Here is a 71,127-nt window from a genome sequence, read left to right on the forward strand (position 1 = left end):
TCCTACATGTAGATGTGTCAACCTTGCAGACTGAATCCTACCTTGCTGGACCCTGGGCTGCTCTCATGAAGGGAGGCATCAGGGTGCTGAGGCTGCTCCCGTGACTTAACCGATGCTTTTGGGTATTTGGGGACATGTTGGTATCTCTTTCTGGCCACTGTGCCCGTGTCACTGTTGGCCTGTGCCACCATCTCTCCCCTCCGTGGGCTAGACTCATGTCTCCATCTTTGGTCACCCCGAGGACCCGGATGGCAGTGGGGCACGCGGGGTCCAGCCACCTCCTGGACAGAGACTTTTGATGCAGCTGTCAGCAAAGAGCAGCAGCCAGAGAATGGCTCCTGATCCACCATGTTTCTTGCTCCTCCTGGACATGGCCTGTTTCTCCTCTTTCACACTCAGTGCTCTCGCTGGGCTACCTCCCTGGGCATTCGCCTGACCCTGGTCAGCACCAGGTTCCTTGGGCTTTCAAACACACACATGTAAAAGCTGGATTTCAGCCCATAGCTTCAAGTGCTTCTGTCCCAAACACGATGACAAAAATCTCATTACCTTCAAAGAAAGTTAAACTAGTCCTAATGGGAAACTCTGTTTTCCTAAGGATTAAATGTTTGTGTGTGCCTTGTAAAGTTAGCCCTCTAGTCCCAGTCCCAGTAACCTGGATGTTGGGGCATAGGTGCATTCTTGTTACTCATCTAGCCCATGATTTTACTGTTTGTCAGTGAAGGGTCTGTCCACTTGTCATCTGATTGTGCAAATCCACCTTACGTGTGAGTCGGGATTTAAGTTTCGCTGTTTTTCAGGGTCTGACTATGTGCAGAGGGAGTTGTAGTCATTTTTCTTTTCTTTTTTTTTTTTTTTTTTTCCACAGGAACTTCCTTTCTCTAAACACCACCCCTTGGCAGTGGAGCTGCTGACACCTCAGAGCAAGACACTGATAAAAAGGGCAGCCCGTCTTCCTTCTCCACACTCAGAAGCAAGTGGCATAGGCTACTCAGCTCAGAAGCCGTTGTCATCGCAGGCACCTCGGGTCAAAACACCGACAAGAACCATGAGCAGTAACGCTGGTGAGTTTTTAATGCTTGATATGAGCAGCCTATGTGCCGTTTGGCAGGTCTCCTGCGGGGAGGGTGGCGACTCCAGCGGCGGTGGTGGGTTTCTCATCCCTCCGACTGCTGTAGGTGACACCCTGGGGAAAGGTGTTTCGGTGCCACCACTGCTCACAGGGGATAGGTTTGCTCCGGCTGCACAAATGGGGTTTTGATGGATGAGTAACCAACTGAAAAACGCAAACCGCTTTTCATCGCTTTTCGTCAACCTGTAGATGTCTGGCTCTGTTGGTGATAATAGGAAAGAAACGCAGCTTTTCTAAACTTGTTCTGTGTCAAGGTGAAAGGATTTGCTTTCTTTCAGGCTACTTAATCATGTAGATTATTGCTCTTTAGGGATGGCTCATACTGCCTGACAGAAGTTTCAAAGTAACTGAAAAAGGGATTTATTTGGACTTGAGCTCTGTCCCGTGGCCATCCTGCCTGCCCTATTGTTAGAAGACCCTGCACCTACCTGGAAAGGTGCTTGAGTCACTCCTGTAGCAGCTGCTGAACCATGACCGCTGGCCATGCTCCTGGGGCCAGCCCAACCCCAGGATGCCCAAAACCCCTGGGGTTTGGGATGTAGCTGAGCCCCGAGCCCCTCCATTTCACACCTCCCTACTCTGACAGCGCAGATGAGCTGATTTTCCAGGAAGTCTTGGACCGCAGCATCTTTGGGATGTGATCTCACATCTCAGGGATGTGAGAGAGCGTTTGCTCGGGAGGTTGAGCGAGGATGAGGAGTAAATGCAGCTGTGCAAATTTCCCCGCTCTTGCAAAACTACAGTTCCCATCCCACTTTCCTCCTGTCCTTCTGAGCAGCCCTTATTCCCACTGAAGCCAGGCATGCTATAAACACTCTGTTCCAAATTAGTCTTTTTTTTAAACCGCATCACCTCACCCTTATGGAAAAAAGGCCCCAGATCCTTACCAGTGCAAAGTCCTCATGTCCCCATTTTTGATTTTTGTTCTGGGTGATCATTGTGTTCTCCGAGCTCTGAACATCTTCCCAGGAAAGCAGCACGTGATCTGGCCGGCAGATTACCGTTGAAAGGAGTTCTAGAAGGAATAAACCATGGAACTAGGAGATAAAAATAGAAATGCCATCTTGAAATTTCTTTTTGAAAAAAAGGAAAACATTATCTGACAGTATTTGGGGTTGTTTTTGGCCTGGCCCAGGAGCGAGCACTGTCTTTTGTAGCTCCAGCCTCCGACCCGTGAGCGGGCATGTTCTCCTTGTGCTCAGCTCTGCTGTAAATTGTTAATTCCCATGTTGGCAAACCGGGGTGCCTGCAGGCAGCCAGGCACGGGGGGTGTGGGTGCCTGTCCCCGTGCCCCGGGCAGGAGGCAAAGGAGGAAGCCCAAAGCAATGGGCAGGGGCTGCCCGGGGAGGGTGGGCTGTGGCCAAGCTCCCTTGGATGTGGCGATGGGTGCGCCACCGGCTCGGTCTGCGGTGTTTCTTGGCGTGGGACACCACGCCAGCCAGATCACAGGGTATCACGGGTGTGTTTGCATAGGAATAAGTGCAGCGCTGCACGGGGACAGGTCCTTGGCACCACGTTCTGCACTGTCAGGGTGCATTCGAAGACACCTGCTCTCTACGGTTTTTCTCTGTGCATCCTCAACGCCAGCGATTTCCAGAAACAAGGGATGGGAATGCAGTCCCTAAGTTAGGAAATGCTGGAAGGACAGATTCCCCAGGGCCCTTTCCCACAGACATCCTATGCATTCATCTCCCATATCCCTCCAAAGCCCTCTCCCATCACCAGGACATTTCCTGGTAGCTTCTCAGCCCAGCACCAGGATTTCTGTAAGGAACAAGGTGAAGCAGCTTCGGTGGCTGGAGTTTTGTTAATGTTGAAGAATACACACTTTGCCTTCATCCTTCTCAAGAGGGTTAAGCAGTTTCAGCTGAAATTTTTTGACTTACACACACACCCCATTGCGCAAAATATCAGCCTAAGGTTGGCGTCTGGCAGGCAGCAAGCAAACAAAAAGCACTCAATGAAATTAGTTAACAAAAGGTGATGGTCAATTTTAAGTCTATTTGCTCTACCACTGATAACTGATATGCAATTAAGATAAATATGGCTTATATACTTACTAAGAAGAAATACACAGAGGTAGTAACTTGGTGGGGATCCATGGGCAGTCAGTCCAGTTTACTCAAGGCTGCAGTTGCTGCCTGGCACAGGTCACAGTGGGAAGCGTGCCACTGATTTCAGCCTCCACCAGATCTGGCCCTGCCTGCGGCATCCCTCATGCCACAGCAGCTACCAGCGGATTTCAGCCTTTTCAACATTAGGTACGGCTCTTGTTGATACTCAGGTTAGTACGGTTGCCCTGGTTCCTTGCAAATCTGTCAAGACATTTGGGGAACTAATCCCTTCAACTATTATGCCTTTGACTTGCTAATTTCTAAGTTATCATAAGCGGTTTTAAAGTTCCTGACTCTCCCATGTCTTTGTCTGAATCACTTATGAGGCAAGTGATTTTGAGGTATTGTTACTCCCTACTGTTTACATGTAATTCATCCTTTAAGGATACTTAATGGGCAGGTACAAGACAGGTTAGACACTCCAAAGAAATATTGCTTGGCCACGTTCTGGCATGCTCCAGCTTCTCCTGTCACACCTGGGCAGCCTGCCAAAGCCTGATGCAGTAACCCCCAAACCCCCATCTTTACTGAAAGCTGAGGGCTTTCTCTTTGCTCAGGTTTTATTCAAGGGCTTTGGACTTCGCTCAAGTGTAGTGCCAGCTTGAGCCCCTCAAAGCCCCCCGGCCTTTTCGGAGCCCCACTCCCATCCACAGTTGCAGGAGGGGAGAGCAGCCCAGAATACAGTCCTTTTAAATGCCGTGTCCTACAAAACCAGCTGCTGTGTTGGGAAGGGACGGGAGTGAGGCACCTGGCAGGGTCTCTCGCTGGAGTCCAAAGCTGCGCTGAAGTCAAATGGCAAAAGCACCAGTTGGTGTGATGGGGGTCAGAGCGCTGCCCCCCGTGGTTAGCGTCGCTAAGGCAGCATCTCTGCAGCACCGCTGGCTCCTGACCCCAGACCTTCCTTTGGTACTTGGGTTGTAGGAGAAATCCAGTCCTTGGGAAAAAACTCGCAAAGATTCATATATACAGACTTCTATAAGAAGTTGACTAATGACAGTTGTGGTATTATTTGGGACTAATTTTTGAGGGGAAAATACAAAAAAATCAGCCTCAGAGTCCTGAAAAGTCCCTTTTCCCAGGCTCATGGCATCCCAGAGACACTGGGGATCTCAGCAGTTGAGGGAAGTTGAATTTAAGCATATTTGGTTCACTTCCAGTTTGACTGTGCGTGCTATGTTTTGCAAGGACCAATTACTACTACTGTTAATTATTATTTGATAATCATGAAGGATGTGTTCGATGCTAATATAAGGCTAGTGTTTGACCGGAGGGAAATTTGCTGAGATAAAATCCCAACAGTGAGGTTTAATTTTTAAGCTGCCCTGTGCTAGCTGGGGACTGCTTGTGAGCATCACCTCTGAACGTGCCTTGGCAAGCAGCACTTTCTTCCCCTCTCCATATAACTACTACTATTCATACGCCTGCTATTACTACTACTACTGTTGTTTTTATACCTGCAATAATGAAGAACCGTTTTTAATACTCAAGGAGCTGATGCACCATGTACTCGGCAAGGCACAGGCATGCAGCAAACAGGAGCTGCTGTCACAGCCTTGGCTTCGATGAGGTGCCACCAGCAAAGCAGTGGAGCGGATGGGGGCAAGGAGGAGAGGGCTCAGACACACGTCAGGACCATGGGAGCTGCCCACAGGGATGCTGTGGTGGTCAGGACCTTTGGTGGGCTCCCGTGTGAGATGCGCAGGGGAGCGGAGCTGCCCCAAAGCAGCTGCGGGGATGGGATGCGGATGCGCTGTCCCTGCTCCACTTTCAAGAGAGAAGTAAGATTTTCGAAGAAGACGACTTTCAGTATTGCAACAAAACTTGCAGTCGTGCCATCTTCCTGGCCCGTGGCAGGCTGCGGAGCTGGCTCATGGCTGCTGGCCCCCAAGCCAACTGGCAGCGTGCAAGGGCAGGCAGTGGGACAGCAGACATGCATTTCCAGACCAGTGAGATCCCATTCCCAGCTTTTTGGCTGCGGAGGAAGCAGCCGCAAGGGTGCGTGGCAGGCAGCTGCCCATGAACAGAGGTGCCGGGATGCCAACTGGGTGCCTGGCTGCCGGCAGGGCCAGAAATCCTCATGTTACACCTCCTACTGCTGCTACCTCCCTCAAGCTGCTCATTCGCCACTCACCCAGGACCACCTCAGAGACCAAACATCCCTCAGACTCCCTGGGTGGCGAGGGAGGGTGGCAGAGGCAGCAACAGGGGGCTGAATATTCAGAAGGCGAAGCAGGCACTTGTCCCTGCTCCAGGCAGATTGCTGCAGCACCATCACCACTGCCGGCTAACACGACTTTCCATATGCCTATCCCAGCAACACGACTTTCCATATGCCTCTATATACATATGCTAAGTAATTCTATTCTAGTCTAGTCTAGTCTGGTCTAGTCTAGTCTATTCCATTCCATTCCATTCTATTCTATTCTATTCTATTTCTAATTCTATTGCATTGCATATGTTATATGATATGATACTATGCCATATTATATTTTTATATAGATATAGTATAGTTAGTATAGTATTGTGTGTGTGTGTACATATAGATAGATAGATAGATAGATAGATAGATAGATAGATAGATAGATATAAACTGCTGTACCATCCATTAGCTCTGGCGATCCTCGGTGTGACTCCTTGTGCTTAGACCACTGGACAGTTTGATGCTTTGATGACCCACCGGGCTCCACTAAGAAGAAGAAAACTGTCTTTACTGAGCAATTTACACCAACCTCCTTTTGTCTTTCTCCCTCTCTGCTAATGGCTTTCCAGGGTCCGACCTGAAGGTCACTGGGGTTGACTTTCTCAAGAGCCAGAACTCCCGCCTGCACCACACAGATGCGTACAACACCAAGAACCTGGTGGTGCGGCGTGGGCAGGCCTTTCAGATCCAGCTCAGCTTCAGCAGGGAGCTGAGGGCTGCTGACAAGCTGGCGCTGCGTTTCGGCATCGGTAAGTAGGTCCCTCCTCCTCGGCCATCAGGCAAAGCAGGAGAGCCCCGGCAGCCTCCATCAGCCTGTTGCTGTCACCGGGCACTGCGCGGTCGTTGCAGACCCCTGCAGCCCTCCCACATCCCATGTTGGGGTTGTTTCCAGGTGAAAAGCCCATGAAACCCAGGGGGAGCTTGCTGTCTCTGAACCCAAGGCGGGAGCCGGACTTCAGCGGGTGGAAAATCTCCATCGTCAAGAGCAGCGGCAAAGAGGTAGAAGGCACTGGCCGTGCTCCCATGCGTGGCAATGGTGGGGGGCAGCGACACCAAGCCTATTGGGAGCAATACAGCAAACCCTCATAACCCCATCCTGCTTTCCCTTAGCCCTGTAATTTTAGGTGGGCAGCAGCCTTGCCCTGTTTAATTCATTGCTCCCCCACTGCGCACGCAGGATGTGCCCCATCCTCCTTCCCCCACACGCATCCCTGTGGCCACCACATTCAGTGCTCCTCCTGTACTCGTGCCATGCCTCTGGCTGTTGGGGAGGGTCCATCATGCCGTCTCTCCTTGTCTCCTCCCCAGTGCCTGCTGTCTGTCACCAGCTCACCCAGCGCCCCGGTGGGAATATACACCTTGAACGTAAAGACTGGGACTAACATTTACAAGCCCGAGAATGGTTCTGTCTACCTTTTGTTCAATCCTTGGTGCAAAGGTGAGTGGTCCCGCAACCAGCGGTCGTAATTGCTGCTGCCAGGGATGGTCCCTTGGGGAGCTCCTCCTCGCATTTTCTCTCCTCTCTTTTCCTCATACATTGCTTTTTCCCCCTAAAACACCACAAGCAGCATCCTCACAGAGCCAGTGGGAAGCCGGGCAGTACCAATGAGCCAGCTCCTCACTGGGGAGTCCCCAGTGCCCGGTTAAAGGGCATCTCTCTATCACCTCCGCACCTCCATGTCACCTCTTTCGGTTCCCCTGGGCCAGCACGAATGTTAACTGAGAAGTCTGGGTTGGCTTAAAATCCAGATAAAAAAAATAACCAGACAAAAAACGTGCATTGTTGGTTGGCATCTAGTCCCCAAGTTCTCTCTGCTGTCTACCTAGTCCGCTAAAGTGTTTGTTCAGAAAGAAGTGTTTCACTAAAATGGTCATATAGCAGTAGTCCTACATGGGTAAAATAAAGAGTAGTCTTACAGGAAATTCTTCCACTGTAGGAAAAAAAGTGAGTGCTGCACAATCATCATTTGGTGTGAATGTTACCAACCACCAGCTCCCCCAGTTTAGCTTTCCAAGGAAAATTCTGTACAGTGTGTGTGCAAACCAACTAACATCTGTGGGGTTTTTTTGTTCCAGATGATGTTGTCTTCCTGGATGATGAGGCGCAAAGAAAGGAGTATGTGCTCAACGATACAGGCTACATCTATGTTGGATCCGCATACAGCATGCACAACAGACCCTGGAATTTCGGGCAGGTAAAAACCAGCTGTCTTGTTGGCGTTATTACCTTTATTTGCTTTTTCTCCCTTAGATACTCATTTCAACGAATTAGACCTATAGGCAGTTTAAGCCCTTGAGTAGCTCAAAGTGCTTAGATAATCCCGCCAGCTTCACTGGAAGGGCTCACCTACTTAATCTGTGTGCTTAAGTGTTTTCCGCAGCCACACCTTGAGAACGGGGTTTAATGGCACATTTATAGTCGGATCACAAGCCCCCCAGCATAGGACTTGGGGGACAGAGAGAGGGTACAACAGAGGGCTACAAAGATGATGAGGGGCCTGGAGCATCTCTCTTAGGAGGAAAAGCTGAGGGACTTGGGTCTTTTTAGTCTGGAGAAGAGAAGACTGAGGCGGGGATCTGATCAATGCCTTTAAATACTTAAAGGGTGGGTGTCAGGAGGATGGGGCCAGTCTTTTTTCAGTGGTGCCCAGGGATAAGACAAGAGGGAACGGGCACAAACTTGAACATAAGAAGTTCCATCTAAACATGAGGAGGAACTTCTTCACTTTGAGGGTGACAGAGCCCTGGAAGAGGCTGCCCAGAGAGGTGGTGGAGTCTCCTTCTCTGGAGACATTCAAAACCCGCCCGGACACGTTCCTGTGCAACCTGCTCTGGGTGGACCTGCTTTTGCAGGGGGGTTGGACTAGATGATCTCCAGAGGTCCCTTCCAACCCCATATCATTCTGTGGTTCTGTGATTCTGACAGAGATTTCTGGTTGAAAAGAGTCCTCCTGGCTCTTATGCAACATAGCAGTCATCGGTAACTGGCTCCCAAGCTGTGGAGAGGGGCAAAATAATCTGATGCTCTACCTGTTGCATCATGATCCAGGAAATTCAGGGGAAAAGCACTGGCAGAGGTTGTCATTGTTGGAGTGGTGCCTTCACCGACTGCATGGTGAACTGTTGGGTTCAGGACACAATCATCCTGCCTCCTCAGGAAGGGTGTTCCTCCATGCTGCCTCTGAGATAATTCCAGTGGAGCGGAATGACAAACTCGCTCAGGCTAGAGATAAGAAGTGGATGTCGAAGCAGGTTTATTTATACTCCGTAGAAAGCACACAGGCATACAAATGGAGCATCCTGCACCCTATTCAGACACACTTCCCCACAAGGACGTGTTGGAATTTGGGGGGAAGGGGTTTCTCTTTTTTTTTTTTTTTTTTTATTTTGTTTTTTAAGTCTGAAATTTCAAGCTGCAAGATACAGATAGCCCAGCAAAAGTGTTCGTGTTGATGCCTGTGAAGAGGCCAAAGGGCTTTGTCCAGAGGGCTGTTCCTATCCTAATATTTATTCTGCCATTATGCAATGAGAATTGATACAGATATTCTGCCAAGCTTCACTGGATCGGATGTTTGACACCTCTGTGAATTGGACCTAAGGGCGCTTTATCAGTAACTGCCAATTAGGAATCTTTTCCTGTAAATAATCTGCATTTATGTACCTTTTCTGTTTCCCAGAGTTCATTTTGTACCTATGTCAATAGAACTGAATATCTGTAGTGCTCTTAAATTTTCATTACTCTTGTGAGTAATTTGCAGGGTTGCAAGGAAATGACGTAGGTCACTTAGGACAACTCACAGGAGTAAAGATTGCTGGGTTGGGTTCCAACTGTGTTTGCAAGACACATGAGACAGGATTTTTTCCTTCCAAGGTGGGTTTTCATTTAAGCCCTTCTTTGGAGAGAACAGTTTTAGGAAGACCCATAGGCTCAAAAATTGCATATCATAGAAGAAGTTTAGAAGTTAGGACTACTCAGACAGTTTCCTCCAAATATTTAGATAGACTTTGCAGTGATTGAGCTAATCCTGTTTTAGAATGGTGTATAAAAATGTCTCCACTTTCTCTCCAAAACAGTTTGAGGAATTCGTCTTGGATGCCTGCATGTATCTGCTGGACAAAAGTAATCTCAGGCTGAACAGTAGAAGGGATGCTGTGCTTGTGTCCAGAGTCATGTCTGCTTTGGTATGACTCTCTCGGAAAAGTGCTTTTCTCCTCCACCTTTCCCTCTTCCTTCTTACTTGCTCTTCTTTCCCCAGGGCCCTGAACAACATTTCAGGATGCATCTGAAATGGGTTTCTTTGGGAAACCACAAGGAAAGAGCCAGAGGCATTTTGGGTGGAGGGAAGAGGCGAGAAAAATACAGCATCTCCCCATCTCCAAAGCTTGCAGTTGCTCTGGCAGTTGTCCTTCCCCAGCAGCTGCGTGGGCAGTGCCAACACAAGGGTTGTGTTTTGGGGGGCAACTTCTCTCTGCAGTGGGACCCTTCTGGGAGCTCTGGCCTTTACGGTACAAGATGTAGAGTGCGTTACGGCTGCCCCAAGCAGCAGTGCCACCTCCCTCTAGATACCCAGGTGGAGGGCTTCCAACCAGAGCAGCCTCCAGCTGGTGCCAGCAGCCTTACTGGGTGCCACAGGGCCGTGGAGTACCGGGGGAGCCACAGGGTGGGCAAAAACCCTGGGGTTTAAACCTCATTCATCCTCATCCCTATATTTTTCTCCTTCACATGTGTGTGGCCACAGGTTAATGCCAACGATGACAGTGGTGTCCTGCTGGGGAACTGGTCAGGGAATTACGACAGAGGGACCTCCCCTTTGGATTGGATGGGGAGCGTCTCAATTTTGCAGCAGTATTACAAAACGAAGAAACCGGTCTGTTACGGTCAATGTTGGGTCTTCGCAGGAGTCCTCACTACAGGTAAACAGTGAACTGTCTCCCTTCTCTAATATCCTAATTACTGTGCTAGAAAGCCAAATTACCATGCCTCTGAGCTCAGGAGGTCTTATCCATGTGTATAAATACCTGATGGGAGGGAGTGGGGCAAATAGAGCCAGGCTTTTCTCAGTGGTGCCCAGTGACAGGACCAGAGGTGATGGGCACAACGTGTAACACAGGAGTTTCTCTATGCATATGGGAAAAAAGATTTTTTTCACTGTGAGGGTGACCAAGCACTGGCACAGGTTGCCCAGAGAGGTTGTGGAGTCTCCATCCTTGGAGAAATTCAAAAGCCATCTGGACATGGTCCTGGGCAGCCTGCTCTAGAAGACCCTGGGTGGGTAGAGGCGTTGGATGAGAAGATCCCCAGTGGCACCCACCAACCCGAGTGAATTTGTGACCCTGTGTTTTGTCTGTCCATGCTGCAGTCATGCGCTGCTTGGGGATCCCATCCCGCTGCGTGAGTAACTTCAACTCGGCGCACGACACAGATGAGAACCTGAGAGTTGACATTTACCTGAATGAATTCGGAGAAAAGCTGAACCGGATGTCCCTCGACTCCGTCTGGTACTGCCAAAGAGGGCTAATGCTTCCTATCCCCCGTGCCACCCCACAGCACCGTGTTTCCCAGACCCATCAACCCTTCCTTTGAGAATTGCCCTACTGCTTTGGATTTGCTGCCTGGGAGAGAGAGAGAGAGACTGGGGTTTCACAGGGTTACATGCAAATCCCCATTAGACCTGCCCTTAAGGATTAAAAAAGGAGACCATGACTCTTCTGACTGTAACAGCTCACTCTTTTTCTTTCCACCCCAAATGCATGCAGGAACTTCCACGTGTGGAACGATGTCTGGATGAAGCGGACGGACCTGCCATCAGGGTTTGATGGCTGGCAAGCCATTGATTCAACCCCTCAGGAGCAAAGTCAAGGTAGGATTTGCCTAGAAAGGCTCTTCTGCATCTCCCAAGGGAGGCAGGGACATTTCATATGAAAACCATGGTCCCCAGTCAGCAAAACACGTAGTCTGCATGCACATCTTCACATACTTGGGCAGTGACACCCTGAAGCCAGAGATCTCAGTGCTGCCTTCTCAGCCCAGGATGGAAGGAACAGCGTTTCTCGGCAGACAGAAAACCAACCTTTGTAGGACGCTGTGGGGACACGAATGTCATTTCAGAGGTTAGAGCACACAGCTAGAAATCAGAGCTAATTTCTCTTTCCGCCATCCTCTGATTTCTTTGGGGAAGTTGAGAACTCAAAGCAGTCTGTAGTAAGAGGTGCCACAGCTTTCCCCCGCAAAGATGCTTTCTGTAGAGCTTTCCTGAGGAAGTCATGAGTCTGTTCATTGGTAAATGAGAGGAGTGACTGCCAAAATCTGTGACTACCCTCCCTGCACAGATGCAGGGAATTTGGAGGTGGGAAGGAAAACAATAATCCTCAAGGCTGTGCACAAAGTCGGTTATTGCTGGGAGATCAAAAACAGGTGGCTGGACTCAATTGACTCCATCACCAAGCCATGACTTTCAAACTTTAAAATTATTTGAGGGGAAACACATAAAAGCTCTTACTAGACCTTGGTCATCTATAAAAAAGCCCAAACAGCTATGGGATAAATGGGGGCTTTTGGAGTTCAGCACTGAGGAATATTTACTACTAAGAGTCAACTACCATGGCCACAGATTCCTGCTTGGGTGGGTCTGAGGGCAGAACAAAAATTGGAGGCTCTGCTCATATTTGGAAAAGTAAATGGTGTTGAATGCACTTTCTAGGTATATTCCAGTGTGGTCCGTGCCCGGTGAAGGCTATCCGAGATGGGGATGTCTATTTGCCCTATGACAGCAAGTTTGTGTATGCGGAAGTGAATGCTGACAAAGTCTACTGGATGGTCAAGAAAGTGAACGGCAGGGATAAGTACTTCAAGATCAGCACGGAGACCCAAGGCATCGGCGTGAACATAAGCACGAAAGCCGTGGGGCGGGACACACGGGAAGACATCACCTCAGAGTACAAGTTCCCTGAAGGTGACTGCCCCCATCCTCTAAAGCAGTGCCAAAAAGGAAACCCCTTGTACATCACCCGACAGCACTGTGTCCAGGAGAAAACCGGAGGGGTAGCTGCAGTGGAAAAGCCCGTGTAAGGCCTGGAGACCTGGGGCAGTGCTGCTCCTGGGCATCTTCATGCCCGCAGTGACACCTATAGGCTGCTCCTTAGGGACAGGCACGGACAAGCTTACGGGCAATGAAAGAAATGGGTTGAGTGACTGAGTTAGTGGTCAGATTCACTGTTCCTTCATTTCTTCATTATTCTTCTTTTTGTCTTTCCATTCCCCATATTGGAAACAAAAAAAAGCCCCATGCTCCCTCCACAAGGTGCTCAGATCCAGCCACGTGGTGCTAGACTGTTAAACCCTTCGCAGAGAGGAGTGGGAAAATCTTAGGCTGAAAAAGTTAAGAGCATCCATCCTCTAAGAAATTCTTCTGTATTACAAAATGCTGTAATTAGATCTGGTGGTAGTGCAAACCAAGGGGGTCTCTTGAGCAGAGGCTGGAGGTGCCCTGACACCCTTTCTGCTCAGCAGCAGAAGCATAAATAAAGGGAAGATGGCTCTGGGTGAGAGACAGAGATACAGCTATCACCCACCTTTTTTCTTCATCCAGGCTCCGAAGAGGAAAGGAAGTCCATGCAGAAAGCTTCCTCCTTCATACGCCCTTCAGGATTGGGAATTCGGGCACGCTTTGCTGCAACTAGTGTGGCTGTGGATGACGGGGACTCCAGGGCTGAAGTCCTGCACGAGACGGTCTCCAAGTCTGGGCTGCAGCTTGAGATAACCAATACTGACGTTTTGTATCCTGGCAATCCCCTTGAACTGGCCATCACAGTGAAGACAGCTACTCCTGGGAGCTGGACCATCAATCTTACCGGCTCCTGCCAGCTGCAGTGCTATACTGGGAAAGTTGAGGCCAGCCTTGGATATATCAAGGAGACTGTCAAGCTTGAAGGCAATTCTGGTAGGCATGGAAATCCTGCTGTGTTCTATGGGCTATTTACTGTGTAACTCTGGGGTTTCACTTGAGCTGGGTCATAATACCTCCACGATAGGTCAGTGCATGGCTCTGTAAGGCACGAAGAGCCAAAATTGTCTGCCCGCTGCCTGCCTCTCTTGTTACTGCGTGTGGGAGTCTCAGTTATAGACTGGGATCCTACTCCAGTGGGGACCAAAACCTGGAGGCCCTGTCCCTGCTACAGCATCAATGACGTGGTGAGAAATCCATAAGCGTGGGCAGACAGATGTTTTCACGGTGTGAGTGAAATGCTCTGCAGCATCTTCCTCCTGTCCTTACCGTGTAAGCATCAAAGATGCCACCGCAGGCTTTGAGTGCGTCCACGTGAGTCAGATCCCTCATAGGATTGAGATGGCTGGAAATTCCAGCCTTTATTTTGTTCTTGTGCTTGCCACTCTAACGTTGATCAGCTGGTGGTGATGCTGGTGAATGTTATTTTCCGAATTCACCCGAGCAAATTTCAACCTCATGGCTGCCTGCCTGGCTGATCCCAAGAGCTGCTTGCTGTTCACCAAGTGTCTTTGAACGACATGGGTTGCATTTCTGATCCCCAGCAATGGCACTGAAATTTGCTAAACAAGAGACTAATGAGTGATGAATAATTAACAGCACTTGCTCATTCCAAGCATGAGTCACTCGTAAAAAAAATAATTGGTGAGTGTTTTCATGCGTATATTGTGGCTGTGAAAATGCAGCAGGGTAGGACACAAAGGTAGCTGCATACATTTAGAGATCAAGACAAGCTTTTTTTTTTTTTAATTTGAGTCCCAGAAGCCAGGAAACCTTGTGGCTAAAGCCATGTTCGGGCTCCAGTGCTGCTGACTCCAGGGCTTTTCTGAGCCACTGGAAGTTTGTCCAGATAACTAAAGATAAAATCTGAAGTGAGAGGAAAGCTGCTAATTTTATAGCAAATAGTGCCTCGGAGAAACCCCAGGGGACAGGGGCTTATATGTACCCACCCTTATGCTCCTCTACCTCCTCCTGAGTGCCAGGGCAGCAGAGGACGAGGGCTGCTGAGATGCTGGATGTGAGCCCGAGCCAGTGCCCGGCTTGGCAGGGAGATGGTGTGGGCTCAGCTGCCCTTCCTGTGGGCTGCGTGTGCCGGGAACCACTCACTGAGCTGGGGCTTGCCACCACAGGACCTCCAGGTCTGACCAAAAGCAGGATGGTCTCAGCAAATACTCCTCATCCTGCACCCTGAGGCACCAGCCACCAGAGCCAAATTTGCCATCCAGTTCGTGGGTATGTGATGAAGGACCGAGTCGTGTTTTCTCCCCCACAGAGACAAAGGTCCCACTGAAAATCGCAGCTGACTCATACATGAAGACACTGGCCTCGGTGGAAGATGAGGTGCTCATCCACATTACCGCCATTGCCGAGGTCCAGGAAACAGGTGACAAACTGACCAAGGAGACAACGATGAGATTCGAGTACCCCCCCATCACCGTCCAGGTGAGGCAGCCACCAGCCCGGCTCCTTGGGGACGAGGGTTCAAGCCCTGCTCACTGTAACACCGTGGTGGTGGTAGCATTCCTAGGGTGGTCACCCAAGCAGCTGCCTCCTGGGATGCTCAGTCCTCAGCCTTTTATTTGGCTATTCAACCTTTATTTGAAGGTTGAGCCAGCCATGAAATGAAGATTTTATTGCCCCATCTAAAACAGGCAGGCAGGGGCTGCTGGAGGAAAGGGGATGGAAGAGGACAGTGTACAGGGCCCATCTCTGACCCCACAGCTCTACCTCCTGAAGGAAACACGTGTTGAGGAACTAGAGAGAAGAGCTGGGAACACAGCCAGAGGGGCAGAGCACACGGTGCTGTGGGCGGGTGGAAAGGATATGGAGGTTGTCCCCCACCACGCTGGTGGTGAGGAGCAAACTGGCAGCAGCTCTGGCATCTTTACCATCTCTCTGATCACCGGCATTTAGGTTTGTTTCTCTCTTTCCTCCCCTGCCAGATGCCAGAAATGGCCAGACTGAATGAGGACTTTGCCTGTTGCTTCATCTTCAAGAACAAGCTGAACGTGCCCCTGGACAACTGCAAGCTGCTGGTGGAGGGCTTGGGCATATTTAAGATGGCAGCATTTGATCAGGGGTAAGGAGATGAACCCAGTATGAAATGAGCGTGGCAGGACTCTGCTTTGTTTCCGTTTCCTTTCTTTTTTTTTTAATTTCCCTTGAAGAAGCAGTTAGGGGATCTGGAGTAACAGTGCCCTTTGCAAGCTATGTTTGAAACCATGCCACTTTTGGGTGCAGTCCACGCAACAGAAAGACCCACACACTGAGAGATAAGGACCCACACAGAGGTTGGCATGCTCAGGGCATTCAGGCAAGACAAGGGCTCTCCCCACGCTCCTGCTGTGATGCCAGCTGCTGCCCAGCCAGCGTGAATACAGCTGCTTCCTTCAGAGCCGAATTTAGTCCTTCAGCAGTAACGGGGAAGTCTGGGGAAGGTCCCCAGGATGGCTGGGACCACCAGCCAGTGCCACCATGCTGAACCCCACTTACTGCATGTTGGTCACAGGAGAAGGGAAACATCCACTCTGGAGACACTAATGGGAACTTCTAATGGGCACAAACACTCATGTTTAGATGGAACATAAGAAGTTCCATCTAAACATGAGGAGGACCTTCTTCACTTTGAGGGTGGCAGAGCCCTGGAACAGGCTGCCCAGAGAGGTGGTGGAGTCTCTGTCTCTGGAGACATTCAAAACCCACCTGGACACGTTCCTGTGCAACCTGCTCTAGGTGGACCTGCTTTAGTAGGGGGGTTTGACTAGATGATCTCCAGAGGTCCCTTCCAGCCCCATATCATTCTGTGATACTATTCTTTCTCTAAAGCTATACTCTTCATATACTATTAGATAGATAGATAGTATTAGATATAGATACTATTCTCTAAAGCTATTTCTTTAAGTGAAACAATTTGAAAGTGGCAAATGAGAACCATAACTGATGCTGGGACTATTTGTTTTTTCATTCCCCTTAGGAATGTAAAGCCTGGTAGGATCATCAAGTCTGAAGTCATATGCACTCCCACGAGAGTAGGAGAGAAGAAAATAGTAGCCAAGCTGACCTCGGCCCAGGTCAAAGCCATCTCTGTGGAGAAGGCCATCACCATCACCCAGTAGGATCGGTTCCTCGGCAGGGTGTACACAGTGGCCTCACTAAACACACAGCCCCACTGCGTGTCTCAGTCACTTCTTGCCTCCTTGATTGCTGGATAGTAATCTCAAAGTAAAGAGCAAAAATCTCATCAAATTAAAGGAATTAAACTAATTTAAAGGGCAGGGTTGCGTTGATTGCAGTTAATTGTGATTCAATAAAGGTTGTTAAAATCGACTGTGTGGTTGGGTTGTATGGTACCGCTGGGTTGGGATGGCTCTGAGCCTGTGGGTGGACATTCCCATCCCCACACTGGGGATCGGAGCTCGAAGGTGATGGCTTCAGCCAGCAGTGGGTGTGCGCCCGGGGGGTGTTTCACAGCTGCTTGGCTGCCCGGGCTGTGGTCCTCATGGGAGGCCATCCAGGGACCTCACCACACCACAGGCTGCTGTGCAGCTCAAGGAACATTCTAACAAATCCCTCCTGAGCGATTCCTTCTCCCTCCCAGCTAGCTAGCTGGGGAATATACTGGCATACAACCGGTTTTGTCTTCAGACAACAAAAAGTGCAAACTTTGCAAACTTCAGACAACAAAAGTGCACAGTATCCCCAACCACCTCTTCTCATACATCTTCCTTTCCTCCCACCCACTTCCTTTTGGGGGTTTTCAGGCATTTTTGGAAGAAGTACCATCTCCAGCACCATTATCAGCACTTCCCTGGAAACCTATAACCTCTATCCTTCCCCTTCCACCCTGAACGCTGCTGGATTACACATTGGACCTTGATGGTGGTGTACGGCTGGACCCCTTCCAGCCGTGGTCACGTCAAAGGAGAAAACAGCTGTGCACAGCTGGAGCCCACCCAGCCCCACCGCTGAGCTGCACACCTCAGCACCTTCCAAGTCCACCGGTGGCAAGGGATGGCTCTGCTCCACAGCATCGCCCCAATGTGGACAGCAGCAGCAGTCAGGCGTTGGGGTTTCCAGCATTTCCAGCATTCACGGTCACAAGCTAGAACATAGGAAGTTCCATTCAAATATGAGGAGAAACTTCTTCCCGGTGAGGGTGGCAGAGCCCTGGAACAGGCTGCCCAGGGAGGTCGTGGAGTCCCCTTCTCTGGAGATCTTCAAGACCCGCTTGGATGCAGTCCTGAGTGATGTGCTCTGGGCAACCCTGCTTCAGCAGGGGAGTTGGACTAGATGATCTCTAGAGGTCCCTTCCAACTCTGACAATTCCATGATTCCGTGATTCCATGAAAGAGGAAGTTGAGCCACACAGTAGTATAGGGGTCTATTTAAAAGGCAAATGCTGAAGCATTAGGGCTGTAGAGTGGAAAAAAGAAATGGTAACCACACCTGGTTATGTACCAGCACATAAAAGAGGGAGGAGGAAAAGAGGGAGGACAAAAAGAGTCCTTTTGACCACTCACTCACATCTCAAAGATTTGGGGAACCCCCGGCGGAGCGCCCAGGTGGCTGTCAGGCCACTGTCCTGGGCCCCCACCACCCCCTGCACTGGGTCCCCACAAGGACCCAGCAGGTCCTTGGCGGTGGCAGGGCCCGCAGTGGGAGCCCCTCTCCACAGGCAGAGCAGGAGCAGGATCCACATGTGGCGACCGATGGCAGGGAAGGGAGGAGCAGGCAGTCCTTGGTGGATGGAAAAAATTAGTTTTTTAATAAGTACAATAGCAACCAGAGGCATAAAAATGAGTTACAAACAGCAAAATATATACATTTTCAAGAGATGTAAGTTCTTTACTTGCATAGAAAACCCACTGTAGAAGACGCCGGACAAGAAGTACAAGAACGCTTTCCACACCTGCCGCGACCCTGTCCATCAGGTATGACCACCTCGCGCCGGAGCGGCGGTGGGACCTCAAGCAGAGGGCAGCCCACCCAGTGCTCTCGAGGGGTGCCCTCCCTGGGGCCCGGCGAGCCGGCCGGGACCATAGCAGCACAGCCTGAAGATGAAGGCACGATTTACCAAGGAGCAAGGAGTGCAAGGAGGGAAAGGAAGGGAAGGAAAATGGTGGGTTTGGATTCAATTTCACAAAAATCCCATTTGGTCTCAAGCTAGCAGGTAGTCATTAAATAAGAAGGTTTATGCTAGAGATGTGGATAAAACAGGTTTTTCCAACTCATGAAGACTCTTGCAATTTCTGATGGTTGCTACGCTACACTGAGACAGGGAGGGGATGCACTGAGGGGTGCTGGGACTTGGGGGAGGAAGAAGAAGAGGGGATGAGGGAGACCAACAGCCAAGACACACCAGCAGAACCAGTTCGCTGGACATGGGACACCACCCCACCAGGACTTGGGGGGCACCAGAGCCAGGTCTGGGCTGGTTGCCCATGGCTCTGCGTAGGGCACAGGGACACGTCCCCATCTCTCACTTGGACCATAACTGCACTGGCAGGAGGAGGGGGAAGGGCTGCTCTGGCTCTCCCCCCCCCCCCCCCCTTCACACTGCTTTTCTGTTTCAGCTATTAAAAAAAAAAAAAAAGGCCCAGAGATGCCAGCATCTGAGGAACAACATGAGAGGTGGGAAACAGAAGCAAAGGACTCCTGTCCTCATGATGAGGTGAACCAGGTTTGAGAGTAGAGGATGTAATATGCTGCCTCCACCCACACCTAATCAAAGCCACGTTAAGTGGGGGTCCATGTCCCGAGAAGCATCACCAAAACGCAGCGTGAGGGGGAGTCTCCTGAGCTGATGTCCTCAAGGTGATTTTCAACCGATAACTAGTTTCTCCCCCCAGGACCCTGTAGCACCATTCCCACTCCACAGACACGGCACTGGTGGGTGGGACGTTAACTGGATGCAGAGGCCAAAATTAGAAAACATGAGCTAAAAAAGGCACTTTTATCTTTCCTCCTTCAACATCCCTACTGCTCCCTATAGGAAATCCCTTATAGATCTGTGTGTGTCCCTGATGTCCCTTTCCTGTGGGACACTAACAGAGAAGAACATAGGCTGGTAGAGAAGCAGGAGAGCTTCTTCCCTCACTATCACACTGCTGCACGGGGCAAAGACATTCAAGACCTCATGTCTAAAAGACATGAGAGGACACCTCAGTTCCCCCCAAATGCAGGGTATTTCCCTTTACCTAAAATGTTTTTATAAACACCAAGTTCCTCATGATTTTTTTTCTAAACTTATTTCTCATTGACAAAGTGGAGACATCCAGAAGGGATAGGAGATGGGACAACTGTTTGGAAATATGCCCTGGGTTTTAGCCAAACTGTGCTCCTAACAGTCACAGCACTCAGTTTGTTCCCAGTCTCTTTGCCAGAAAAAGGGACTGCTGTGGCAGAGGACAAGTTCAGGAGAGAATCTCATCCCTCCACAGTAGCCCTGAATGTCACACCATTAATATTTATTAAGATGCTTTTTTTGAGGCGGAAAAAAAAAAAAGAAAAAAAATCTTGCACAAATTCCATTTGGTATTGCTTCAATAAATAATAAAAACTTCATCTAGGTCTTTCACAATACCATGCTTTCATCCCCCCAAACTCCCTTCTCATACTTTTGAGAGGAAGCAATTATCTTTGGTCCATGTTAGAGGGGAGGGGGGGATGAAGTCAAGCACGTCCTATGGGGGAAAACTAGGAGCACATCTCCAATAATCTGCAAAAATTACTGGCAATTAAGCTAAGGGAGATGACAAGAATCAAAAAAAAAAAAACAACCCCCAATTGAAAACCAGTCTTAATTAAAACTACACTAAGCGGCACCGGGAGCACGCCAAGTGTTTGCAGTGTATAGGAATGCGGTGGGCAGTGTCACCTCTGCGTGACCTTGCTGGAGCAATTGCCACCTGCAGTGACACCTTCCTTGGGTGATGCGTATTCCTTCTACGTGCCCACCAACGTTCACCAGGAGCCGGCTGCAAAGTTAGCGTAAGGAAACCCCGCAGAATGCCGAGTACCAGTAGGACAGTGTTAAACCCCAGTAAGATTAAGAAGCAACACTCATTCTCTGCTAACTCTGGCTATCGAGGATAAATCAAAACCAGACAGACAGACATCTAAATTCGACAAGTCAAACAGAGGGAGCCAGTACCTCCACCAGCAGGGTGCTCACTCCTCCCTCTCTGCTTTGCTGGTGGAAATATCCCCGGTGCCTATCCTAGACCAGCTGCCTCCTTTCTGGGCTACAGAGTTCAGCCAGGCAGCTCCTGGTCCGTGTCCTACGTGCTAACGAACCGCAGACCCTGGGCGAAAGCGTCCCCCCACCAGCAGCTTGGCAACCTGGCCAACACTTGCCAATTCTCAGCTGTGCTGGCCACAGGAGAACGCTCCCGCCGGCCTGGCACCACCACCACCAGCCCACCGACGCCGCTCAGCCAAGCACCACCGATCTTGGATGGCCTCCCAAGCACAGAGGGTTAACATCTACCCCTGGAGATGTTTTGGTGCCCAAAGGAATTGCAACCAGGGCAAGCTGGCCCGTCTGCTGCATCCATAGCCTGGTATCCCACCTCTGCTAAGACCTAAGCACCAGCAGTTTTCATAATCCAGAGGCAGCATCTGTGGGATGAGTTAAAAAAGACACTTTTTCAACAAAACCCTTAGAGCTGGGCTAGTCTGGCCATTACACAGGGCTTATCATTTAGCCCTCCAAAAGGCAGTAGGAAGAAAAGATTAACCAGACTCCTTACAACTGCACACTTCTGGGAGCTGGGACCAATCTATCGGACAATTATAAACTTTCCTTAAAGTCCAAGTAAGAAAAGCTCAATAAAGCAGTTGTTGCAGGTCTGAAAAGGAGCTCATCAATCTCATCACTTCTAAGGCTTTCTCTGGAGATTTGCATTGCTTCTGCTAGTGCTGTACCTGCCTTCCGGATAAATACTCCCGAACGTTTTAATGCACCAAAAGTATGTTAAAAACCAACCTCCAGCTGAAAAGTAGTTATTAAAAAATATAAAACAAAACAAAAAACACCTGAAAGCTGCTCTTGACGTCTTCGCTTACTCATTTAACACCTGGACGGGAACATCTCGAGCGAGAAACTGCTCGATTTCTTCTTGGGTCATTATTGCAGACGCAGGAGCCGCTGGCACCGCTTCGGCCGGCCCTGGGCTCTCGCAGTTCAGGTTCGAAAAGGGGTTGAACCAACCCAAGGAGAAAGCGCCACCGAACGCCAGCTTCATTCCTTCCCAGCCGCTGATCTTCACCCAGGTTGGCTTCTGATTTTTAAGACGCTCAATACCCTGCAAGAAGAGGAGAGTTTTGGGTCGTCTCACGTTTTATAGCAGGTAAAACCGCTGTAGCACGTGCAAAACCGCCCATCTGCAGCCAGGGCGCTGCTCAGGTTTTAATGAACAATGAAGACAGATGTCCTGCGTTACTGAGAGCTTCATCCCCAAATTAAACAACAAAAACCTAAAACAAGACCAAAGGCACGGCCAATCTGAATCTCGGTGACTGACTTCGGTACCAGTTGCTATTGATCTCTATGGTAAAGAAAGAGACGGCTTCTAAAAAGCCATCCCTTTTGGAAACTTGGATCTCTTCTCCCAGTGCTTTTTGAATCCCTCCAGGGAGTAACAAAATACAATTACAACTCAAAACTTCACCTTGTTCGGGCACTTTTACAATAGTTCAGGTACAGGCAAAATACTGCAACTTTTTCCAGTGATTAGTAATTTACTACAGCCATACCCAGGCTTGTCACTAGTAGCTGACATATAAGAACAAGCTCACTCCGCACCAATTAAGAGCAAATATTTAAGAACACAACTTCCATTTAACAAATCGTCAAAGGCAAATCCCAACAGAAGCCGGATACCCGCAGGGACATGATGAAATCTGTACCGGTGGAAGTAGAGGCTTCAAAGCAGGACCGGAGCCTTGGTCAGTCGATATTCTGATTCATCCTCCCTCCAAGAACATCACTTTCAGTAGAGTAAACATTTTGATTGCACTTAAATAACAGGTCCCTCAAATTCAAGCAGTGATTATTATTTTTTTTTTCTGGTAATCTTCATGTGGAAATAAGGAACTGAGAATTTTTTATTTTTTTTTTCAAGGCTACCGCTAAGTAAAATAGGGCACGATTTATGTCCATAGTCTACACCACGTGAGAGGAGTCAGATCTATAGCTGTGTATATGCTCGTGATGCGAGTGACCAGGTAGAAACTCTGTTCTTAAGAGAAGCAAGGACACTGGGAACAAGTTTTGAGACCATCAAGGAAAGGAAAAATGAGCAAATTCAGTTAAAGCCATTTAAGAGAGCAGGTTTTTTCATCCAACAGCTGGATGAAAAATACACTTGTCATGTTCTAATTCCGAAGGTTTTCTTTCCCTAAGGACCCATAAAACATTTCAAAGCTTTGCGGGACACACACACACACACACACACACACACACAGAGGAATACAGGCAACAGCTCAGCGGCACCGCAGCTGCACTCCCAGTAAGCCTTATAAATAACACCACATTTGAATACAGCAGCAGCTTGGTTTTGCAGTATCGTTGAGTCAGCACGAGCAGCCCAGGCAGAAAACACACCACAAGCTGAAGAACTACGTGCAGAGCTTTGGTGAGCTTCATTCATGCCCCATTTCTCGTGCTGGGCTTAGGAGAAATTCCAGCAGCGAGTGTGCGGGAAGAAATAACGCAATAGCGAAGCCCAAGCCTTCGGGGTTGCAATCTCGGCGAAAAATTCAAGCCCTGAAGCGCAAACGTGCCTCTTGCATCCTCAAGCACAGGCAGCGCGTCCCTTTGCTTTGCTCCCAAGCTTGCAAATGCCCGGTTTCGAGTGCTCCAGGGAAAACTCCTCGTGGCCTCCAGCCCCTTGGGAGAAGGCACTGGGTCCATCCTGACCTCCCCGCGGGGCGAGCCGGGAGGGGGGCGGCACTTGAGCCTTTGGCAAAGCGTTCTAGCACTTCCATGTGCTTTTCCTGCCAGATACCGTGGTTTCCAGCGCCCTGCGGCCACGCAGCCGGGAGGCAGATGCTTCTGCAGCTTAAAGCAGAGGAGGATCTTTGGTTTTTGGCTGTTCCTCAGCAAACTGCAGAGGTTTCTAATGCGTTAGCTACGGATCATCTCCGCGGCTGCAGCACTTAACGGCGCTGAGTATCTAGAGAGAAGGCAAACAAGCAGCACGGGGCAGGAGGAGGAACAGACACCAAGCATTTAAACCCCTTCCCCGGCAGCACGAGCTTTAATCCTGCCTTCCATCACGCGCCTCATCCAGTTGGATCCATGCCGCCACCTAAATCAGGAATAAGGACCTCGAAACACTTCTGGGCAGCAAACCCTCTCTTCCCTCCCCGAAAAGCATCCTTCACCTCCTCTGAACGGTATCTGCTGCCCAAGGCGATAAGCAAGGTCAGGCTGAGGTTGCACTAATGCCGGATTAGGGAGCAGTTCATCAGAGCAGGCAGGGCCACACTTTCTCTCCCCCGGCCCGACCTCATGTAATCCCTTCCGGGCACATATCACAAATGAGAAGTTTTAAAAATTGCATCCTGGCCTAATTTTGGCTGCCTGCCCCACAGTCAGGAAGGCGTGAGGTTTTGCCCTAAAAAAAATAAAAAAAATTAGAGGGGACAGAAGGAACGCACAACCGTTGAAGAAATTTCATCGCTGTTTAATTAGATTTTTTTTATAAAATATAAATTTACCCCAAATCTCTCGCCATCATTTTAGAAAGCGAGAATTTTGTATTACCAATTAAAACTAACAGCTGATTCTCTTTCCTATCCTGCAGTTATTTGACTTTTTTTTTTTTAAAAAAAAAACAAGAAAAAAGAAAAAAACCAAAGGGATGCTGGGCTGCGTGGCTTGACCTGGAAGCAATCTGCAGGACAGATCTTGAGCGTTAGAAGAAAAGCATTAACTTCTTTTAATACACTTTTAAAATCCAAATGGAAAGAACAAACAGAAGAGGCAAGTATTGTAACGACCTCTCCATTAAGGGGAAGTGGACAGACAAAGTCACGATTAAGGCAGACTTTCCCTGCAGCAGATCCTTGAACTCGCTCCAGCTTGGAGCACCGCTTCGCTTTTCCCAAACCTCAGAAACACCCCGCCTCTGACCGAGTTTGTCCTTCAATCTCTCTCGGCCGGGCTGAACCAGAACTAGCACCCGAAATCAGGTAGTTCTACCCGAGGAAATACTTTCCACGAGCAAACTGGTGAAGTCTGCCTTTCTCGTGTTGACTCACATTTAGGATAATTCAAATTGCATCAAATTGCACCCCAAGCTGTACAGCGTGAGTAAAACTGAGGACCCACGGTTACCGAGACACACGCACGACAGGTACCGAGGGGCATTTCTGCAGGCTGTGGATGACGCCTCATTTAAAACGAGCACAGTTTGACTGAAAATATCAATACTACATAATGCTGTTTAACAACTTGCATTTGTTTGAAAGAAGAAAAACCGAGCAATTACACCTTTTTTCACAATTGGTCAAAATGCTAGAACAATGTAACCAGTCTTCCCCCCAAATTCATAGTGAATAAAGGTAAGTAAAATAAACCAAAAAGGAAAAGCGCACCAGGAAGTTACAATCAAAACAATTTTTACAGCAATGAACTGTCCTGAGTAACATGCTCTGACATGCTCTGGGCAATCCTGCTTCAGCAGGGGAGTTGGACTAGATGATCTTTATGGTCCCTTCCAACTCTAAAAATTCAGTGAAAATGCAGTGAAAATTCAGTACAGAGAGATGCAGTCATTTGTTAATTGCCCAAGTGACTAAAGCCTCTCCCCACAATCTCCTGTCAATCCTCCACAATCCTCCACAATCAATCTCCTGTTTGATTTTGCATCGAGACAGGTTTAGGGCCGGGTTCTCCACCTGTTCAAGTTACCACCTGCACATGCCTCTCCTGGCCAAAGATCCAGCCCTTAACTAGTAAGCTGGGAGCATTCTCTGAAAAATACCATTGCATGCTAAAATCAGAGCCACCTATTTATTTACAATAGCTTTCCACTATCAGCAGTATCAGCACTATTTAAAACAAAACCCAAACTTTTCTTCATTAAGGAAACGTGTTCACAAAAGCCACGTTTCCTTCGCGGAATCTTCCCACGAGCGCAGCCTGTGGCTGCCTCTGTGCAGTCCCGCAGCAGGGAACACGACGTGCTCCTCACCCCGAGCAAGCAGGGCTGCAGAAACCACCCGCTTAACGCAGCACAGCACCGACAGCCTCTTCCAAAGAGATGCAGTAACACCACGGATTAACAGATCAGTATATTGCCCATCAGCTCATTTTTAAACGTAGAAGTTGAACACTTAATTAACCTTTACATGCTTCCGCCTGCTTGTGTATTGAAGCGAAAGTTCGGAAAACCATTACAGTTTTTCCCGACGCTTAGAGAGAAAAATAATAACAGCAAACAAGTTTTTGGAAAAGTTTTATTGCATTTGTTTTCCATATGGAAGCATTGACAGATTGAAAAGATGCAGCATTCACATTACTTCCAAAGTGAGACATCCATTAAATTTCTCCTTCTCTGATTTCCCTCCCTTCCCCCATGGCTTTAAAGCAGTCTAAACAGGTCATTTCCCCCCCCCAAAAAAAACCCAACAAAAACCAAACCATTTTATTTTAAACCAAGGAAAGAAAAGATTCCTTGGAAGTCATGGACACAGCTGATTTGTGTTTTTCCTTTGTTCGCAATCACTTGATGAGCCCATGGGAGTCATGATCCAAAAATATAATAAAAAACCTGCTTGAACACAAGATGTCAGTTGTAGTTATGAATGGTTTAGCTCTACCCGTTTTTTGGAATGCCTTCTGTCCCTCCCGCCTTCATCACCACACAGTCCATAACAGTACGCATGCTCCTTACCATCAGTATTTCCCGATTTAAAATACTTACACATATATGCGTGTGTGTGTTTACACACATACACATGTATGCGTTAATATGAGGAAGGATTTACGAAGCTCTAACCAGGGCAATGCTAAGGATATAGAATCAATCACCCCGGTACACCTACACATCCCATCAATATTAGTCTTTACAGTAATCTGGGCATTCATGTCAGTTTTTCACGTTAACACTGTTTAGCAGGCGTTGCTCTAACAAGTCATTTACCAAGACAAACACGCACAAAACAAGATGATTCTGCTATTCTAAACACCTCAAAATTAGATTTCTTTCTTTCCTGCAAGTGTAAGGCATTTAATAATCCAAGGAGTCTTCTAAATCTGCCACAGTTACCCTAAGAGGGTAGCCATTTCCTGCGCACAAGGGAGGGAACAGACAAAATAACGCCAGAAAGACGGAATCAGTTCTGTGGCTGGAAGGAAAAAGGGGGGTGGGGAGGGAATTGGTGTTGGCAACATTTGTTTTAAGTACTTTAACTGTATGCGATCACCAGGTCAACTGGCTCTCTTGCTGTGCTGCGTTCTTGTCTTGCACCTTTCGGTAAGTGAAATGTTTGCTTCCCCGTTCAGGTTCACTTATGAAAGAGCAATGTGTTCCTTCAGGAAGTCCAAAGGTGTCTGTGTAGGGCTGTTGGCACTCGTATGTCTTCCACAGAGCTCATCACAGTCAGGAGACAGCATGAGAATCTACTCAGAAGAGGTGGGTCACAAAGGAGAAAGAGGATCCCCTTCACATTAGTTACGCCATACAGAAAAGCAGAGAGAAACAAAGGCCAGTAAAGTTAACAAGATTAAAAAAAATAGAAATACAAAACAAGAAAAAAAAAACAAGAAAAAAAAAAAAAAGAAAAGAAAAGCAGCAGCAGTTTCAGCCAGAGATATAGAATTATCTAAAATTGTGGAATACAGGGCTTTTTTTTCTCTGCAATTATCAGCCATTTAATAGACATAAAAAAGTTTGTTTTCCTTTTTGTTTTAAACATTCATGGAAAATTTATAACAGTAGTGCTGTATTATGTTTCTATTTTAGTGGAAATGCTGGTCAAGAATTCCTCAGACCACATACTGGTACGGGTCTGCTTTTCCTTGGTCTGGTGTTGCGAATGGGCTAAGCCATGCTATAGAGAACGGATGGCCAAATACTGCTTTCATGTTCATCCATTTTGTTTTTTTAGCCCATCTTCTCTCTTCCTTTTTCAACTGTTCTATTCCCTGAAAACAGAAATATCACATTTTCAGTCAAACACTCAGATTTCATAGTTCTGGATTTGGGGAAAGGTCTACTCTCAGTTACTCCTTATCCAAAGGATGGAGTAAGAAAATAAAAATGCATCTATGCTGCCTTTCCTTTTCTTCTCACTGTTTTATACTAAAAAAAAATATTAAGAAGAGAAGGTATTCCTTGGAAATAAAATTGCTTTCATTTTGTTCAGTCCTAGATATTTCATAAACATTTTAAGACCTGCCTTCCAATTGCCTCTGATGTCAATTAAAAAAACCCCACCACTTAAAGCCAAACAAAAAGTATGTGCTTTAATGGCTGAAGGCACTATGTGCTAACCAGGTGGAAAGTTTTAGGAGGAAACTGTTATAAGCTTGCAGACAAAAAAACCCAAACCCACAAACCCAAAGATAATCTCTGCAATGCTCCCACATTCACCAAGCAAGTTCAGGAAGTGCCCATGGCTCAGTGGAGCTGAGTCTACCTGGTGCCTCTTCACGCTTCATTAGAATCTCTGCTAAAACATGCACGGGCTGACAGCAGGGAGAAAGGGTTAAATAAGATACCGATTTGAGAGAAATCATTGGCATTGTTTAGTAAAGGTTAGAGGGAGAACAAAAACAAGCCATCAAGCAATCAGTTGAAATATTCAATAGTCAATTATTTAAAAAAAAAAAATAAAAAAAAAAATCAATTATCCGTATTGAGTCTAAAACCCAGAAAGTGAATTTGGTCTTTCAAGGAAAGCTACGCCTGGCTGCCACAGAAGCAAAATGAAGGAGTGCAGTCACCGGAGAGCATTACTTTTCCACAGGCAGCAGCAGCAGCAGGCAGATCACTCTGTTCTTTGACTCCAGATCTTTTGCAAGGTAAGCTTCTCCTGACCTACATGTCTCCCCCCGTGCTACCGATTAATGCACTGTAATACCTCTGTGTGTCTCAAATTCCTGGTTCTGGGAGCTCTGCAGAAAACAACGTGGGTCAACTGCAAGGGTTGCGATGACGCCAGGCAAATGTCACCTCTAGAGACAGCAGCAAAATACTAGGGTTCTGGGTCCCTTTAGGCAGAAAGGAACCATCCTGGTGGGACACCATACACAAGATGGAGAATTAGATCTCCCAGGGGCTGGGACTGGAAGAGGAAGGTGAGAAAGGGCAAGACACAGCCCCGCTTCTAAAATGTGAAGCAAAACACTGCATGAGACCACACCAGGAAGAACTTCATCTGGAAATATTCCTCTGCTCAAAAGAGATTGCCTGCCAGACACAGCTAGCTCAATGCTAGCAAATCAACAATGAGACCTTCCACAGAGCAAAAATCCTTACTGGTACATATTAAAAAAAGAAAACAAAAATTGAACCCCGCGGCCCACTATGTGGAGATCAAATTTCATTTTTTATTTTAGATTGTGACATTGTTCCTTCAACATCTAGGAGTTACCAGAATGTGAGGGGGAAGGGAAAAATCGGGGGACTTATTTGGGTGCCCAGCTGTAAATTCTTGATAAGTTTCAAAGACTGAGAAATTCAGTGATGATTTCATGGGCATCATTGCTAATTTACACGCTTATTGATAAACTCAAGCTCGGCAGGATCTTGTTGTTCTGTATGACACTCTACTTCTTCCTGGGGCTCTCCCCAGCAGAAAGAACAGCTGAAGTCTTCCTCTGAACACAGAAGAGCCACAGTGTGAACATCAGCCTCTTGCAGAAGCCAAGTATTTAAAAAAAAAGTACTGCAAAAAAGACTCGGGAGTGATGGGCTCTTACAGCCAGTCATAGCTCCCCAACGGCAGCAAAAATACCTATTCTAGCTTCAACTGGCCATGGGCAAACACGTGAAGGGGAGAGAAAACTAAAGGAGGTGGAGGAAGAAGTAAGAATTGTCACTCTTTTAACACTATCACTTCTCTTCAACCACTCCATTTAATTCAGATATCTGAGCATGCTTGGTGAAGGCCGGCAGTATTCACAAGCGTGGGAACTTCCCCAGGAGTCACCAGCTCCATCTTTACAGAAGTGGGCAAACGCAGGGACATAGGATAGACTGCAACACTCCGATGTAACCTCTACCTTTGAATTGAGAGGACATGGTGGCTTTGCAGCAGACCGTACCCGGCAGGTTTCCATGACCCTACTCCACTCCCTTCTCCCGCCCGCCCCGCCAGGAGTTTTTGAACTGTTTAACATGCAGCTAAAACTGGAAATCTTCTAGACTAAGAGAAGCGTGTGTGTGTGTAAATCGTGACACTCGGGCACACATAGCTGAAATTTCAGACAATACCAAAGTAAAAAGCACTTCATTAAAGGATAAAGGTTCTCAAATCCATAGGGACAAACACTCTGTAGAGAGTAATCCCAGTTACCAATGCCTACTTTATCAGAGGTGCTGTCAACGCAGCATCCCAGCTAACACACGGGTGTACTCTACTTCTCACAAATAACTTTCAGAGAGCACAATCCAGCGCTGTGCTAGCTCAGTTTATTGGATCTTTCCTCGAGGGGTACACATACGTCAACTCCCCGTGCGATGAGGTAAAACCCTGTAGCCCTTCGCTGTTTCTACAAACGGCGAGAGCGATGGGGTAAAGGAGAGAGCGTGTGAGACACCCACCGTTTCATCAGTGCAGATGGAGTGTACTTGGGTCCCAAACATAACAGAGGTGAAGATGAGAAATAGGAGAGCCTCGAAACACAAGAGGATGAGAAGAATCACTGTAGTTGGCGGAGAGAAGGAACTGCATTCTGTGAAGACAAAACAACTGAGTTGGAAGGGGCGAGATCAGGTAATGCAGCAGCTGCAAAACACTTGCTAAGCCACGAGTTTTCCACACTCAAACTGTCAAAATGAATTATAAGATCACCATTCTCAGAAAGTTGCTAAAAAAAGCAAAACTAAAAAAACCCACCCTGCAACACTTCAAGAATGCAGTGGGAACACCACTTCGGTGTTTCTGCAAGCACACTGGCTAGGACTCAACTCTACTCCATTTAACCTGTAGTTTCTCTCTTAAACCTTAATCTTAACAGATTTTTCCACAGTGACAAAATCCCACTAGAAATCTCAAGGCAATGGTCAGGACATCAGGATAATTATTTCTGTAGCACCAACATAAAACCAGAGTACGTTTCCTTTCATAACTGCTCTAAATCATAACTTAAAGGCCAGATTAAGCCAAATTTATCCTCATACTCTAGTGCAAACTCAGGCAAGAGCTGAAAAAAATCTGAGAAGGTAACTAGAAAAGAGAAGCACAAAAAGGAAGGAAAATGTTACAGGGCAAAAATCATGGTGTTGAATTGGGTGTTGTAAATGTCAGAACATCTCCAGATTTTTCTGAAATCCAAGAACGAATATCACCCCAAAATCCCTATTTCTCTCATGAGATGTTAAGCTTTAACAGATACACCACGATCAGGGGCTAACACAACCAGCACAAATCCAAGGCAGCTGGAACAAACAAGAGATCCACCTCTCATAACTGCTCTGCTCTGCCACCTCAACCTGGGCCAGGTGGGAAGGTGCTTCCCCCATAGAGACGGGCTCTGAGAAATCGGGAAAAGGGAACCCTTGTCTTTTGATGTATCTTGACCCTGTGGCCCTGGCCGCTGTAGTCAAATCCAGATCTTCTCAGTGACAGCCAGCAGCTGTTTTGCAAAGTTTCGAACTGCAGAACAACCTTGTCAAATTCAGTTCCTATGTGTAAATGTACCCACCCTCTGCAGTATTATAAACTAAACCAGGTCATTATATTGAATGACACAACTGAAATTCCAAGAAAAAAAAAGTTACTGCTCTTCCAAAAAAATCCACAAGCAGCACATAGATCTGTACACACATTTTTTGACAGCTTGCTGTTTGACTCAGCATTACCTAGAGGATTTCCTATATCCATTTGTTTAAAAACACATCTCAACTGGCTGAAAATGTACTCACTGGCTGCTCCAAAGCGAGGTCTGGATTTTTTTGTTTGGTTCGTTGGTTGTTTTGGAATGATTTTTTTTTTTTTTTTTTTGTGGAAAGGAATTGTTTGTTCTTGTGAGGGTGGATTTTTGGATTTGAGTTAGCATGTTTTCCTGGCAGTCTTGGAAGAATGATTCACATTACCCTTTTTAAAAAAAACATACACATTCTTCTTATCTTGCGTTGGCATTCTGGAAATTAGTGCTGTGTTCACATCAACAGTAGATTCTTACACACATACTATCTAGGTGTCTCTACATTTTAGCTTCTCCCTAGGCAGTATCAGGCTTAAGTTGATACAGGACTTTTCCGGGCAGAGATCCCACCAGGTCACAAAGAATTATGAAGTTCTAGGACTGATCATAAAAAAAATAAAATAAAATAGAGAGAGCACAGCAGAACCCTGATAGCATTCTTCTGAAACCAGCATAAAAGGAGTTGCCTTACAAGCAAACTACATTATAAGGTCCTATTCATAGGCTAATCTGGTATTTTAATTAGATACTTTGTTAGTACTCACTTGTCCAGTCTTCTTCAAAGCAATACAAGAAGTGAAATCCCACCATGATTAGAGCATGCAGGGAAATCAGTGCTATATACATCTGAAAAATAAAGGATGTAATAAACTTATCAGGGAAGTTTAAAGACAAAATGCTAAATCTTCCAAACACTTTATTTAAAGAAAAGTGTTAAGACTTCAAAAACAAACAAACAAAAAAAAAAAAAACACAACAAAAAAAACCCAAACCACAAACCGCTCCAAAAACCACCAAGCCCTCCCAGTCCCCCTAAACAAGCACCTTGAAGCTGGCAAATACCAAGACTACACAGACTCATTCTGGCCTAAGAGCTCTGAGTGCAGAGGAGGGAAACTGTTTAATTCAAAGCCAGCTGGACACAAAATCCAGCCTCCCGCGCCCCAGCACAGCCTTCCACACAGCTTACTGCCCTTATCTCCACTGAATACAGTGCAACTTTCAGACAGCAGCAGCTCTGAGGTATCATGTTGTCAAAGCTTACATCCTTGCTCTTGAGAGCACTATAGCTTCCCAGAGAAAGAACAGCTAATTTCTTTTAGCCACAAAAAACACTTTATCTATTTTCTAGCATGAGTTTCAGAAAAAATTATTTATTTTGGTTTTAATAAGTATTTTTTCCTGAGGCAGACACTGGCATGGAAAGTTTCTATCAAGCTTTAATACTTTGTACTTAATCCCTTTTGTTTTCAATTAGGTCTTAGCTGTGTAACGAAAAGCTTTAAATTGTAGGCCCCACTACACATACAGTACGATTTACCAAGACAGAGCTAAAAAGATGACTCTCCTCAACCTACAGACTCTGACAAAGGTCAGCAGATATTGGAAGTGAGAGAGATTTTGTTACAACAAACCCCTGTGGAAGCAGTAAGAGGTGACAGTAGAGTATTTTGGTTTTCCTTGCAAGTTGAGCACGCTACCATTCTTTCACCTCCCCAGGGCTCAAAGTGAATAACCAAGAACAAAACCAGCAACCTGTATTTTTTTTTCTTTCTCAACTACATTAAGCGTTTAATACAGCCTGCTTGAAAGTAGATGTCAGTTTTAACAGAAACAGAAATCCTTTTGATAGGATTAAAACACCTAGCTCACTCCTCATGGTGAAAAAACCCTTGCTCAAGCGAAAGAAATGGTATTCACTTTGTTCTGTAATCTACATCCTAACAAACCACACAGAACAGAAGTTTAGCAGCAAGCCTTTCCATTTAACTGAAAATCTCCCCCTTTTTACTTGGTAACATGAGAACATTCTTCCTTGAACCTACAGATGTCTCAACAGATTTATTAATAAAACAGAGCATCACTGACACTCAGCCTTGTAATGTTCACACTACTCCCACGGGATATTTACAGCTCGCTTTGATGAAACAGATTTCAACCCTTCCATAAATATGTAGTATTTGAGTTTGCACTCCTGTTTTCTTACTCATAATGCCACAGATATAGTACAAAAAGTCAAACACCTCCTCGATTTTCCAGTACAAAAATAAAACACTTGCAAATAAAAGGTGGACAATTCTTGCCAAGGGGGATGCTGACTTCCTACTCCTCGCTTAAGATGTGGCAACAGCTCTTATTTTATGATCCCACATGGGTACTCATACAACTACAACATTTAGGAATCCTTCACATGGCCTGGGACCCTACCAGCCACAGCATGCTGTAAAAGGATGGCCCACGCCTCAAAGAGCTCAATGAAAAACTGCTCGCGTTATGAAATAGCATACAAAACCCTGGGAAATACTCCCCCCGATGCCTTTTCCCGTTGTTATGCCGTGTGTTCCCCAATTAGCAAAACAAAAGTCTGCAACAGTTCCCTGTAAAGTTCTTCTGAAACTCAGGCAACTCACAGACTACACACAGCATTTCATCGCTGCCCACTGCCCAACCTCAAATACTGCTTGTAAAATACTTACTGTAAACAGTACAAAGTACTTCTGGTTATTCTCTCCTACACAGTTATTGACCCACGGGCAGTGATGGTCCATTTTCCGAATACACCTCTTGCAAACACTGAAAGAGTACAGGTCTTTATTTATAGCACATTTCATTCCAGGAATACAAGGTTTCACAGGGGTTTGGGGGACACAGAAATTAAAGGAAAGAAATCAGAGGTGAAATTTGAACCTAGATAAATTTGCTGGTCACCACATTTGTATTTGTGGTTTGCTCACTCTACCATGTCTGTTCAAAATGAAGCATACAATACCAAATCATCATTGTAAACAATTAATGCCATGTAAGATACATTAGCATAATATTCATATGAGTGGTTATGCCAAAATACAGTTTAAACAATACATTCAGGCAGATGGAAAAAATCTGATTTAGATTAGTTTTAACCTATTTGGTCTGTGAAAATGTCCACAGATTAAAAACAAACAAAACCCAGAAAGATATGAAAAGCAGTAATGGATAAAGGTATCTTTCAGAGTTGCTAATAACAGACTAAAGTTTATTTACTAACGTTAGTTGGTTGCTACTACTGGTAGCTACTGCCAGTAGCTGGTAACATTAGCTGCAAAAAAGACATTAAATAAAGCGTTAGAGAATATTCTTGACATCAAGGTAAGCCACATAAAACAGTTGTGGCAGTCAGTCAGGAAGACAGTACCACAATATACATTCAAGGTAAAATTAGATGTTAAAGCACTTCACAAAACCAGACTAATAAAATCAAAATTCAAATTCTTGCCAGCATGCAGACTGTGGCTACAAGTCAAATAATTAAAAGATTATTACTTTGTCTGAACATCATTCTCTTGCTTAGTCAGTAACTGCTTCAACTCGCATAATAAAGGAAGTCTTTTTCTCTGCCGCTTTCTCATATGATAGGAGACGAAAGGCAGTCTCCTGATACCACATTGCACAAACAAGCACAGAAATCAAATATGGAAAAAACACAAAACCCCAAACCAAACAAACAATAGACCCAGAAAGGAAACAGCCATTCCAGAACAATTCTGGCAGCACTGAAACAGAAAGGATCAAGGGCTCTGCTAATTTTATTTTTCTTCTTGTAACAAAAAATATTTTGACCTTAATATAAACAATAAACTTCAACGACCAAATGCTTAAGGGAAACTCAAACAAAAACATAAACACGTTCTTATGAGCACATATGAATAAATAATAGAAAACCTCTCCGTCAGAACAGCCTACATGGTGGGAGGGGGTGATCCCCAAGGATATGTGCCATGCCTGAAAAATATAATTTATGAGTTGCTATAGCCCTGATCCCAACGGAAAGGTTGGTCAGGCAGCCCCCAGCCTCCCAGCATGGGGCCAGATCAGGAGCTGCTTCTCCTCAGGCAAGGACAGGTACCCTATTACCCGCCAGCCCCAGCTGCAGTGGAAAACAGGCAAAGCCTCGTTTTTCTAGAATAAGCAGCTTGAAATTAATCTTGAGCTACACAGGGACTAAAATCAGCTGGCACAGTAAAAACAATTTCTCTCCCAGATAATGTCATACTTCATATGACAAATATGAATTACTGGTCTAAAAAAAAAAAAAAAAAAAGAAATAAAGGGGGGTGTGGGGAGGCAGGGCAAGTGGTGTAAAGCAGGAGGATGCCTCCCTGTGGTCTAATTTACTGCCTGCAGATGTACACACACTTCCCCTGGGCTCTGAAACAGGTAAGTACCCAAGCAACCTCTTCAATGGCTCCTAGCTCCTGTTTCCCCCAGAGGGACAACCTGGTGCATCCAAGCCAAAGCCAACCTCCATGAAGGAGGTAGCTAAGGCTGAGAGAAGAGGTTTTATTGCATGCATGTGTACCAGAAGCAGTTGGGTAAGAGGCAGAACATGGAACTAGCTGGTGGAAAAGGAAACACAGAAACTAAGACTGAAAACTATAGGCAGCAGGGCTTGCCCATACTCAGATACTCTTCCCCCTGCTCAACCACCCGGCTTCCAGATGCTGGCAGGAGTAGTCTGCTGGGCATGGGAGACTCACAAAACAGAATATGAATCAAAAAGCACCCTGGTCCCTCACGCATACAGCTAGCAGTACCCCCTGCTGATGCACAGGCACAGGCTTGATGTGTGAAAGTCCAATAAATCCCCTTACCCCACAAACGTTTGACTGAAGATTCTCAACAGTATCAGTGCTCAGTGGATCAATTTCCAAAATCTTAATGTCTAAAAAATTATCTTAAAGCATAGAAAAATAGGACCATGGAAATGAGGTTTTGTGTTTAGCCAAAGAGTCTTCTTCATTTACCTATGCTGTGAGTCATCAGGAAGACAGCATCTTAGATGCGAAGTTTCATTCATAATTGAAGAAGTGTCAGAGGGGATTTTACAGTAGCATTAATAAGTGATAGGCATGGTCACATTGCTCCTGCTGAATAACCAACTCCTGATTTTGATTAAAATAAAAAACTAACAAAAAAAACCCCCACAAACATTTGCAAACTAAAGCTCTGAAAACAAATATGAAAAATGCAAACACCAGAACAAGTTTCAGCTGTTGTTCAGCCCAGTCCCATGTATTCCCCTCCCCACAAGACCCCTGCATCAATCAGCAGTTGCCGTGATAACAAGCTTTCTCAGTATGTTTTGGTTTTTGAGTAGGTAAGGAAGGGACACCAGTGCAAACTTGTTAACTACTTAGTGGAAAGGAGGTTTACTTGGTTTAAAAGCAGAGGATAATTTTAGGAAGTAGTTTTGGGGTTTTTTTTTTGCTCACTGCCTTTAGTACTAAAAAGCTCACTACCAGTTACTCTCTTCAGGGAAGTTTATCCTACCAGAAAAAGGCCATGATGGATCAGTAGGAATACTGATCTATCACATAGCACAAAACTAAGTCACAGTACTCAATGAAAATGTGGAAGCTGGAACTCTTAAAAAAACTTAGATCAAGGCACACCCGATAATTGTTGAGGTCTTGATAACAGAGCAGCCCTCAGAAAAGACCTTACCTGCAGTGATGTGCTCTGTCAGGTTTGATGCTACAGCACTTTGGGCACTTGTAAACCACCTGTCCTGGCTTTAGCTGTAAACTCTCGATGAACTCCTTTGTGGCATTACCTTTGGGCACAGCACCCTGCAGAGAAAAAGAAAACAAACCAAACCAGGAAACTACCCTGCGTACATTACGAATACTAAGAACAATAGGATGACTTAAAACTAGGGGAGGGGAAGGGAGGGATGAGAAAGAAATAAAAACTTCCCTAAAATCACCAGTTTCAGGAAGAGCAAGAAGATTCAGAAAAGAAATTAAAATGAGGTCCTAATATACAGAACAACATACTTAAACATAATTTACATAATTTTGGTGGTTTTTGAGTTTTTTAAACATCAGTAAATCCTCACTTAAGCGTTTTCTTTAATCCCATAGTAACCTTAAAAGTCTTAACAACCCTCATCATTCTCTGCACATCTATCAACAAATTTATCATGCCAGTGTATTATATCACAAACTGGAAACAGCAGATGTTTTATTGCAGTAGAAGCAGCTACTTCTGAAGCATCATTGTGTACACTAAGGGTTGCTGGTAAACACCTCATGTATTTATAGCTATGCTTCCATTGTGTATTTGTTATTTAAATTAGGGTTTAACATTCAAACAGTAAACCCTAAGAATCCTCCCCACCTGAATAAGACTAGGTAAAACAGTCTTAGCTGTGCAATTTCCACTTTAAAATATGTGTCCTCAAACAGGCAACGTAATGCTGCTGCAGGAGCCCAAGTTGAAGATTTCCAGCCTTTCTAAGGCCATTAATTTGCTCAAAAAAACCCAAAGTCATGAAACGTGCTGTATGAAATCCATGCTGGTACACTGGCACAAATGCACCTCTGTGGATGTGAGACTTCTATACTGAAATAAAAGCAGGGATGTAATATTTTAACAGATTTCTGATGGAACAGTCTCTTTTTAACACATCAGTACAACCTCCCAACAGCAAGTAATGGGAATAATACACACCAATGAAAGAACTGCACATTAAACCAGTACTATAAGGCTTTCTTGCATAGTGTTTGGGTTTTTCCACAGTAACCTCCTAACAGGCCTCGCCAATTTAAAAATTACCAACTTCCACAAAATGCTACAAATGATGGTCTCTCTCTCTAGTATACTGCAAAGCTCAAAACCTCAGGAATGTTTTAGCAAGAACCCATAGGAAGCAGTCACTGGAAAGCATGACATTCACTATCAGTTCTGAAGAGGTCACGTTTTCAGTTATTTATAATAAGGGTTCCTATTTGTTTGCCTCGGAGGTGCTTTCTGTTTCACTCTGGTCCTAGATGTGCCCCTTGTTCTCCATGTCCCGGCAGCTTCCTTCATCCCTGACTCACACTGTCTGCCAGATGCTGCTGCATCCCCTCGCTTTATCTTCCCTCCTCCATTTTTTTAAAAATCTGATATCCTCACAAAAAACTCTACCAAGAATAAAACAAAAAATCCCACTGGCTCTCACCATCCACACACAAAAATCCCACCACACGCTAGGAATTAACATATCTTTTCCCAATTACTCTGCATAGAGATTATATCTGTTTCTGCAAGACTGCTTGCTCAGTCTGCTTCAGAAAACAGCTTTTGTTTCAAAAGAGTTCCTGCTAACTCTGCAAAATAATTTCAGTGAGCTGAAGGTCCCTAGGCATTAAAGCCATAACAAGAACCCCTACGTTATAAACTATATAACAAATTGCCACAACCCTGTCTTCCCGAGTCCAATGACCAAAAGTTTCAGTGCCTCAGCTACTGCTCACAGTTCTGCCCAGCATCGTGCAATGCATCAGACTTTACCATAAACTGTGAAATTAACCCAAATCAAGCTATTTCTGCAGTGCTGTGGCTTCTGGAAACTAAGAAACAAAGATTACGCTGAAGTTCTAATGGCACCTAACAAGGGTTCAAGTAGGAAAAGACATTTGGAAGGAATAATTAGAGTATCGGAGGCACACCACCATTTCCAAGAGCAAGAAGAACACTCAGGAGGAAGTGGGCAAGAGGAGTCTAAGCTTATTTTCCTTCCACTGACTAGCGGAGATGGGGTTTTGAACTGAATCTACTGTCCAGAGGTTATTAAAATAAACCATCACAGATAACTCAGAATAAGCATCATGGTACTAAACTGTAATTCCTTACTAGCTGAAAGATAAGAAATTAGCAGACCAGATCTCCATAGTACATGACTTTATGAGATATGTACAAAGGGGTCTTAGAACTCTGATGCGTCCCACCTGCCTAAGAACTGTCAGCTCTCAGCATGCTTACATAGTATTTATTTCAGCACGGTTCAATAAACTCAACTAAATCACTAGTTTGAGGGATGGTAACGTGGCTTTTCAAAACTACACATGCTCTGCTCTACTCTGCTGAAGCAATACTTGCCAAGGCAGACAACCAAAACCAGCTTTTCCAGCTTTCCTGTTTGTCAAGACACAACAAGCCACAAACACGCAATCTGCCATTGAGGAGAAAACAGAGTCGGGAAGAAACGGTCTCCTTCCCAGTGCAAAAAGAGAAGTCCTCGCTCACACAATGGGAATCTAAAGCTGCGTCCTTGACTTTGCATCTGACTTGAGTGGGATGAGAAATTAGCATACTACATCAGCAGCCTCACTCAGCAGGCTGACACACAAAAGTTATTTAAATCTGCCACTCACTCGGCGACTAAGTTACCCAACATCTAGCAGACAAGAAAAACACTGCCTGTTTCTTTCCCAGACATTGAGAGATAGATATATACTTACTGGATCTGTCAGCATAGCACGAAAATGTGAAGCCAAAGCCAGGAAAGCCAAGGTGTTGAACAGTGTGCCATTGATGACACTATAAACATAATCTCTCGATGGAACTAGCATGACAAGAAGGACTACAAAGTCGGCATAGAACACCAGCATCCAGGTAACGACAGCACATGCAATACCACAGCCATCTCGAATAAACCACATTGTTCCCAGGGAAGCGCGGCTAGGAGGTGGAACACACTTTTCTGGCTGGAGGTATTCAGGTTTCCTTTCAATATCTCTGAAGCGGTGGAGTGGAGTAATCATCATAGGCTTTTATGTCCATACTTGCATCTGAAAGAGAGTCAGAAACAGCATTGACTGCTTTGCAAGACATGCAGACCTCTGTTCACATAACGGCATGGCGATCACGTGGGAAACTCCACATTGCAGAAAGTGAGTTGAAAAGGCAAAAAAAAGTAAATAAATCAAACCCAAAACAAAGGATTTGGAAACCAGACTCCTGCGCCTATCAGAACACTTCTTACTCAGAAGACTCTCTAAGTGCTTTTAATATTTGCTTAATAACACATTAAATCCACCGGTGTGCCACCTCCACTCCCCCCAGAGGAAAGACAACAAGTGTTCTAACGAAGAGAACAGAAGTAGGTGCCAGCAGGAGCTGCCACAGCAGGGATGGGAGCAAGAGCTGGGCACTGTCACACGAGTTAAAATATAAAGACCTGGCACAGCCAGCAGCGTCCCTTTTCACCACACCAGACCCGGGAAAGGGAAGGGTCTCTCCTACAGATACTGGGAAGCTTAGCGAGTGGAAGAAGCTTCCTTTCTCCTTATCCATTGACTCACAGCATTGGGGTAAAACTGCAAAAACAAACCATTGTGAAGCTACATTGGCCGGAACTGCTGAAGAAGCAGCCTAGGCAAAGATCTCAACAGGAATTGCTAGTCTTGCCTGGAGGATGCTCTTCCCAAACAACAGCTGTATCCCACTCTCAACTCCTCCTTTGGCCTTATGTCCCTCTCAAGTCTTCTACTTTGCCGTGCTTCTCCCACTACCTTTGCTCCATCCCTCAATGGCATTCACTTTAGCATTCCTAGCCATGTCTGCTCCACTGCAATGGAGAAGGCACCTAATGTGCCGTTTGGTGCTGTTGCCCTGTCCTCTCTGTTTCTGCAGGCACTTTGCCCATCCAGAAGGTGAGGTCCATCTTGGGAGCCAGAAACTGTACTATTCCAGGTATGCACGGTGCTTACTGTAGTCTCAGCGTAACTCTCACCAAACGTGGGCATTTGAGAAAACAAAAAAAGGTGCTCATAAGACTTTGGCAAGGGATCAGTCAACCTGCCCCATGAGCATATACCACGCAACGTTAGAGCACACCTGGAATGCTACACTTTGAAAGAGGCCCTTTATACAGCCAACAACTTCTTCCAAAGATACTTCTTAACAGAGTATTTGCACAATGCTCTGAGTGCTCAAAACCACCTCAACCTCCACACAAAGACCCACCTTGTACGAAAACGGATACAACGATGCTACTACCAAATACATTGAAATGCATATACCTGAACAGAAGGGTTCAACCTCCTCGTATCTCAAAGTGTAAGGATTATTCTCACCGCTTTGCAAAAAACAGGGTGCGTTCTTCCGTTTTAATTCAGAAGACTACGTTCATCATTAATTATATTTTCTGCCAAAAGTTTATGCTGAAGCTACCTTTGAGTTTAACTGTTAAAAAAGTGATACTGTTGCCTAGGCAAAATGGATAATTTTTATAGAAAAGATAGCGAGAGGATCACAAAAGTACCTATGATCTTAAACTTCTCTCAAAAGTTTTACAGCCGCGTTTTGTCAAGTACAAGAGGAAAGCTCTATTTTGCGTAAGGCCGACCTAAATGGAGTCACTATTGCAGTACTGCTCTATGAGGAGACGGTAGGACCAAACTCATAAAGGACAATTAGTGCTTCCCAGCCAAAGATTAAGGTTATTAATGAGCAGGATCATTAATTACATCCAAGCACAGAAGCTTGTGCCTGTTAGTGCAAGCCACAGGGAAGAGAGGCGACTGGAACTGCTACTGCCACCGTGAGAGGCAAAGGCAGGAGCGCAAAGTTTCTAGGTGCACAGAAGCAGACGAACCAGGCCATTTACAATATTTGATTTCTAACATAACTGGTATAAATAAACTAGGAGAATTAGGTATTTTCTTACATTTCTGCTTTGAGCATTTAGCATGCTGCCAAGTAAAAGGAATTGAAGATGTTTTACAAATCTGAAGAAAGTTGCATGGATTAATGTTAAAGCATATTGGTCTTATATTTATACATACATCACACAGAACAATCACGATAAAACTGTGCAAGTGCAGATCTCATTTATGTTGGCGAGCCAAAAAAAAAACCAAACCACCAACCAAAAACCCTTCTCCTCATTCACAAAACTCACATACCACGTTGTAATTACTTTATATTTTAACCACACTATAATTTAGCCTCATGACTCCTGGTACTTACGGATACAAGCTGTATAATTTTCAGAAACAGTGACTGCCCAAACAATCCCGTGGTCTGAATTCAGATAAATCTATACCTACTAGTAAATACATATCTTTTCCCCAGTTTTTCACAATTTCTGTAAGGATGCTTACTTATTCAAACATTCACACAGACTTAACAATTATTTTAAAGACTCAGTCCCTTCCCTCCCTCAAGGAAACAGGTTAACCTTCACTCCATCATTTAATAATCTCATTAAAATTGTTACACTGGTTTGCCAGCTCAAAATAAAACTGACATAATTAAAGACTCATGCCTGATAACAATCTTTAGTTGACAGTAACATCATATTGCATTAAAAAATAAGAAAGAAAATAGTAATTTAGGTGTTAGATTTTCAAACAGAAGTCTTAGACTTGACACACCGAGTGCGGTAACAAGCTGGGATAGTCCTGAACACAGACTTTCATGATTTTTTGCCTTCCCCCCCGCCCTTGAGGTTTTGCTTCCTAAAGTAAAGGAATGAAATGGTCCAAGGAAAAGCAAACTCCTATTTGACTGACGAATTAGTTTGACAAGTCACCTTAAGGTCAGCATTAGTAGAGACTGACTGAAAGCTAGACAAATACATAGTGATTAAAACTGTGGGTTTAGTCCTGAACGGCACGCTTCAGCAGTCAAGTAACAATTCATCTCTCTTGTAAATGCAGGAAGTGGTTTCACTCCAGTAAGAGTTCCACAGCTTGCTCTCAGAAATATTATTGAGCTAAATCAGAAAAAAAAAAAAAGCTATTGCTGTGGAACTGTTTAAGGAGAAACTGGAAGGAGCCTTGAGGCACCTCAGTCTGAAAGTCTGGGGACTCATCCCCGCAGCAAGGAACCAGTTAAGAGGATACAGCTCAGTCTCCAATTCCGACTTCTGGCTGGAGGACAAATTTGTTATTTAATGCTTGCTTTAGAGGCATCATCAGTGGACAAAAATGAAAAATCGGTAATCAGTACATAAACACCACTCATTATTTGAGAAATACACGTGTCCTAATGTACATTAACTTAGAGTCAAGTTACAGGAGCTTGGAACCTCATCTTCTCTTCTACATGACCCAGGTTTTGTGTTTGGTCTTGGTTTGTTTCTTTTTTTTTTTTAATTCCTTGTTCTTACATACAGAAACATCTGTTTTCATTTATGTTATCCAACATGGTTGGACATATAAACAATACCCCCCCCCAAAAAAGAGATTGTAGGGGAGAGGAAGCAGTAACTTGCCCTGACTGGCCTGCCCTTGAATCATGCTGCATATAAACTTAATTTGTAACACACAGATGGGATATGTCAGTCCCTCCTGCTCTGCAGCAAACAGTATGTAAACAATGAAGGCAAAGGGTTTAAGGACTTAATCACGGTGTCAGGCTACAAGAGAGGCCACTAGGTAAGTGTGAGACACAATGACAGCACACCCATCAATTTAGGTTAACTACACATCAGAGCAAAGACCTTTTCTTCTTTTTTATCTGGAAGGCATTTGGCTTTACAGGAATAATCAAAAAGCCATATAATGCACACATTAGAAATTCAAATAAAACAAATTAAAATCCACTTCCTGCTACAATGAACGCCTCAAGTATGCTATTACACCCTATAAAAATGAAGTAACTGTCTTTTGACCTGACATAAGCCATGTCAAAAACTTATTTTTTAAATGGCCTGTGACTGCTGATGAATGCATGAAGATTGAACTAACGAATGATGGGGGCCTTCACCCAATGTGTACCTGAAAGATACCCGAGGTTCTGAAGTTATGAAACTTACACCAAGCTTAATGCCATCATCATTGGCATCCAGCTGATTTTCACGTAATTACTCATGCTAGTGAAGTCAAGCACATGGGTATGACTTGCAAAACTAGAGTATTACTATGTACATTGCAATCATTTCCTTTGTTAGAAGTCCATTAACATTAAACTTTGGGAAGAAGTTACATTTTGTCACAGGAACTAAGTGAATTTCCAAGGAAAGAAAAAAAGAATGAGACCAATGAGACCATAGCAGATCATGTGCATTTTCTAATGTTTTCGGTTTGGGTTTTTATATACTTTGAAGAGATATTTTGGAACAGCTTTAATGACACACACAGAACCAAAGTTCATTGACAGTATTTTGAGAGCTGACAAACAACGCTGAAGTCAACTTTTTATCACCATCAAAACAAAGCAAACATATATAACCAGTCATGTTATACTCACGACAGCTAAACTAGGTGATCTAGATCCACAGGACAAGATGTCCCTTTAAATAAAACCAACAAACACCAGACAGGTAGACAGATAGATTGAAACTGCAAGAGAGTTCATTTTGAAGTTTATTTCATTTTTTCTGTACATAAAAGTACATTGATTAAACATTACATATTTAATCTTCCTTTGCAGCAGAAATGAAAGTGTGTCTTCTAACTAACAGGACACTTACCTGTGCTTCTCCTGCCACACTTTCATACAGCCCAAATCTAACAACAACCCTGTCAAAACTGGCCAAAGCGAGTTCTAGCAGGGATAATAAGGAAATATCAGTATTGATATATTTTTTCCTAATGGCTTCTGCAAGGCCTGAAAAGTTTTATCTGATCAGCAGGAGTGGAACAAAACAGCCCAGCTATGCTGAGAATTTTTGGCAGTCTCCTGCAGATCCATCCAGCTATCCATCAGCACGGCAGCTCCCAACCCCTGGTTTACAAAACCCTGGAGGGTCAATGGGACGTTTCTAACAGGTCTGTTAAAGGCAGCTAAAAAAAGCAAGCCTATTATTAGCAGGCTTAAATTTGCTCCAGAGAGCTGTACTTCCATTGGTATATTTTTCAGGACTCCACACATGGTTAAAAAAAAAAAAAAGGAATCAAAAAACCTACAGCCAAACAAAACAAACCCAACCCCAATCCAAAAGCCCACAAAGGTCAAAAACTACTCCTCTCTGGTTAAAATGGCAAAAGCAATAGGGAAGGATTAGGCATGGGGCTTAACACTGCTCCGAGGGGACATCCGATGACTCCGATCAAAATGTCACAAGGCAAAGCCAGTACTGCTAGCCCTACTCCAGCCACCTCAGGAGCAGGGTAACAGGACTGTGCCTAGTGCAGATAATTTTTCATTTTTCTTCTGGAAATTCAGGCCATATTAAGTGGTATGGTTTCAGCCCAAGTACTACCTTACCAGCTACGTGTTTGCTTTTAGCAAGAGACTCACAAACATCTCAGATTCCTCTGAACCCTTTGACTACCATAGTCATGTAATTTCAACGGTTTCTCTTCCCTTACTGAAGAAAAATGGCATAAAGAAATCAGAAAGTGAATTACATTAAATCCATTAAAAACAATCTTAAAAAATTACAAAGCTTAAAACAAGCCTGTGTTTTCTGAGGTTAAATGCTCAGGCTTGGATTACCTGCCTTGGAAAGGCGGAAAGAGAGCACACAAAACCTGATGGTAAACTAGTTATAATATTTTTCTATACATGAAGGGAGTAAGTGACTATATTACACTATTGCTTTATAGTCACAGTTTAGAAAATGGTTTACATCATTAACTACTTTGATGAATCATAATGTATTATTTTTAATTTATCTATTATTTTGAAGAGGCCATGCGTGAGCAAGACCTTAGTGAAATGGTTCACACTAAAATCACATTTTTATTACTTTTATTAGAAGCATCTTATTAGAGGGGAAGACTTACTTAAGTCGTGCATTTCTGAATAATACATTTGAACAGGAGTATGAATACGTAGAGGGCACTTCTCCTGTAGGAGAGCAGGGGGAGATGAAAATTACCTGAAAGACATCTGTCTAGTCTAGAAACTCCATCCCGAAGGCCTGGATCGGGCTGAGACTGATGGGCTCAAGAGAGATGCAGCCACATAAGGCACAAACCCCACAGCTCTCCTCTCATTTACATGAGTGCAAGCAAGAAGCAGCTTCAGCAGCGCCAGAGGAATTCCCTTAGTAGAACTGTAAGGAAAATAAGGCTACATTTTCTCAATTAAAATCATGGTTTTCTCCTATGCTAATGTTTGTGGCACATAATCTCCCAGGACAGATGGTAACAGCTTCCTGGTTAACGTCTATATCATTTCTGTTTAACTAATGGATATATTGTATAAATAAACTATAATACAATAAAGACTGACCTAAGGGTGTGAGTTACCTGGTAAGTGATTGCACTCGCACCTACAAGGGCTGTCAGCTGCCAGCCTGAGCAGAGGACAGGAGACAAAGCCATTCTCCAGGGCTCAGAGGCACTGGGCCACTATAGATGAGTGACAAAGCTGGGGCAAGGTCTAGGAGGAGGATACAAGTCACAGGGGCAACAGAGATTAAGGTCGGGCTCGGATCTGACTTAGTCTGACCACGAGGTTAGTGGTCTCAAAAGCTTTTGGTCAAAAAGCCACAGAGATGGAAGGTGTTCCATAAAACTGCCATTAAGCATGAACCATTACCGAATAACTTAACGGTTGTTAGAGCTGTAAGGGCAACAGAGAAATTCTGTCACTTCAGTCTTACAGTTTCCCGATAGACTAAATACACACAAGCTACTTAACCTATGTAAAAAGAGAAATATTGATCCTGAACATATAAATACAAAACTGCTTTATGGCATTGCCACCTATCCAGAGTAAGCATTGGAAGGTAAGAGCAATCTTGCTGCACTTCCAAGTGGAAACAGAAAACAACAAGTGTGGGTGCTGAGCTCTCCCACAGCATTGCAGTTATCCTGAAGAGACACCCCCACGAGAGACAAAACAGGAGAAGCTGTCCAGGTCTTCTAGACAGCTTTGCAATTTTGGTGCTGACTCAGGACTTAAAACAGCAAGACACTGGATTAAGGGAATTTAAAATTCTCAGTTTGCCCTGTATCAACTTCTAAAAAAAAAAAAAAAACCAACCACAAAAATTAAAGGCAGAAGGTTTGTCTATACAAATGGTATTATTTTTAGCATCTATTTTAAAAACTACACTGCTTTCATGGCATAAGGAATATATTTTCCAAAGAAGCAGAAAAAAGTTGCAGGTTTAAAGTTTTAATCAAAGTAAGAAGCTGGCAGAACCATCCTAGTCTAAAAAAAATATTCTGAATATTATCTTTCCAGGCATAAAAAGCACCTTAACTATCAGACATACCTTTTCACTCAGTCTAACCCAGGATTTGGCTCTCACCTGCTTCTGCTACAGCCCTCCCACCCCCCCTTCAATAGTGTGAACAAGTCACTCAGTCTCTCTGTAATTTATACCCCAACTTGTAGTCTACGCTTCTTCCCTACCATATAGGGGTAGGGAAGATAGGGGTATGAAGGAGGTAAGGCATTTAGACTTTAAATCTAAATACTACACCTAAGCAGCTACCTACACCAAATACAGAAATATACAGGGCATACATTGAAATAGTGCATTAATAAAACAGAGACCAAAAAAATGTATCACCTCTATCATGAAAAGGCCTGAAGTTCAAATCATGATTTCATGATCGCCCTTTGCTATGTTAAGAGTTAGCCTAGAAGAAACCTATGCTGCTGTTCCAGAGAACTGGAAAAACCTGCAGGTTCAACACTGCTGTATGTTAAAGCTCTTGAGATGTAGTAAAAGAACTTTTGTGTTGGCAAAGTAAGTACTTCTTGTTTTGCTCACTGTTGCATTAGCAAGCACGAGTGAACACTGTCCCCATAAAAAAATACAATTTGTGTGCAAATACTAATTTTGTTATCCTTCGAAATCCTGAGAGTTGGAAAGCAGACTAACTAATACATACTATATTGCTTATCTATTCTATGCTATATTGGGTGCCAGTGATTCAAGCAGCTATTGCAAAGAATAAAGATGTATATCACATTACCCTTTATTGCCTGCTATAGCCCTCTGATCTCTCTGTATCTGTGGTACGGTACTACTCCCTACCAACTAGCACTGTAAGTGTTTCATTGTCTTTTTTTTTTTTTTTAATAGCATAGTACTTCACACTACCTTTATTCACTCTCACTGTTTCAACTTGAGCCCATTTGTTTTAACTTCTGCATGCCACACCACGTTGAAGACTGGTCACCCCCGTCAGGTCTGCGTTATTGCAAAACTCACAGCTGAACTTCACAAACACGCCATCCACCAGCGGGCCAGCAGCAAAAACATCAACAAGGGCCTTGCGCTTCCTCCCATTCAACATTCCTCTCTTCTCCAAGGGTATTAACACTGAGTTTTCTGTGTCCTTGTTTTACTTGCTAGTGCAGCTTCTGGAACATCAATTACCAACATTTTTCTAGCTGAACCCTGCTGCTGTAGTTTTCCTTCTCGTTTCCTTACTTTCCCACCCCTATCCTCTGCTTTTTCTTTTTTTTTTTTTTTTTTCTTTTTTTCCTCTGCTTGCACTCCTGTTCCTTCTCCCATAAGAGCACCGGTTCTGTGTGTCACCTTGTAACCTGGTGGGGTGAAGAGATACAGGGCCATAAACCTAGGTATAACTCCCTCCAGCCCCCAGAAGTATTCTCAAGCAAACCCCCGTGAAGTAAGAGCCAGTGCCTCGCTGCACCTTGCACCTCACTAAACTGCTGCTGGATGAGGAGTCTTTGGCACCCACAGCCTGCGGAGGCAAGCTGGCTCGCTCTTTTGGACTCCCTCTCGAAAGGACGATGTGTAAAGCTTACTGGCAGGCTTGCTGCACTGCAGTTCCAGTCAAGTTACAGGCTACCTTTTTTTTCCTTGTTGTCTGCACAACCCAGGAAATATGCAGCTCTAACTAGGAAAGCTTTAACTTCTCATTTTCTCTAACGCAACCTTAAGTTTCAGATTAGTTATGTGCACAAGTCAAATACCGCGTTCCGGGTACCATCCTTCACATCTCATTTGCTTCAACCAGCTAAGCACAGGACAAGGACAATAAAATTGACAACAAGCTTTTTCTATCCCGTCATATTTTACGTTACCTGCTGTCTTCTCTCAGGAAGGCAGAAAAATTGTATTGCAGAATATCACCCTAAGTATAAGGTCATGTCTACACCGCCAAGGGAGCAGAAAAAACCATAAGCTCAGTCAATTAACATCTGCAGACCCTGGCTGAGATACAGCCAAGCCATTTTCAGACAGACACCACTGTGGATGCCCACCACCTACCCCGTAGTATCCTCTACAGGAGAGATAACCCATTATAGATGTATGGGAAACGGCTGCACGAGCAAGTTTCCCTGAAATAATGCAACGCATGGGTTTAAACTACATCAGCTATGCGACACTGCTGGCGGCTGATCTGCTGGAGATGCACAGCAAGCCACTCATCAAGAAAAAAAAGTAAATTCGTATCAGATAAGAAAAAGAGCCGAGTTACCACTGCCCGAGCTACACGCATACAGTCAGACTATCACCTGCTCCCCTTTGCTGACACAAAAGAAACTGTACAGAAAAGACACATAACTACACTCGGGCACAGCGGACTGGCATCTGCTGAGGAATTAAGCATTCAACTTCCTGCAATCTGCTCCCAACAGCTGCATTAAATCACATTTTGACATTTTTGTCAACTAACAAACAAGCAACGTGAAATACAACTACACACCCTGTCCTTAAGTACAATACTTAAATGAAAACTAAAAAGGAAGCAGAAACGTATGCAAAAATACACAGGAGGTGTTAAACGTTGCAACAAATATTATAGCTTTCAGGCAGACCTTACATTTGTCCTTTTATAAACCTCTAACCACACAGAGCTTCTGGTCACACCTCCTAAATTTCAATGAGCATTCAGTCAGACACAATTTACTACCACAAGCAGTTCACATTAGTATGACGAATACTATTGCACCAGTGAGGCAGCACTACGAGCTATGCTGACGGAGTTGTAGTGTTTGAAGGACTGGATCTTTCTTGCACACAGGGCTGCATTTTTAAAGACACAGAAATTAACGCATGGCTCCCCTTGTAATGACTATTATCACTGAAATGCCTATAACGCTACACAAAAGACTTATTTGTGGCTTTCAGTAAGCAAAGAAAAACATAGTACTCACTGAAGCCTTGCTATCTACAGCACCAGGCATCGGAGGCAGTCACTCGCTGCACCCTGCCAACCCCTTCTCTGTGATTCCGCTGTATCAGAACGACCATCTGAATTTGGGCTCCTTTCTTACAGATCTGATGTTGCCCACGTTTGCTGTGTCAGGAGTCTGGCACATGATCTCTCTCTTGCGTGCTGAAAAATACAATTTAGCCTTTCTGAATCGGGATCAAGGAAAAGAAACCTAACCAAGTGCTGCTGTCCACGCGGCATCCCTCACCGGCACACTGGCATCAGAGACCAGACTGCTGCCTCCTCCCCCGTGCCTATGTTTTTGTGAAAACTGATTTCTAACGAGCCATCGCGAGTGCTCATTTCCTCCTAAAATTTCAGAAATACTCCGATAATACTCAGAAGCTGCCATTTAACAACAGCCTGGATTGCTTCCTATCAACATACAACTCGCCATCCATTTCCACCAAACCCGCCACAGCACAGCGCCACGGTTTCCACACGGATTACTCCTGATGCTGAAGTCACAACTGCCCTAAGTCCCATCGGACACAGCTGCAGCCAAGTGCCAGGTGACCATGGGCCACCTCTGAAGCCAGAGTGTCCGCTCCACCGTGTCCAGCTGCTGGCCGCTGACAGGCATGCTCCATCGCTGCAAGGCACCAGCGAATTACAGGACCCCGGCTTAACCACCACGATCCAGCAGGAGACCACGGGACCCCCGCTTCACCACCGCGATCCAGCAGGAGACCACAGGACCCCCGCTTCACCACCGCGATCCAGCAGGAGGCCATGGGACCCCCGCTTCACCACCGCGAGACCAAGAGACCCCCACTTCAACACTGCGATCCAGCAGGAGACCATGGGACCCCCGCTTCACCACCGCGATCCAGCAGGAGACCACAGGACCCCCGCTTCACCACTACAATCCAAGTAGGAGACCATGAGACCCCCGCTTCACCACTGCGATCCAGTGGGAGACCACAGGATCCCCGCTTCAACACCACGATCCAGCGGGAGACCACGGGATCCCTGCTTCAACACCACGATCCAGCGGGAGACCACAGGACCCCCGCTTCACCACTGCGATCCAGCGGGAGACCACGGGACCCCCGCTTCAACACCACGATCCAGCGGGAGACCACGGGACCCCGGCGACATTGCTGGAGGCTCCGAGTTTAATTTCCTGCCGCGGGGACGTTAGGCTGCTCCGCACGGCCCCCGGCGCAGACCTAAATCACGTATTTAGCCCCGTATTATTTAACATACTCAGCCTCGCGGTATTTAAAGCCCAGGGCTGGAAGCCGGCGGATCAGGAGGGGGCGAGCGGGAGCCCACCTCCCCTTTACCGATCGCAAGGGCTCCAGGAGACGCCGCCGCGGGACGCGACCTGCCGCCCCGCACTCCCAGCTCATCGGCCCGGGGCGGGGGGGTGTCGGGGAGGCCGGCGGAGGGAGCAGCCCTCGGCCGCGCCGCCACCCCCACCCGCACCGCAAAGGGGCTACGCGGGGCGCAGCGGCGAGGCCGGGGGGGGGGGGGCGGTTGGTGGCGCGGCGCAGGCGGCGGGCGCGGCCCCCGCCTCAGCTGCGGGCGGCGGGATGGCCGCTCCCGCTTCCCCTGGCCCCCTCCGCCACCGCACACACCTTGCCCGCACGGGCGCGGCGGCGGGCCGCCCCCCTCCCGCCACACACACCCCCCCCCCCCGCTGTCAGTCGCACCACCTACCCCACAGGCCGCCGCCGCCGCCGGTCCGGCGCACGCCGCCACGCAGCGCCGCGCACGGCCACGGCTGCCCCGCGCGGCGCCGCGCCCCATCCGGCCCCGCCGCACCGGGGAGCCCGCGCCCGGCAGCGGCACGGCCACCACTCCTCCTCCTCCCCCCCCCCCTCACCCTCCTTCCTCCCGCTCCCGCCCGCCCTCCTCCGCCGCCCCTTACGCTGATCTCGGCGAGGAGGTGGGGCGGCCGCCGGGAGGAACCAGGAAGTGAGGGGAAGGCAGCGGCGGGGCGGGGAAGCGGGGCAGGGGCGCGCTGCCTGCCGCCGCCGGGGCATCGCCGGCCCGCGGGCGGGCACCGGTGCCCGTTTGCATATCGGGTGTATGGCGTTACAGTCGGGTTTTGTGAGGGGAAAAATCACCTTTTTAGGATAGTTTTTTAAATTTTTATTTTATTTTATTTTTTTACACGGTGCTCGCACGGCGGCAGGTGTGTGGGGGGGTTCAGCCGGTTCGCTCAGCGCTCCCCGTTCCGAGGCGGCCGCTTCCAGCGCGAATGGCGGGGTGCAAACCGAATTCCCGGTGGTTTCCCCCCCCCAGGCCGGCTTTATTTCAGCCAACGTACACCATCCATTGTCCCATCAGGGTAGAAGAAAAGACGTTGCTTTGCCCTCATTAAAAAAACAAAACAAAACACACCCATCATCCTTTTTGCCCGATAACCTTCACCCTTTCCTTGTGTTGGAGGCAGGAATTTGAATACGAACGTGCTAAAGAAGCGCTCTAAAGAGCGAGGGTTTGCCTGCTGCCATCCCTGAGGAAAAACGAGCCATACCTGGGCTTTTCTGGCCTTTGGAAAACCGCTGTCGGAGCGCGAACAAGATTCTCCAACTGGGCCTCTGGGCTATGCAAGGATTTGACTCACATTTGGTAGGCTGGGATGGCAGAGGGTGGGGGAAAAGAAAAAAATAAAAAAATAGAAAAAAAAAAGAAAAAAATAGTGAAAAAGAATAAAAATCACTCCTTCCTTGCGATTGGAACTGTTGGCTGCTGTGGGCTCACCTGCAAGATGGGCAGGACATCATCTTCCCATGTTCCCTGCGGGAATCATGGGGTGCACCTGCAGTAAGGCTTCATTTCAGATGAGGAATTCGCTTCCACAAGGGACCTTCCAGTTTCTCCTTACCGGAGTCTGGCTCACGCCGCTGAATGCAAGGACACGAGAACCACGCCATGGGTCAGACAGAGGGTCTATCCATGCTGGATGGCAGCACTATTTAGGGAGAATGTGCCTTTGCCTGGCACTCCCTGGCCCTGGAAGGAGGGTCAGGAGCAAGGGGGAGCTGCCCGAGCCTCGGCTCCCAGCTCAGCCGGGCTTCACCGCTGGCTCTTCCAGCTGAGCAGCAGTCAGCGATCCACCCCCACCCAGCAATCGCAGCGTGCAGGAACTGGGCTCTTTCTGGGGGTGCACCCCACAACTGCATCCGCTCTGCTCCTGCTGCCTGCTAACGGGGCCAGACCAGCGCTAGCCCAAAGTTAAACCTCCCCAAAAGTCTCTCACTCTTCCGGCGTGCTCCCACTGCATCATGCCGCCTGCTCGGGTAGGCACAGTCAGAAACGCTCTCTGCATCTGACTGAGCGCAAATTCCTGGGAACGCCCGGAGAAATTCTGGCAGCGTGGCGCGTTATTCCCGTAAGCCATGTGTCATCCTTACCCAAGTCAGCGTGAAGCCAGGTAGCAACTTTTAACATCATTTGAGAATTATACGCGAGAGCTGTGCAAAAGAAGTGCGAGGCTTACAACATTAACCACATGGTTGTTATGAAACTTTCCATTAAGGCGGTCAAAAAAAAAAAACCAAACAAAAACAAACCCAACCAACCTGTAATTATTGTTTTTATATATTATATGAGTTTTTAATTATGTTTCCCATGCTCCTTTCCCAGGGATACCTGGCACAGGACCAACCACGCTCTCCCTGAGGAGAGTATTTGGTTCCTTCCCTGCTCCTGCACCAACCTGCCCTGTTGCGCCAAACGTTGCTCGGAACCCTTTTCTGAGGTAAAAAAACAAACAAACAAACCAACCAACCAACCAACCCACCCCAAAAAAGCCCTCTGTCTTTCCTCATTTTTCTTGCGGGGTTTACCGCTAACGCCAGCTCTCCCCGAGCACAGGGGTATTTTCACACCCTCCCTCAGGAGCGCTTACCGGGGCACCGAAGGCGGGCGCTGCCCCTTATGGTTTTTACCACAGGCGTCAGCTTCTCGGAGGGGGCGCTTTGGTGCTCGGTAGGCCCCGCTCTTCTGTGGGCAGCGTCACGGCTGGCACACCCCGCGTCGCCCGTGTGAAGGGGGGAGACCCCAACCATAGCTCCCCGCTCGGAGCTGCCGATACGGCGACCCCAACAGCCGTTACGGCACCATCAGCGCTTTCCCGCCTTCGGGGGGAGGGCAGTGCGCAGGCGCAGGGCCCGCCCCGCCCTGCGTCGGGCGTCACGTGAGGCCGTTGCCAGTGGCGGCGACGCGTGGGCGCCGGAAGCGGAAGAGCGGCGGCGGCCAGCGGTGGGAGGCATGGCGTCTGTGGTCCTGAGCGAGCCGGAGAAGCTCTACATCGTCCATGGTGTCCAGGTAGCGGTGGCGGGTGCTTTGCGGGAGCGCCGCTAGGCTGGGGCGGCGTGGAGGCAGCAGTCTCGCCCCTGAGGAGCAGGAAGTCATTCGGGCCTGCTCGGTTCGGGCCAGTCGTGACTGTGGCCCATGGCAGTGTTGCCCTGTGAAGCGTGGGGCAGGGCCCTTCCCCTTGCTCCTTATGGGCAGATATGGAGCGGGAACGAGTTACGGGGTAGGGTGGGGAGGAGGGAGGGAGCTTTCCATTGCCTGGTGTCTCTGGGGTAGTAATCATAGAACTATAGAATCATAGAGTCATCTAGGTTGGAAGGGACCTTCAAGATCATCTAGTCCAACCATCAACCTAACTCTGACAAAAAAACCATCTCTAAACCGTGTCCCCCAGCCTCATGTCAACACGTCTTCTGAACATAGAATGGTTTGGCTTGGAAAGGACCTTTAAGATCATCTAGTCCCAACCCCCCTGCCGTGAGCAGGGACATCTCCCTTTAGACCTCATTGCTCCAAGCCCTATCCAGCCTGGCTTTGAACACCTCCAGGGATGGGGCATCCACAACTTGTCTGGGCAACCTGTTCCACTGTCTCACCACCCTCATAGTGAAAAATTTCTTCCTAATATCTAATCTAAACCTACTTTCTAAACCGTTCAAGCATACTGGGAACGGAGCAGCAAAACAGAAAGCAGGTTGAGAACAGGATATAGATTTGGTTTTTTTCATTTCTTGTCCTCTTCCCCTCTTCTCTCGCTCTTTCTCAAGTTTTTGCCATTCCATAGAGTTTTGGCCTGTCACTAAGCTAAGGAACAGTGAGTGGACCAAGGAGGACAAGTGAAGGATGTCTGGGGAGAAATGCCAAAGATAAAAGGACTGTGCTTTCTGCAAAATACAGAAACCATTCAGCTGCAGAGAAAACTACTTTTATGGGGATGAGCTGTATAGTATCTGAGGGTGCATAAACAGATGAAAGCATTTGGAAGGCCAGCGGGTCATTTTTGTCTGCTGGATCCTAATTACATATATAGGAGTACAAAACTTGAGTATCCCAAGAAAGATTCATGTTGTGTTAGGTAAAGTACCTTTTAAAGCCAAGACCTTTACACTTTTGTAGTCTGAAGCTTTCTGTTGAAACATGGATGGAAGTAGCGCAGGAGCTCAGGTCTGTCTGCCAAGAGCTTGTTGCAAGCTCTAGGTAAAGGAGAGGTGAATGGAGAAGTACAGTTGGTTCTGTTGTACTCGTAAGTGAAAGTTAGTGATAAAACTGGGAGCTGGTGCTTTTATATTAATTTTACTGTTGTGTTTGGCATAGGAAAAGGAAACCTTAAAATCACAGATTCTTCTTTTACTTTAGATTACTGATTCCCTTAAGCACAATATATTGATTGTTGTTCTTAGGAGGACCTTCGTGTAGATGGTCGTGGCTGCGAAGACTACAGATGTGCAGAAGTAGAAACAGATGTTGTATCAAACACAAGTGGATCTGCAAGAGTAAAGCTGGTAGGTAAATATCTTAGGGGATCACGTACCTTGCTGATAAAACTTCTGTGCTATGTGGCTAGTTTTAACATAATCTGAGGCTCTTTGTAGACGGGTGGGTGGATGTAATAAAATGTGTGTATATATAGCACCAACTGAAAGTATGGATTAAGGAAATAATGAAAGGATGTGCAATTCATTCAGGCTGGCTTAACCTACTTGATCTAGATTTACTGTGAAGTACCTGAAAAGCCTTCCACCTGAACTATTCTACCGTTTAATCTTGAAAAAAATGAAATTGCTGTTGTGCCTAATCACTGGAAAAAGTAATTCTGTTCCTTTAGGGTGAAGCAGAACTACTTCTGGCATGTGTTGACTGTGAAGAAGAGCAATATACTGTGCAATATTATAAAGGTTCTGCAGATGTAGCTGTTTCCAAACCTAAATGCTAGAAAAAGTCATGGATATGAAAAGTGTCTTTTTAACCTAGAGAAAGCTAGCATGTATGGCAATTATTTGAAGAAAATTCTTAGGCTTAACAAAGGAAAGGCCTTTCCTTTTTTAAAAAAAAACCACCGTAATGTGTTTTTAAGTTCACTGTGATAGAGTGATGGGTGCAGATAACTGAAAGGTAGAAATATCAGCTTACCATAGACATTTAAATTAAACCACTAGTTTTGTGAATATAGTTCTAATTGTGTGATGTGTTTTGTTTTAACAGGGACACACTGATATCTTGGTAGGTGTAAAAGCTGAAATGGGGACACCAAAGTTGGAGAAACCAGATGAAGGTTACCTGGAATTCTTTGTTGACTGGTTAGTACACTAGAAGAGAAGGAAATAGATCTAATACTTGGAATAAATGACTAATCAGATCTTAACATTCTTCTGAAGTTTATACCTTCATTCCACTAACCTCCCATAAGGGTCTGAGTAATAGAAACAAGTTATTCTACTGTTTCAATAGGGTCAAACCTTCAGAAACTTTCTGTTGGTTCTGCAGACCCCAAATAAGCAAAACAATAGGAATTAAAGAATGAAATTGGGTTTAAAAACAAAAATTCCAAATTGCATAGCATCACTGCAGCTGGAAAAGAATAGTGGTTCAATTGCACATGACTTTATGACTACAATGTCAGTTGTCTTTTTGACAGTGATAGAACAGAAAAAACTCTCCTTCAAAAATGTAGGATTCCAGAAGAAAATTGACTGATACAGATTGTCCTTTAACTGTATCTAAAGAGTTTTGCTTACTTTGCCTTTGAAAGCAGTGGAAAAAGTTTGAAGTGTGTTTTGTGTAAAAAGTTTGTTTAAAAAAAAAAATCCTCACTGTAAACTTTAGATGCAGAAGTTAATTAGAAAATTTTGTTACCATGTTTATTGGTGAATCAGTATTTCATTAACTAAAATGGCATTTGGTTTTATTCCTGACTTTGTGCTGCAAATGGACTATTGTTTATCCTTACAGTCTTCATAGTGCTTGAACTATCGAGGAAGCTAGAAGAAAACTGGGAGCTCTTGTTTTCAGGTGGCTCTGAGATAGCATGAATAATCTCAATGTTATTCCGGACTGTCTGCTGTCTGAAACTACCGTACCCATATCTTGCAGACTTCCTAAAACTGTTCTTTGTGAAATAATGTGCTTTGGAAACCTCTCATAAAAGCCTTGGCACTGTCAAGTTAGCTGTTTTGCCTGTGACCTTTTTTAAATTTTTATTGAAAACCAAAAAATGTTGCTACTCTGACATTAAGCCAATATACTGTTAGTAAAGCTGAGGTAGGAGAGGTACTAAGTGCTTATCTGTTAATCTTTCTGACCTAACTGGCTATACCTGCCTTAACGTTTGTATCTCTCTCACAATATGCAGCCTTTTCTAAGACTGCCTCTGTACATCACAATGTACTAGTTAACCGTGGAAACTTGTAGTTTGTAGAGGGAGGGACTCAGCAATGAATTAATGATCATTAATTTGATTACTGTTCAAATAATTTGATTACTGTTCAAAAAATACCAAACAGGAAGATGGTCTTCTCAAATGTGGTCCTGCTATTACAGGGTATCTGATTTTGACTACTTTATAAAACTTGTGTCTGGAATATCCTAAGTAGTACCCGCTTTGTTCTGGTGATTTCTATATGAAGAAAGTCCAATGACAGCAGGGACTTTTCCTTATTAAAACAAATGATCTGTGGGGATGTTGCAATTCTGTGACACTTATTTCATATGCAAATAAAAGTTAGAAAAACAAAGTCATTAGATTAATGTTAGGTTGCATTTTCTGACTTTTAATCTCTGCTTCATAAGAAGGTGGGAGGGAGATGTGCAGCAATATTGCACAAAATGGATCTTGTCAGTTCTAGAAATAGGTAATCTTTACTTTCTGTGACAACACAGACCAAAACCTAAATTTTCAAGAAGGGTGTTCACTTCTGGCATGCTTATGCCACCAGGGAAAGGTGACCTCTAACTTCTAGAAAGATCCAAAAGAGAAAATGTGAAGTGGGAGCAGCTTGTTCTCTGCAAAGGGAAATGAGATGCTGTCAGTACTCAGATGCTTTTCCAAGCTGCCACTGGGTGGTGGTAGCTGAGCATGGTTTGATACACTGCATCTCGTAGTGAAGTTCCTGTGTGTTCCGCTTGGCTTTTGTGTTGTTGAAGCTAATAATAAAAACTCAGACTGCAGTGTTTGCTATCTTAAAATGCTTATATCCTGAAACTTTCATGGTTTCTCATACTGCTGGAAATAATCAGTTGCTGCATCATGTATATAATTCTGGGCCCCAAAATTCCATTTCTTTTCATTCTCCTGAGTCCTTATCCTGGAATCTGAGAGGCTCATTCAGTCTCATTTTGAGACAGACTTTAATGCTAGTCTCTGGAAGAGATTACTTTTGGGGTACTGATTTGTGATACTAGAAATTAAATTATCGTAGGAAGGTCCACGTTCTGTGTGATGTCCTCACTGCCAGTCAGCACTGGAGAAGACACTCATCCTGGTCATTGATGTTGAAAGGCTGCTGTATCTGCTTTTCTCATGCTTGAGTTTTGGGATTGTTCTAATACTAACTTGTTCAGGTTTGTTTTTTTTTATGGGAGTTTGTTTTTTGACTGAAGCAAAGATTTATAATTTTCAAAGTATAAAAAAAATAAAAAAACAGACAGATCTGAATTCTTTAAACGCATTAGATTTTGTTCATGAAATTAGGGAAGCAAGGAATATATTTGTCCAAGTCTCGCCATCTGTTCCTCCACTTTGAAGTCCAGACATGCTTTTGTTCCAGCTGGAAGAGAGGGCCTGTTTCATTGGGGCCTGTATGGAAGGCTGGATCAGATATGATCTCAAATATTATAGATGGAAATCAGTTCTCCAAATCATAAGAGATGACAGTATTGCAGAACAGCCACAGCAGGTGATCCTCAGATACTGTTATGTTGGGTTTTCTGGGGAAAATGTTAACTTAAACAAATCTCAGTGCGATCACTAAAGATATCGCTTGAATGATGGTCGCAGGAAAGGACCTGTTCTCCCTCTCTCTTCCCTACTACCATAAACCCATTATCATGGCAACTGCTCTTTGCAGAGGCAAGAGGCAAACTAATGAGTTTTGAAAGAATGAAATGTTTTTACAGTTTTTTATGGTACTTCCTCCATTAAAGATGGAGGTATTTAAAAGATGGGTAGGCATAGTGCTTAGAGACATGGTTTAGTGATGGTTTTTATCAGAGTTAGGTTGATGGTTGGACTAGATGGTCTTAAAGGTCCCTTCCAACCTAGAACATTTTATGATTCTATGTAGTGGATTTAGCTTGGTTTTCAAAGAGAAACAACATCTGATGCTTGAGTAAAAACTGTTTCAAACTCAATAAGCAGATGTTCTTTCCAATGTGAAGTGCAGTGACAGCTCCTGACCAGGCAAAGACCTGAATCAGTAAATCCATATTGGTAGAGTTGCCAGTTTGACTAGACTAAATCCAAACCCTTGTTAGCCCAATTATTTGTAGGATCATGAGCTTGACTATCATTATAATCATGTTAACACAGGTAGAAAGCATCTGGACCTAAATTCAGGTCTATCTATTTCTGGGACTACCTTGGCAGTCCAGATGTGTCATAAACATGGTACCTTTTGGCTGCTTTCTGGAAGAATGGAATATTAGTGAGGTGGTTAACTTACTGCCGATTCTAAAACAGTGAAATCTGCCTTCTTGTTTTAAATGATTCTATGTTTCTTTTGGTGGAAGAATAGTAATCTGGTATTGGTTCCTTGAAGTAAATACAGCTTTAGGTGAAGAATATCCTCTGTGTAATGAAGTCCTTGTATACCAGGAAAAATATCTGTAAACTTTTATTTAATTAGCTGTTTTATCTCTTGTTACAATTACTTACATTGTAGATTATAGTATATTAATGGCCTAAGCAACGGATGGGAAGTACTTAGCTACTGTGAGAGAGAGGTTTTGACTGGTAACAGCAAGGGTTTTGAAAGTTGAGATCTGTGGTACAAACCTCATTATGCTTCAGGAGTCTTAATTGTTATGCAATGTGACACTGAAGGGGCTTTGAAAGTCTTTAAAATTACATTCTGTTCAGGTGCAGAAATTCTGTGCTCTACTTGGCCACTGCTAAGTTCTTTCTACGCTCCGTAAACCAAGCTTTTGGGCATTTTCTTTTATTAGTGTGCTGGACACCCCTTTTTTTCAAATTTTACGCTGTGTAAAGTACTACAATAGTCTGAGCATTGGGTGGCAGTATTTACCATATAGTTATAATAGTACCCTTCTAACATTACATTTTATTTCACTTCGATTACAAGGAATTGAAGTGTTAAAACAAAAATGGAATTAACATGCAATGAAACTTGCAATGATATTCCAGTTGAGTCTTACGTTCTTCTTACTCTCTGTAAAAGACAGTGGCCATTTATAATTAAAAATTACAACATTTGATAAACCTTCATGTTTAGAAATAATAACGAGGTATAGACTGAGGTTTGTGTACTTCTTTTCAACTTACCATGGGAATTGTAGTACTCGTATAACCATACTTTAAACAGAATGGTTTAAACAAAATGATCTAGTTAACTTGTGTGAAAGCTGCTTCCATGGATAAGTGCTTGTTTAATGCAACATAAAGACCTGACTCAGCATATTTCCAGAATTAAGTTATTCTTAGATATGGTCCTATCTTATAAAATTGCTGTCTAAAATTAACACAACTGTGAATAATATTATATCACACTTGGAGTGCTTATTTATGTGTAAATGTAGTTTGGAAGCGTAGATCAGTGCTTGATTGGCAGTAATTTATTTTTTTTTAAGCATGTATAGTGCTGTCTGGTTATAGAAGCAGCAAATAACTTCTGTGAAATTCAGTAGCTCCTCCTGGTATTCCTGGTATTTTCATCAGTTCTGCAGAAGAACAAGTTGGGTGAATTACTGTAGGGTAAGGATTTCCCTTACAGGTGCTGCAGTTTTGTTGATACAGCTTATTTGATGATTTAAGTCATACCTAGGTAATGTGGATCTTTAGTTGTTGCTTTTTTAAAGGTGAAGGGATTATGTTCCAAGACTTTGTTTTTGGCTGTATCTTTGCAATCCTGTGGTGTTCCTGCTGGAAGAGCTAAGAGTTTGTATCATCATGTAAACACAAACGACATGAGAAATTGGCACTGCGAGGTGTCCAGGCAGGAGAATACAAGGCTTTGCTATTGTATATTTTCAACATATCGGACTGCTTCTGTGGAACCACCTGCTTTCTGTGTTTTGTAATGAGAAATTAATTTGGGGGAGGTCTGACTACTTTATTTAAAAGCAAGATCTGCAATGTGTGCTATGGGTCCAGGGCTTGAGAATGCTCTTGCCCTCTCTATAAACCAGAGGTTGGGTTCAGAATATTTGTTATTTTACTGTGTAGGCATCTCTGGACATTTCTGCTCTATTTTATTATGACTTGGAGGTGGGGTTTTTTTTATTTGTTTGTTCGTGGTTGTGTTTTGGGTTGGTTTGGGGTTTTTTTTTGGTAAGCCTTTCTTCGTTCATTGTTAGAATGTGCTTCTTAGCTGTGTGCAAAGCCTCAGCCCCCAAGGACTGTATGGTTGGACTCGGTGATCTCAGAGGTCCTTTCCAACCATGACAATTCTGTGATTCTGTGACTTTCTCGCATGACTGCTCATAACCAAAGTTTGTTATGTTGGAATCAGGGAAGTGAAGACCACACACTTTTGTCGGGTCCCTTCTGGAAAAAATGTTCTTTAGTTGCTGCTCTCCATAAGCTGCAGTTGCTGAAAATAATGAGCTGCTGTCTGTAAGTGACTTGATAGCAGAGAGTACACTCAGTAAAGAAATTACCAATTAAGGTCAGGCAGTCATGTCACTTTAAAAAAAAATGCGTATTCTACTTGTCATATCATCACATCTTTCTCTTCTTAGTCACTCTCTTATCTTATTAATTTAACATTCAACTCTAACAGGCTGTCTTGTTAGCTGTTCTGAACTTGGTACAGATTCCTCTCACTTTTTTATTTTTGAAAGGGTTGAGATGATAGAAGATGAGAGTGCTTAAGAAATAATCCCTGAGAGAATTCATCAACTTTAATATTGTAACTTCAGAACTGAAGATAGTAGTGGAATTTAATTAGTATCAGAGTTTGTAGCAAAATGTAGGTATATTGTCTGCATCAAGATGTTTTCTTATGCAAAATGGAAATAATTTCTTTACAGATAGGATGCTTATTCATGTAAAAATAAAACCTTAGATATTTCTAATGCTTTATATTTAAGAAATGTTCTTTGGGTATTGGCTGCTTCAGAAGTGAAAGTATTTTTTCTTTCTTTATCTAGTTCTGCAAATGCTACTCCTGAATTTGAAGGCCGTGGAGGAGAAGAACTTGGCACAGAGATAGCAAATACACTCTACAGAGTATTTAGCAGTGAGAGCAGTGTAGACTTGAAATCACTTTGTATTAATCCCAGAGAGCACTGCTGGGTTCTCTATGTTGATGTATTGGTAAGTAAGGAATTGAAAACCAAGATTCAAGGAGGTTTTTCAAGGTTCTGACTGACTTAGCATAACCATGTTCTATTTTCCTATTAAAAAAAGCTTCTCATAATGTGATATAGTGCTTCATAGCATGGATGGCCATTTTCTTGTGAATCTACCTATAATAGTTAATCACTACTTCCAACTTGCTCTTTTTCTACTCTTCTTGATGCTGCTGCTCCACTGCAGAGCTAATGAAACACTGAATGCTCCAGATCTGTCTCAGATAGAAATCAATGGCCTTATACTGGCAAGGAAATTGCCACTAGGATGGCTGAATTTTTTTCCTTGCTAGATATAACACCAAATGTATCATTCTAATGATTGTAAATTAGTATGGGTGTACATTAGCCCTAACATAACTGTCCATCCTGTCTGCCTCTGCGCTATTATCAGTACTAGTTCAGTAAAGTAAAATAGAAACTTTTCTGGCAAAAGTTAAATTTGGCCTAGGCGCTTTTTGATGACAGTTGTATACATTTATTGAATGTAGAAGACAAATTGAATAATTGTTCCCGTTAAAAAAATGGAAACTCAATTTTATGCATATAAGTCTTGTGCATACAACAGCTCAATTTCCAAACTGTGTTGTATTTAAAGCACTCTGTCATGGGAATTTAATAGAAGTCTGTGAGTCAAACTCTCTTGAGCATTATTTCCGATTCTGATTGGTCCAAAGTTGAGTTTCTATTTGTCGGATTTGTAACTGAAAATATGTTGAGGGATCTTACTCACAGGAATCCATTAATATCTATGAAGTGATTTGCAAAACGTTAACCGGTATTGCCAAAAAAAAGAAAAAATAGAGTTTTGTTACACAAAACAGGGACATTCAGACTAAGACCTAAATAAATGTGAAAATTAGTCCATTAGGTGTTTAAAAAGCAGTGGCATTAGCCTAATTATAGTAGATACGGTACATAGCGTGACTTAGTCCACATACAGAATGATCAAATATGTACCACTGCTGAGTGCTTTTACAGTCCTAGTCACCAGCTTATTGGAGCTTGGCATAGTTTAATAAAGAATGAAATGTTAGTTCTGAGAAATCCCACTGGGGCCTTTAGTTACTAGGTAATTACAAGCAGAGGTGCAGAATATTAAATGTTGTGCTTATTTAAGCAATGTACTGCTTAGCATTACGTAAACACTGCATAAACAAAGACTTTCATGGAGCCGAATGCTGCAGAAGTAGTTCTGTATAGCTTTTGTATGAGGTATAACTGGTCATTATTTGATTCCTGCACAAATTTGTCGATTGTCCACAGCTATGGAGGAAAACAGCCTTGGCTTTTTTATGCTACTAGGTTGCATCAGAATTATGAATGTCAAGACCTGTGTTTTGTGATTAATTTTACGTTTAGCTTTGCTTACAGTCCCAAGTCTTCTGTTGAAGATTCATAATTAGGACTCTAATCTTGATGAGTGTTTTTAACGTCATTCTGCAGGAATTTTGTGTGTGAGCCATTGAAGAGCTGCTGGTATAGTTAGAACAAGATACTTTTTTTTCTTATTCTGTTACTCCCTCTTTTCTTTGTTTTTTTTCCCCACCCCAGGCCTCTGTATTTTCACATTTTTGAGGTATTTGTACTATTTTCTAAGTAGATGTATCTCACATGTGATGGTTTATACTTGATGCTTACAGGTTTTCCTGAAGCTGCTCTTGCTGAATCATTCCTATAGACCTCTATTTTAATAGTCCATGGTGGAAGTATGACACTTGTGCTAGTACAAGATACTTCAGGTCATATTATTCATCACTTGAGGGAAGCAGATTCTAAATATAATTACAATGCTTATTGGGAGTCCTTTGTATGATGTTTTCCTTCAGAATTCCTGGAAATTGTTCACATTAGTATTTGTGTTGCATAGTTAAGTTGGAGGGAAAATAAACCTTAAATCTGTTGTGAGCCTGAAACTACTGGTACCTTGTGGTCTGGTGGGAAATTCCTTGTCTTCAGGTCTCTCATTCCAAAAGACAAAAAACCCAGAAAGAATATTATGAACTGGGAGATACTCTATTGCTATGTCATTTAGCCATGCGCATCTTGATCGAAGCATCTATATTCAGCTCCTATGTGTAAACAAAATTTGAGATAGGCAACCTCAAAAGAGAAAATAGTGTGTTTTGCATAGTCATGCGGCTTATCACTTCAGAACATCTCTCAAACATTTTTCTGGTGGTCACTGTACTTGGGAGGTGTTATAATTGTGTGCAGTCAGACTAGAAAGAAAATAATTTCAACTATACACGCTACAGATATGCAGACATGGACACACAGATATGTGTTAAAGGCCAAGAATATATACCTTGCGCTTTGAAAATACGTGCATTCTTGCTTAATAATAGAAGGTGTTCAGCTTCCAAAGAGTAGCTCATGAATGTGGAGGTACCCTGTACTGCAAAACTATAAGCCTGTTCTCACCCGCTCTGTCTTTCCCTCCATTTCTTTCCCCATCAAAGTCGCTTATGTCAGAAATAAGCTTTTAGGCATTTTTGAGGGTGTTTTTGATACATGTGTAGCCTTCTTCACATAATTTGCCCCAGCAGCCTGCAGTGCTGAGGAAGGAGAATCAAAGCGTGCCATCTCGTTTCATTCCCGACCCGTTCACAGAACATGGTGTGTTGCGGGGGGTACATTAGTTTCTGTTGAAATTTTAGCAATTCACTACTGAGTATCCCTCAGAGGATTTCCTCATCTTTTCTATTTCCCTCCAGTTTGTTAAAAAAAACCAACAAGCAGCACCTTAGAAATCTGTCCTTCTGGAGGAAAATCTTTGAATAAGGCAAGGTCTACAATGTTTTCTCTTTTTTTCCACCCCCAGTAACTTTTTCATTTGCACATCAGTAAATAAAAATAAGTCCTTCCTTTCTAAACACTCCTTTGCTTCCCGTGATGCACAGTTGTGCAGACTTTCAAAGTCCTTAAAAAAAAAAAATAATGTGGGGGGTGATCTCAGTACAAGAGGCTTCAGCTGAGAAGAGAGTGTTCATCTCTTCCTGCGGGAATTGTTGTACCATTCTTGATACAGGCTTTGTTCCTGTAGGTGCCACTGTAACACAGATAAGGCTTTAAAACAGCAGCCCAAACGTAAGCCTAGCAACAGTACAGGCACATCCCATTATTGTGTTTTAATAACAAAGATATTGTGGGGCTTATTGTGTTATCCAGTAAAATCCAATAACGACTGAATGTGGCAAGTTAACCTCTCTGTATCCAGCAGCTGCTTGCAAAGAAATAATTTGATCGCCTTTGTATTTAGCCTTCTACCCCAACTTTTTGTCATTCTTTTTACACAGTTAAGTCTGTCTTCATAAAAATAAACTCTCTTTGCAGAAGATCTGATTTATGATTTGCTCCCAGTGCGGGAGTTTATCTCATTCTTAAATGGATTTTGAAGAACAATCAATGCAATCACTGTTGCAAAACTGGTTTTTCTCTCATCATACAGCATAGATTGATGTAATGGAGAAGCACCCGTATGTTCTTGCTGAAGTAGTTTCAGATGCTTGCTGGGGATGTGTGTGTTCATAAAACAGTACTGGCAGCTCAGAGTAGGGCTTCTCAAGAGCTAACACTAGGCTATGGACAAATATATCTTTTAGTTGTCTGTCAACCTATAGAAGGGGTTATGGGAGCCCCACCTTTCTATATAGTATGCAGTGCTGTTCTCCTGATCTTCATGGGAAGAAACTAAGCTAGATTCCCTCCACACACTTTAATTCAAATGATAGCATCATCAGCAAGTAGACTTTGACATCGGGATTTCCTTAGACAAACCTGCTAATGACTCCTTTTCCATAAAGAACGAGAATAAATCATGATGTTCTTTCATAACTATACCTTTTCATACCATGGTTTGGGTGACAGTTTGTGTTGCTTCTTGGAAAACAATTCTACTGGTTGGGTTTGTCCAGCTGTTATTTTAAAAAGACTCCCCTTTGAAATAGAGAATATAGAGAATGGACTGGCTTGATTTAACACTAAAGAATTAATATGGTGAGTTTATAAAAAGTGTTCTGGTCGTAGTCTAGTTCAGAGCCTTAACAGGAGAAGAGTAAAAACAGCGGTGGTTTCATTTCTATGCTATTAAATTTTATCATTAATTGTATTATGAAATGCATTAACTCTTCTATTTTGCATGTATAATACAGTTAACTGAAATCTGAAATTCCTATCTGTTTTTTATTTTCATAGATAGGCTTTAAAGACAACTTTGTTTTTTAAAAACCTGTTCCGTTTCTTAATTTTCTGCTGTTTCACGTAGATCTAAGTAAAATAAAGACTTGGTTTAAAGGCACTAGCCTGATTTTCTTTTAAAGAGATTCTTTTTTTCTTCGCCAGTTACTGGAATGTGGTGGCAACCTGCTTGATGCAATCTCTATCGCAGTGAAGGCAGCTCTCTTTAATACAAGGTAAAGCACAGATCTCATTTCATGTGAGTGGAAGTGACATGGGAAGTGAAAAAGAAGTACTCTCTGGGAGCTAAGCATTTTAATGCTTAATTATGCAAATAAGAAATATCCAAGGCAACTTGCATTCAGATGCAAGGCAGTCCATTTGTACGCAAGTAACATGAACTAATGATTTTTAAATCAGTTTCTAATAATCAAGTGTCGTATTGCGTTATATGTACAATCAGGCTCAATATAACTTTTGTTCTGTAGCTAGATCCAGAAAAAAATTGTCTTGACCATATGGTTTTGTTGCAAGTAGTTAGAGACCTTTGTGTTGATGCCTTGCGGGCTTAAAATAAGAAGTATTTACTGATACGCGGTGCTCCTGAATAAGAAGCCCTCTGTCAGTGTGACTACTGATTTGTAACTAGCCCTGTTTTCCCACTTCTGATGTTCATTCTTTCTCATTAACTGTTAGCCTAGAGTTCTTTTTAAAGTTAAGAGGAAGAACTGGTGGTGAGAGATTGTGGAGAGGGGGAGATGATGCGTCTTTAAAAGAACTTTGCCTCATGCATTTTAATTCAAAGAATGGAAGAACAAAATCTAGTAGAATGAATGATGCAAGTGCTGTGTGTGTGTTTTAATGATAACATTCAATAATATTTTTTCCAATGTTTTTACCTTCTTAATCTACAGAGGAAAGGGAATACAGAGTTTTGTAGCACCCTTGAGAAAGAAACTAGTGAATGGTTTTGCTAAAAAACTTATGTAGCAAAAGTAGCTGGAAGAGGTGCAAAAGTTAGACTCTTAGAGGCATAAATGTTCGGAAAGTGGATCTCAAATTGGTTTTCAGCTGTAAATTAGAGATGCTAACGTCACTGGCGTAGTTCTGGCTTATTCATCAGGGAATCGGCACACACTACTAAAGCTGGAGAAGTAAGTGCAAAAAGAAGATGAAAATACACTTCTGAAGACAGGCGGTATATCAGGATATAAACACTTTAAAGGGGAGTAAGGGGAGAATCCATCTAAGACTACAACTTGTATATATTGCTGAGAAATTTAATCAAGTTCTCAACAGTAGCTTTTAACAGTAGATTGGTTTTGGAGCATTAAGAAATACTGTTACAAATGTAATGGCTCACAAAAGAGTCGACAGTACACTAAAGGGAGGAAATCCCCATGTCTGTGTGTGTGAGATGCCAGGATGCTAAAGTCATAGAGTTAAAAAAGTTGCTCCCATGTGAGTTGTTTTGCAAATCCAAGGCTCATACTTTATTTACAAGATAACTAGGTCTTATTTCATCTGGAATCCTAGTTCTGAAAGAAGATCATATAAAAAGTAATTTAAATAATTAATTAAAATCTGTTGCTTTGGGAACATGGGCAACATGGAGAGTATAATTGTTTTAATGATTCTGCTTTATTTTTATTCTTCTGAAAACTGTATCTTTTATATAACGTTTAATATATGGGCAAGCATCCACAGTCTTGTGGAAGTTGGAGATCAAATCAAAACGCAGTACAGTATGACATAATTCAGAGCCTGTTGATTTTTAACCTGTGAAAACACTTGTCTATTGATTTGAGCGGGGAATGCTGGTATGTCTCATCTCGTACAAGCTCAGAAAGTCAAGAGGTGAAATTCAAAGTGAAAACCTGTTGTCCTCATTCACTGTTCCTCTCCCTTTCCTTTGATACCTACTAAGTTTTCTTTGGATTGACACAAGGTTGTTAGAGTAACTCCCCGCTCTTCATAAAATATTATTGTCCCAGCAAGACAAGATGTCAGTTTGAAGGTCACTTCAGATTAAGTGTTCTGAACTTTGCTTGGCATGTGTGTCCCTCTTTAAGTCTTACTTGCCTTTCATAATCTGTTTACAACCAGGTTTTTGTTGTAAGTGTTTTCAGGTCTTTGTCAGCCTTGACTGCAGCCTTGGAACGAAGAACAGGGAGCTCAAGCTGCTGTTTTGTCTTTGAAGCTACAAATTTTTAGATGTTCAAATAGGTGTTTGAAAACCTCAGCTTCATCCTTAAAATCTTGCTCTAACCATTTTTATAATAGCTGTGGACAAGTTTTTCTTTAGCGCTAAGTAAATGCAAACTGTAACTGAAGGAATTTTGCACAAGAATTACGGGATTTAGATCCTTTGTGTGTCTGACCTGACTCATCGCATCCCCTTCAGGCATGGAACAATAACAATATGACTGTTTTAGGGGGAGCATTTAGTCCTTGGAGTTTTGTATTGTTCGTTATATTCGAAAAGCTATATTAAGATAGTGTGCAAAAGATAGCAGGTATCAAACTTGCTTCTTAACTGTGTTTTCAAGGTGCTTAAGGCTGGATCTATCCATGATTGATGTACAGACTGCAAAACATGCAAGTAGCTTCTGTGTCAGGACTTAGTATTAAACTTGATCCTGTGGAATGTGCCTATTTGCAACCAAGACAACAGAAACTAGGCAAGTTATAAAAGCTACAGAGGTTATAACACAATAGCCTTGAAGATGTCGTAGGTTTTTTTGCTGGGCGGCACAGTAGAGACAGAACTGATGCCTGCTTGCAAGGGTAGAACTGGTTTTGCAGTTGGGAAGTCTGGGTCTGCAGCACACAGAAAAGAGCATTGTTCGTTATGTGACTAAGTCCTGCTGTACAGATTTCTGCCCTGATTAGTTGCAGGAATCGAAACAGAAAAATAAAAGTTGCAAAGTAAACATGTACAGCTAGTTCTTAAGATAAATCTTCATAAGCCGGTGAGGAAATCTGCAGTTTTCTGGAAATGCTTTTTGTGCTACACTCTTTTTGCCTAGTTTTTCTGTGTATACACCCCCTTTTTATGCAACTATGATGCCTGTGCCTGATCAGCTATCTTTTTGCCTCTGCAGTAGTTCTAATGTTTGCTTCTCTCATCTGTTCTTGGCCAAAACAGCTCTTTGCAAGGATTTTGCAGGTATTAACTCTGGCAACTTTTTCTTGCAGACCAAACATTGCTCTGGTTTCATAGCTATTTTAGGACGGAATTAAAAATTGCTTCATCTCACAGATTTTCTTGAAATCTTTGTTCCTTTTTAAGCACTGCTCTGGCACATAGACTTTTTGTCTAGGCTGTTGTCTGGTGTTCTCCATTGTCCTGTGTAGTCACCTTGTGACTTTATTCCATCAATTTTTAATGGCATATTTTTAACTTGAAAACAGGCTTTAAAATACATTTCCAATGATTTGTTATGTAACACTGCAAAGCATTTTGAGTTTCGTGTCAGGAAAAAGTACACATCGTAGTTGCTACTGAAAGTTTTACTTTTAGCTTGGCTCAGGCCAATGTTGTTGTAGGGAATTTGTTCTCACTGAGGCAGAGTTAGCTGTTGTGAAGTACTTGCATCTAGGACTCTTAGCCACAAATAACTAAAATACTCTTCCAGGGAACAATAAAAATCACTTTGCGTTGGTGGGGGGAAACTTCAATAAATCAGTCCCTATCTCCTCCTTTTTTAAAAGAGATTTTGTACAGAAGCATAAAAGAATGTA

At 44.4% G+C, this 71,127-nt stretch overlaps 3 protein-coding genes across 6 annotated transcripts in view; 2 read left to right on the forward strand and 1 right to left on the reverse strand.

Moving 5' to 3' along the window:
- Positions 1 to 1,048: 1,048 nt before the first annotated feature.
- On the forward strand, positions 1,049 to 16,565 carry TGM4 (transglutaminase 4). Its single transcript, XM_074150871.1, has 14 exons — positions 1,049 to 1,064; positions 5,962 to 6,195; positions 6,339 to 6,445; positions 6,755 to 6,884; positions 7,523 to 7,641; positions 9,521 to 9,628; positions 10,186 to 10,360; positions 10,807 to 10,945; positions 11,204 to 11,307; positions 12,148 to 12,399; positions 13,036 to 13,386; positions 14,723 to 14,892; positions 15,393 to 15,529; positions 16,424 to 16,565. Exons 1-14 carry the CDS (start codon positions 1,049 to 1,051, stop codon positions 16,563 to 16,565), a joined length of 2,184 nt encoding a protein of 727 aa, XP_074006972.1.
- A 1,627-nt stretch (positions 16,566 to 18,192) lies between these two features.
- Positions 18,193 to 40,152, reverse strand: ZDHHC3 (zDHHC palmitoyltransferase 3). Of its 2 annotated transcripts, none has more exons than XM_074150425.1 (6): positions 39,823 to 40,128; positions 37,040 to 37,164; positions 34,033 to 34,129; positions 32,101 to 32,182; positions 30,231 to 30,361; positions 18,193 to 21,755 (listed from the first exon to the last, which is right to left on the reverse strand). In XM_074150425.1, the coding sequence occupies exons 1-6, from the start codon at positions 40,126 to 40,128 to the stop codon at positions 21,513 to 21,515; spliced, it is 984 nt and encodes a 327-aa protein (XP_074006526.1). In that variant the 3' UTR covers positions 18,193 to 21,512. The 2 variants fall into 2 exon arrangements, with proteins under 2 accessions (XP_074006526.1, XP_074006527.1); XM_074150426.1 differs by lacking the exon at positions 18,193 to 21,755 and adding an exon at positions 25,909 to 27,607 and having other exon boundaries at positions 39,823 to 40,152.
- A 12,222-nt stretch (positions 40,153 to 52,374) lies between these two features.
- EXOSC7 (exosome component 7) overlaps positions 52,375 to 71,127 on the forward strand; it is a 24,723-nt gene continuing 5,970 nt past the window's right edge. For 2 of the 3 annotated variants that reach the window (XM_074150629.1, XM_074150630.1), the window contains exons 1-5: positions 54,592 to 54,693; positions 56,082 to 56,183; positions 56,884 to 56,978; positions 63,004 to 63,169; positions 67,549 to 67,619. In XM_074150629.1, coding sequence (XP_074006730.1) covers positions 54,637 to 54,693; positions 56,082 to 56,183; positions 56,884 to 56,978; positions 63,004 to 63,169; positions 67,549 to 67,619 — 491 coding nt within the window. In that variant the 5' untranslated portion in view covers positions 54,592 to 54,636. Of the gene's footprint in view, positions 52,418 to 54,591; positions 54,694 to 56,081; positions 56,184 to 56,883; positions 56,979 to 63,003; positions 63,170 to 67,548; positions 67,620 to 71,127 lie in introns of those variants that run through there. The other variant, XM_074150631.1, reaches the window with a different exon arrangement.

The sequence above is a fragment of the Numenius arquata genome, chromosome 7 (genome assembly GCF_964106895.1).
Source record: "Numenius arquata chromosome 7, bNumArq3.hap1.1, whole genome shotgun sequence".
NCBI lineage: Eukaryota > Metazoa > Chordata > Aves > Charadriiformes > Scolopacidae > Numenius > Numenius arquata.

Bases quoted from the DNA above. Each gene is read 5' to 3' on its own strand.
- TGM4 (XM_074150871.1), top strand. The intron at 6,196-6,338 runs GTAAGTAGGTCC...GGTTGTTTCCAG, and splicing joins GGCGCTGCGTTTCGGCATCG to GTGAAAAGCCCATGAAACCC. The intron at 10,361-10,806 runs GTAAACAGTGAA...TCCATGCTGCAG, and splicing joins CGCAGGAGTCCTCACTACAG to TCATGCGCTGCTTGGGGATC.
- ZDHHC3 (XM_074150425.1), bottom strand. From the start codon at position 40,128: ATGATGATTACTCCACTCCACCGCTTCAGAGATATTGAAAGGAAACCT. The intron at 32,183-34,032 runs GTAAGTATTTTA...TTTATTTTTCAG, and splicing joins AGTACTTTGTACTGTTTACA to ATGTATATAGCACTGATTTC. The intron at 30,362-32,100 runs GTGAGTACTAAC...TTGTCTTCACAG, and splicing joins CTTTGAAGAAGACTGGACAA to AATGCAGTTCCTTCTCTCCG.